The sequence below is a fragment of the Pyrus communis genome, chromosome 8, assembly GCF_041283825.1.
Source record: "Pyrus communis isolate YQ-2024b chromosome 8, ASM4128382v1, whole genome shotgun sequence".
Taxonomy (NCBI): domain Eukaryota; kingdom Viridiplantae; phylum Streptophyta; class Magnoliopsida; order Rosales; family Rosaceae; genus Pyrus; species Pyrus communis.
Window position 1 is genome coordinate 2,778,487 of NC_142572.1, and position 72,089 is coordinate 2,850,575.

Below are 72,089 nucleotides of genomic sequence, written 5' to 3' on the forward strand. Positions count from 1 at the left end.
TGCAGCTAATTATTCTTAAAGCATAGTAGAAGCAATTTATTAAAAAAGCACAGCAATTCCAAACTGGCCAGCAGCTTTTAAAAGCAGTTTGGATGTTGCTTTTTAAAACTTCCAATCACTTGGTTAGATACTTGAAAAAACAAAAGTTTTCAATTTACCAAGAATGCAACATAGTACACCAAATGTCATAACATAATTGGTTAGATACTTGAAAAACAAAACTTTCAATCACTTGTATTATAACATTTAGTGTACCGTGCTGTGTTTTCGGTACATTGAAGATTTCTCCTATTTCCTTCTCTTTTGTAGAAAGCAAAGCAGGATTCTCATTCTCATCGGTCCTTGGAAGACAAAATTAGTAGAGAATAATCAATGTGCATTTTTCCACTGCTGGTGGTGCATGAACAAAGCATTTTACTTATCCTAAAGAACTCCTCTTTGTCAGGGAAAAGAAAAGCTAAACGGAAGTTTTCTTGACCATGTGTTTATTCTCAAACTCAATCATGAAAATCTTTTGTTTCTTCCGTTCCACACCCTTCTGAATGCATCTTTTTTCCCCTTTTAAATCACAGATTTATATTACTTGATTCATCCATGTTGGAATAGCAATCCAAAACTAGTGGAAAAGGAGAATTTTGTTTTTGCAGCGAGACGCAGGTCAAGATAACTTCTGAAAAAATAGATTTATGCTGGAGTTGTAGAATTATTCTTGTACGTTTTTTGAGTCCTAATTTGGTATGTTTTTAGTTTCCTTTGATTTTGGATAACATGTCCTACCTGGTATAGTCAAGGTTTTGGTTGCTTACAGATACACCTTTTTAGGTATTAGTTAGCTTCTTTTTAGGTTTAAATCTTCTCAGGAAGATTACAGCGTTTGCAAAAGAAAAAGAAAAAGGAGCAGCTTTGTAGTTAGTCTCAAAGGAGTGAAATATTGTGCTTTTGCATCCTTGAACAACGCTTCAACCGAAACATTAACAGCAATTTGAGGCTTAATGTTAGGTATGATATATACCCGAAACATCAGGGGTGCAATAAATTTCAATAAATAATTAAGGGCACTGACTAGTTTGCTGGCTAGCTGCATGTGTGAATGGAAGAGATAGATGGTGGGCGGACAGAGAAGAGACACACAATAATTGACGAACAAAAAACCAGTTGACTTCATGCATGGTCGGTCCATGCAAATTGCAATGGTTGACCCCAGTTGACGGTATTAGGGTTTAGGGTTTCGGCTCACAAAAATTCACTCTTTTTTGTAGGGAAAATTTAGAGAGATAGAGGAAGAGGGGCGGCAATTTTTATTGTGTGTTATTTTTCTTGCATGGCGCCTTTATTCATATTAACTCGAGAGAGGATTTACGTGTTCTACAAGGAATACAATAGTACACGAATCTACTTCATGTCTAACCTTACTACTAATTTACGACACTCTTCACAATTCTGTCAAACACACACACACACACACACACACACACACACATATACATATATCAAGATTTCTCCTTTCTTTCCATTTTAGCCACTACAAGTTTCTAAAGCCAACTCTTGAAAAGGGATCCTTTCCGGATCCCTTTCACCAAATCCACAAATCTGGGTCCTTAAAACTTGATTCAACGGTTAAAGTTATTATAACTTTTAAAGGGGCCTGTGTTTTTAGCCGTTTGATCAAATTTCAAGGGTCCGAATTGATAAGTTTGGTGAATTTGGTGAATTTGGTGGAAGAGATCCGGAGAGGATCCCTTTCCGTTGAGGTTGACATGATCCTTGACACTTGTAAGCCACCCATCCCAATTCCCATGACGACCCATCCTATCTTCTTTCTATTCACCCCACCATCTTTATCAAATTAGGTCATGATCATTAGACGGCATGGTTATCAACAAGCATGGTTGACCTAGCTAGAACATTCTAACAAAGATAGAAGATTGAAAGAATAACAATAGGTTTGTTAATTTCATGGGGGTGCAAAGGACCAAACTCATACGAAGTACATGTGAAGATGACTTGAGAGTAATAATTAGACGAAAAATAATGGTAGCCGGAACATAAGAAATGATATTCGATCGAGGTTGGAGGAGCTATAACAAAGGAATCAGTTGAGGCCGAGAACCAATTCCATGCAAAAACCCTACTCCTCATTATTATAAGTTAATGCGAAGTTTCTTAATAGTGCTTGCACTAAACGTGACATTATTCCTCTATAAATAAATATGTTTAGAAAGTAAGTATACAAATTGGAGGAAACCCTCAATTCAATTAGGATTGTTACTTGCAGGGGAAATTGTTAAACAAATCAATTAGTGTTATGTTTTGTTAATTCATAAGAACATCTCATTGACCTAAACTTTAGGCCGATCGATATCAAAGTTGGTCTTAATGCATATATAAAATTTTGTAGTGGGAGAAAAAGAATGGACCAAAAACAGAATGAATATAACTCGTATGATTACGTTAAGAACTTAAGACGCATATTGAATGGACCAAAAATATAATATTTGATGTCACTGGCACACTTCACCTTCACGATTCACCATGGCCCTTGCAGTGATCGAGCTATATAAAGTTACTTTTAGAGACAAGACAACTCCATTATCTTCTTGCATATGGCTTTTCGTTATTGGTTTTGATTCATTTTTCTAATTTAATAGATTTTGGTTTTATTTTCTGAGAGGGACCACGTTCGCACGGTCCTGTCGAATTTTCGAAATAATGTACTGTTGTATTCACATTCGCTTTATATATGTCACCCAAAATGCCAATCTAATCCAACCTGGGTCAAAATCCTTAATTTGAGATGCATTTTTCTTTTACAGTTTGACAGAGATGTATTGAGTTAATATAATATTGATCGATTATTTGGAAACGAAATTGAATATTAAGAGAAACTGGCACCATTATTTGCATGCATCGTCTTGGTCTTAGTTGCGTCTTTTGGCTAAAATTGCCTCCTATATACCATATGTAACTAGTGAAAAGTTTCTTTCATCATTTTATTTTTTATTTTTTATTTTTTTATTCCCATTTGGGGAGGGCATATCGAATACAGGATCTCAAGTTAAGGAGAGAAAAATAATCATATACACTATAGTTACTAATTATTTATACTGATTTTATTTACACGATGACACATTTATGAGTAGTACAATTAATATTTATAAACGGAAAAGTTTTTGGAGTGGTACTGGTACGTGGTCTCATTAAACATATTTCCTTTTCTCAAAGGACATTTCCATATAAGAATTAATGGAACATTTTGTATCAAGTTGTTAACGCAGGATTCTTTATCGACACATTAAAATAATGTATAATTATAAAGGAAAATTAATGAAAAGAACTTGAAAACTTTGAGTTTTAACGAAAATGACAAAATAAAGGATAAAGTAAATAGTAACATGATTGACTTTTTAGTGTAAAAATGTGGTTTTTCATTAAAGTAAACAGCACCAGGAGTTTTTTTGTTAAAGTTACCTAGTTATAATCCTTCGAGATGGACCTTGAGACTAAGCCCATAAAAGCCTACGAGTGCTAAGAAATCAAGTTACTAGGCCCATGAACGAGCTCATGAGCTTCCATAGGTCGAGCATTGCCTCAAGCATGGTTGAAGAACCTTATCCTCGACTCCTCAAACCAATAAACCGTCATCTCTCAGTACCGAGTAAAAGTAACAAGTGTTGGAACTTAAAATACTTTATGACTGCTCAAGGCGGATGACATAATTAACAACTTTCTGACACGAAGTTCCAAGGGACATGTCTGCCCAAACGTCAACTCCATGCCACGCGTCGATCATCAACTTGAAAGGAAGTCTATGACGAAACGTCATGACTATGAGACCGAGTGCTTGGTCTAGCTACGTTCCAAACCATCATAGTCGAGCGCTCTGCGCTGTAGTGTTCTGACATAGAAATCAAAAGGACTAGACTTTTTCAAATGTCACTACTACTCCATGCGTTAGTCGGCCACAAGATGAGTAGTTTGCAGTGGGACTCCTGCCTGCAACCCATCCATCAAGTGAGCGGTTCGAGCTTCAAAGGCCTAACTAGGCGTGGCAAACAGGTCGTGTCTGTCGTGTTCGTGTAACACATGTTATCTTAATGGGTTATGTCGTGTCACACCCGTTATGACCCGTTAAGAAAAGTATATATTTTTTTTCTTAAATTTGCACATACCACACATTGCCACATAAATATTACTTCAAAACATTAAAACACATTTGTCGTTTAAGTACTACATCTCACTCGAAAATAAGAGCCTAATAAAAAAAACATCCATACACTACTAGTCTATTACAAAATATTAAATGTGCAAGGATATACAAAATGAAAGAGTTTTTGTTTTCAAGGTTGTGAAGCTCTTCTCAAAAGTTTAAACCTTGCCAATAGAACTCACAACTTGCATGTTATTCCTTTTACAAAATTCTCAATTTTTATCGATCATCATGAGGAAATTGTATTGGAACTTTGACTTGATCTATTGCCTTCAAGAGTTATGTTGATGATGTTTTCAGTAAGGTTTTCCAAGTCAGAACTCTTTTCCGCATAAACTAAGATTGGATATGTGAAATTGAAATTGAAGTTGAAATGGATATGGTATGAAATTGGTATGAGCAAGATTTTAAGTTTTGTTTTTCTTTCTTGAAGCAATGGATGATGTAGAGCAAGATTTTACGAACCTTAGTGACGGATGCTGTAAAGTACTATTGTTTTATTTCTTTTCATAATTATTTTGGTAAACTTCTCCTAAGTTGAATGGTTTTTAATATTTGGTTTTTCTAAATCCAATTCACATATCCACACATCACAATCCAATTCAAATTTACTTTCAATTTCACAATTCAATTAAAAATACCTTGCACTTGCAGGTTGCAACCTTGTTTAATTGCTTTGCTTGTTCCAAATCTCCAAATCTGGAAAACAAATATAGACCCCACTTATTAACTTCAAGTAAGTAGACCCCACATGAAATATAGATACAAATGAACTTGCGGCGTTCACAATAATAAAAAAAAAAAAAACGACATGCTTGCCAATTGCCAATACTTGGGACAAATAATTCCATACAAATAATTAAGACATTGCATCTAGTACAGCAAAACAAAAATAGTTCTAATTTTCATGAAAACCCCAAATTACTAGTTTAAAAAAAAAAAACACAGAATACCCAAAAATACAAAATTCATACCTTTAGCGTGTGCTTGCCTGTGTGTGGTTTTCTTGTGGCTGCCGGAGTCGAGTTGAATGAAGTGAAAGGAGGAGGATGCGATAGAGATGCAGATTAAGGAGACGGCGCGAGAATAAGTCTGGATTGGATAGATTAGAGTGAGTGAGAGAGAAGAGAAGATAGGTCCAACCTAATGCACAATGGACGGCTGAGATTAAATCTCAGCCGATCCAATGGTCACCAATTTTTTAAATTTAATTTAATATATATATATATATATATATATAATTATTATAGTTTTTAGGGGTATAAAATTGTTAAATTAATATATATATAATTATTATAGTATTTTTTTAGGGTTATAAAATTAATATTTTGCTAATCCTGTAACGTGTTACCCAAGTGTATACTCAAACCAACCTGTTATCTTAACAGGTGCTTCTCGGGTTACCCGATAACAATCCAATTTGTTATCGTGTCGACCCAAACATCTGTTAATTTCGTATCGTATTGTATCGAGTTATCGGGTTGTGTCAGGAATTGCCAAGCCTAGGCCTAACACTTTCTGGGGTAAAGAGAGGCCTATATAAAGGGAAGTATTACTCCTTCGAAGTAGTTGTACCCTAAATATTGAATTTTATTAGTGGACATTGAGCACCCTTATAACTCCTAGCAAATAATAGTATATTTCTTCAGTGGACGTAGCCCATCATCATTGGTGAACCACGTAAATATTATTGTTCTCATACTTGTTTTACCACTACACCCATCAAAAGTTGACCATACTGGTCATTTGTTGACCTCGCAGTTTTGAGAGTTAACACAAGTAGCAAAATAAAGTTGGACACAAAGTTTGTTCTATACTTGAGCATCTCAAAAGTTTTGACAAAAATTGAAAATAACATTCATATACTCAAATTGTATTATTAGATTATGTAACGAAGACAACAATTTTATGACCATATATCACTGGAAACATCATTCATTTCGAGATTAGATCCTGCCATTACATCCAGTTCAACATGTGTGAGTAAGTCATATATTCTAATATGGTCCTAGTCATAGAAGACTTGTTTAGGCGTTGAACATCTCCAAAAACTAGTACGTATCATGTTGCCTCAATATGGGGAATGACTTATCTTTGATCATTAGTCTGTTGACAAATAGATAAATAGGTGCTAATTAAAGAATGAGTAAAGTATTGTACAAAACCACTTAACCTAACATAATATCGGAAAGTGATCCTCTCCAGATCCCTTTCCTATAATATCAAACCACGAAAAAGGAGTTGGCAGGATCACAAGTAGCAGCACCACACGATTATAGTTTATTTCGTTCAATTGTTGTGCATGATACCTGAAATAAATCACAGTTGTAGGAGTAAGCATAACCATCCTCTCTACAATCACGTGCTTTCCACCCCGACTAGGTTAAAAAAAAAATTAATTAAATTCTTAAACTATTTTTACACTTAAAAAGTCCTTATACTCATTAAAAATTGCAACTTTTCACTTGTGGTGGATAAACATATGCTTGTCTGTTGAACAAGTTCACTGAACATTGACCTGAGGTTACAAAGCTTATCAAACGTTACAAAACTTTAGGTTATAGTATGCAAATAGTTCTCATACCTAAGGCATCATTAGTATCTTGTGCTTGTAGATATGAATTTGATTTCACCTTAAAACCCTTATTGCTTCGTAGTGCCCAGAAGTGTGATACTTGGGTTTATAATTATATGTATGGATATGGAGATACATGAATACCCAATAAAGAATCTATCGACTTCTACTAATTGTTCAATAGAAGAAGATATCCCTCAAAACCATTTGAAGATCCATATCAGAAATCTTCAGTTAGAGTAGTAGTTTATCAAGCTATGTTTGTAAGAACTACTTCAACATGAAATGCAAATTAATATCCATAATAGGACACCTCCTAACTCATATAAATACATCATTCTAGAGTTCATCTAAGGTATCAAACATTGCACTTTGCATATCACTCGTTGCTCACTAGCCAATGCTTGAATTCTAAATATTTCGATATTGATTTGATTTTCGGATAGGTTTTGGCCGGTTCCACACCGGTGCCAAGTCTTCACGATCATTATCTCTTTTACAAGTTTTTGACGATACCGAATGTGGGTGGGGAGATCTGGTTTTATTTTCAATTATAAATGAAGAAAGAAACTCCACGCCAATGTGGCAATTGGTGGAGGCAATCAAGTGGCATGAGATGCATATGGCATTAGAGTAGTGACAGAAAGCAATAATACCTCCGCACTTTGTGAATGTTTAATCTCCACCGTTTCTCTCCCGTAACAACTCCGCACTTTATGAATGTTCAATCTCCACCATTTCTCTCCCGTAACAACTAATAATTTAACCAACACTTTTGGTTAAAAATAAATCAACCTGCTGAAACGACATCTAAGGAAACTTTTCACGTGTTAAAGAAAATAGACGGAAGGATGACAGAAATTGCAATTTGATCGACATTCTTTAGCGGATATTGGTTTCCGTCGCCAAGGACAATATTGTAAAAGAGCGCAAACAAAATTAGCGGATTGCACGTTGATGAGGTCTCTGATGTTTTCTTCCCTTCTCTGACTTTTTACTCCGACTTCAAATGATGAATCCCAAATTCCACGAACCCTAGCTGCCAGCACACAATCGTCTCAAGATTGCCAATTATCGCAGTCACAATCGCTCGCTGATTGAATTTCCTACTCCCCCACACTGTTACGTTTCGTCATCGGCAGCACAATCGGGTCAATTCCGCCATGAAATGGAGCTTCTGAGATGGTGATATTTGATGAGGATTAGGCGGGAAGCTGGAGCTGGAGCTGAAATCGGAAGTGTTTGAGGATTAGGGATGCAAATTTTTTGGATTAGGGTTACGCATGTTTCCGCATTTGGGGTGGTTTGTGGGTCTGAACTATAAATCATCATCGGCAAAGAGGTTGCCAGATGCCAAGCCTCCCCCGGCTAAGATTAAGCCGGTGGCTATGTTGGACGCTGTTCAAGAGGTTGCTATTTACATTCACAGATTTCACAATCTCGACCTTTTCCAGCAGGGGTATGTTTGTTTCTATCTGCATTTTGTGGATTGGGTGTGGGGTTTGAACCCGGGATGCAGTGGGTTTTAGAGGAAGGCGGTAACCCACTAGGGGCAATTGACCATTTGCTGTTAATTGGTGTATTTTGAGCTTGTTTGTGATTGTTTTTTGCTTAGTTGAATTTATGGGACTTTGTTAACTTATTTATGTTTTGCTCGTTTAGATGGTACCAAATTAAGATTACAGTGAGATGGGAGGACAGTGAATATACTTCTGTGGGGACTCCAGCAAGAGTTGTGCAATATGAAGGTAACTTACTTTCACTGGAGTTGTTATGGCTGCTTTTTACTTATTCACTCTTCTAGGCTAAAGTACAATCATAAATACATGTGAAGTTCCTTGCTTGTAAGTTGTAAGTATATATAAATATGGGGCTCGACTCTCATGGTTTGAGATCTTTTGCTAAGTTACTCATGGTTTAAGCCAAAATTTTATAATGCAGTATAATTTTACAAATCTTACCTTGTTATGTGTTGCAGTGATGGGTTTTAAGTAAAATTTGGAACCTGGGCATTGAAATATCGTAAACTGCCCTAGAAGTTTTGACAAGTCCCTTTTACATTGAAAGTGTATACATTCAATGGTCAATTGTTTCTGCTTTTGAATTTTCTCAATTTATCACAAGTTGGTTGCTGTTGTTTAAGAGCTAGGTTTTCATATTTTGTTTTGTAGTGTTATTCTTTCTTTGGTTCATATTCTAAATAATAGACAGTGTAGAGTCAAAACTTTACATGACCTACCCAGGTCCAACTATTTTTTTACAACAGATTGTTGGATATTCTCATGGTTTAAAAATAATCCTTGAACAAAGTTAAAGTAGTTAATAGAAGAGTATAGAAGAATCCACCCATGGTTTCTTTGTTCCCCATATTGATCATTGGGTGGTGTTGTGGGAGAGCCTCTTAGTTTGTTCTCTTTGCTTTCGTTTCTTTGTTTTTGTAGTGGTCCCCTTAACCCCTGAATCCGTTTTGTATTTTTATTCCATTTGTTTGCGATAAAATGTCTCTTCCTAAAAATTAAAATTATAAATAGTGACCATTGGGTGGACCACTTTTTTAAGATTTACTGAGCAATGTTTTGCTTCAGTTAAAAGCTTGTGGAATTTAAGTAATGCTATTTTCATAAACTAAAGGCAAGAGTTTAGAGATAATTAAATTGTTTGACTGGCAGCTTCTGATCTGGGTTCTGATGATGTATATGGAGTATGGAGGATTGATGATACTGACAACAGCTTCTCAAGTCAGCCGTTTCGAATCAAATATGCCAGGCAGGATGTCTTTTTATCAATCATGATATCGTTCAATCTATCTCTTGCTGGACTTGAGGTACTATAATCTCTCTTGCTTTCCTGCTCTGTGCGCATGTATATGTGTGTATGCACGCATTTGTGACTTATAAGGATTTTATTGAAGATGGTAGCCCTCATAACATGTTTGGTATCTGGGTTGGCTACCTACTTCCGTCATAACATTGACTACTAGCTTAATTTGTTTGGTCTGATCTTATTTCCTCCCAATGCTGAAAGGTCCCATTTGCATTCTTAATATCTTAGAGGCAAGCAGGTCAAATTCTTTAAAAAATAAATACTGATTTGCAAATGAGATTAGATTACTTTTCGAAGACTGTCATTGTTGGCTAAGTATGTGTTATAATTTGAGGATTATATATTCTATTTTAGCCCAGTAGAATGTAGAAATGTTCATATAAATTATAAAGTATTCATGTTTATAGTATATACTTTTCAGGGTATATCCTCGTCTCCTATTATTTTGAAGTTTGAACTTCTGCATGCCCCCATATTGGGAAATAGGTGAGTTGACATGATTCATTTTTTTTTGTTTTCTTACATGATTAAGTTCGCAATTGAAATTGTAGTTGGTGATTGTATTGTATAATTGCAGGTCTGACTTGCAGGCTTCTCTAGATGCTAGCCCTGCCGCTGTCCATGAATTTCGAATTCCTTCTAAAGCTCTTCTGGGTTTGCATTCATATTGCCCTGTTCATTTTGATGTATTCCATGCAGTACTTGTTGATGTTAGTGTACACATCAGTCTACTGAAAGCTGTCTCTTATACACACCCATTGAAGGTACCCAGGTTTGTCACATATTCTAGTCTATAACATAGTTTGGCATTCCATTTTGAGGAAATTAGTAGTCTTGTGATATTGGAAACTAATTGTTGTGCATAATTTATTTGTAAATTTAACTCAGATTTGATTTATTTCAGTGATTCTTCCACTCCTGAAAATGTTGGTACAGAAGGTGATTCTGGGTCCAATCAAGTATGTTTGTCATCTTTGCTTTTCTCTTTCATGTACTTGATGACAATATCAATAACTTGTGCATACACACGTGCTTTCTAAGGGCATTTACACAATACCAGAACATACAAACATCAAATGATTGGGCACATGAAAGTTCTGCATGGTTGTGGGCCCTATGGCTACACATTGCAGTTTGAAGGAATTCACTTTGTAGTAGCATTAAGTTTATATTTTCGTAATAGAGGGCTTTATGAGTCATTTCCTTAGTTACAACAGTTTAAATTACTTCACTATCCCTAATTTATTCAATATCCTTGGGACTCTTTTCTCAAGAATATCCTTAGCATTTGTTTATTATATAAATGTCATAAACACTCATTTGAAATTGCTTCGTGCTAGATCAGGGTACCATTCAGTGGAAGTCCTTCACATTATGTTAGGATTCACATTATATTATATAAATCAGTTAATGACTTTTTGTTGGAGGAAAAAAGACTAGACAAATACACCGGGCAGACTCGACTAATTTACAGGCTATAGCTACCTTTTTGGGATTGCATAATCTGAGAAGCGCTAATACGTAATTACATTATGGTTATGATATGGAATTACAAATAACCTGACTTGGAAAGTAGAAAAGTACACATCTATTGTCTGCAAAGTGACATCAATGTTGAAAAATAACATCTAAACTTGTTTAAGTTGAGAAACAATTCTTGACCGCTGTTCTCACCAAATAGTTACTAACCAAACCATGCATTTTGGAAAAGGGTGATTGAATAAAAAAAAAACACTTCTGTGATACACGAGATTTGGTAGTGTTTTTAGAGAGCGAGGTGTGGCGCACCTTGAGGCATGGCACCATTTGAGGATTGGTCATTATGCTTGAATGACAATGAATACTGATTTCATTATTTTATATTCTTATATTATATAATAATTTAATACTCGAAAAGCTTAAGTCTGAATGCCTAGAGCAGAAGTTTCATGGCAATATCAGTTCCCTTTAACCAGACATCTTTCTTAAGTCCCTAGCACTAGAAGGTTTTAAACTTATGAAGAGAAGTGCATTGAGAATAAAGAGTACTGAGCACAATATAAATAGATGGGTGGTCGAATCAATGTAATTGAATAAAAAAAAATTCAAAATTGGCTATGCTCTTGAACTATAAAGGTTTTTAATATGCTTAATCTATTTTTTTACGTTTTCTATGCCTTTTTCTTCAGAGGATGCTCTATATATATGTACGGTTTAAAATTTGTTATTGACTAGGCATCAACACAGGCAGCTGCTGCAGATGTGAATGACATTATTCTTGCTAAATCATTGTTAAATGCTCGTGACATACTGCTTGAAGAACTCCAGAAACTTGGCAAGGCTATTGACCAAGCTATTGATTTGACCGATTTTATATCTAAAATAGACGACACAAAGTTTGATTTCCTGCAAGAAAATTGGGTGACAGCAGATGACAAAGTTTCAGGACAAGGCAAGCCACAAAATGGTCTTGAGGTCCTTCCTTATTTCATACAGCACAATGTTCTTATCCCTTGTTTTTTTTTTTTGAATTTGTATGCTTTAAGGTTAGTATTTTTTCTTACTTTATATGTTTTTGAACAGAAATTAAATGGCACATCGGAGTTTGGAAGTGGTGAGGCCATACGCCACTTATCAAGGGGTGCCCTTCAGAATTCTTTTCATTCGTTGGGCGATCAAGTTTTATATTTATGGAACACTTTTTTGAACTTCCACAGGTTCGCTTTCATTTGATAATGTTATTACTTTATTATGGGTTTTTTATTGGTTTTTTTTTTTTTTTAAATTGAAACGATGCAATACTGGATGACAGTCCCAATCATGGATGTGTGTGTTTTTGTATAGATTTACATATGCACATGATATATATGTGTGTGTGTCAAATGGACCTGTGGTTTGCTATAATTGTCAAATTAGTAACGTGGTTTCCATTTTGTAAATATGGCCTTTGTGGTTGATATTTGTTGTCAATTTTAGTCAGAATAAAGGTATTTAGTCTTTTCAGTCCACCTGGAACACCAATTCTGATATCTCCCCTCCTGCAGCTAGCCCAGAACCCCCATCCCACTGCCCCTGATCTATCCCGACCCCGACCCCGACCCCAGCCACCACTCCTCCCACCCACCCCCCTCCTCTTCTTCTGCAATGCCACTACACCCCTCCCTGATCAGACTGCTTGAAAGATCATCATACCTGTGGTTTTGTTAGTGCGATTGAAAGAATTAAGAATTTTGAGAAAAATGGCCAAGTTGAAAATATTGAATTTGAAACCACAACTGAATTTGAATTTGACATTTGTAGCAAACCACAGGTACCATATACATATCTATCATATATGTATACTGAAACAGGCATCCTCTCTTAGAGTAAAGGGGCCCCCATATGAGGGTGAATTAGAGTGGATGCCTAATTGAAGGACATCTGGACGTGCAATACCAACAAGTTCTTATTGTCAATATAACCTGTCAGTAGTCTGTCATTACGTATTGACAGGTTATTGCAAATCTGCGGGTGAAGGGAAAAAAAAGGCATCACCTTTAGAAGGGCCCAAATTTGTCTAAGCTGTTCAATAAAAATGGCTCGGGTCCTCTCTGATGTTGATTGATTAATCTCCTATTTGTACCCACAATAAAAAAAGGAGGGCTAGTTCCTCTGGTCTAATTTCCAGATCTTCTGTACGTTTGTATGGTGATATTTATTCATTGCAGGTTTAACAAAACAAAGATACTGGAATACTTGCGTGACACGTGGGCGAAGGATAGAAGAGCTGAGTGGTCAATATGGATGGTTTACTCTAAGGTTGAGATGCCACATCATTTTCTGAATAGTAGTGGGGGTGAAGAGTCTTCCCACAATGGTGGCCATAAAAGACTTTCACCTATGTGGAAATTAACCGACGATGTAAGTATTCCACATGATTTTTTAGTTATGAAAGAAAAATTGTCCAACGTGTTTTAAGAAATGTCGAGGGGGTGTTCCATGTACCTTGTGCAGAGTTCAGTTATGAGCCAAATTTAGATTCTTCAATTGATCTTTTATGGATCTGACTTGTGTTCTGTACAGCCTGCCCAGACAGCTGCTACCCGTGCTGAGCTTCATCGGCGAAGTATTGCGCAAATGAAGGTGAGTCATTGCTTTCAGATGAAGTGCCGTATTGTCAGTCCTCTTGGATTTTTTTTTTCTTTCTAAACCAAAATTTTAAATTCAGATTAACAATCGGTCAATTCAAGACATGCATTTATTTGGAGATCCATCAAGAATTCCTATTGTCATTGTGGAACGTGTGTTGAATGCGCCTAGGCGTACAACTAGTGAAAATTCGTACTTGAGAAACTTGGACGTGATTAACTCTCCTGGCTTACTCTCTGGATCTGGCTCTGACTCCATAAACAAGAAATCTGACTATATCTCACCAAAGAAAGGCTGTGTTTTAAAGCTTGTCGTCTTTGTGCATGGCTTTCAGGCTAGTTTTGTTCTCTTATAGCTTCCCCTAATTTTATTATATTTCGTCGTTTTCTCTGTTCTTTCCTTGCTCCCCTCCAGTATTTCATGTGTGGACTTTTTTTTATTTTTATTTTTTAAAGTAGAAATACTAACAATTTTGAACTTGTCAAGGTATCAATTTGAATTTAGGTTAAAACTTGCTAGTTATTTGTAATAACTTATGCATATGGAGGTTCACAATACTTTGTATATGTAGTGATCTTAGACGTTGTTGGTTGTGTTAGTCTTATATATTTTGATTCTTAAAGATAGTTAAACGTTAGTGATTTGTGGGTTAATATATTTATTTATTGGTCATTCATGTTTTATGCTGCAAGTTTACAACTTCACACCAGTTTTGTTGATGGAACAGCTGCATAAGTCTATTCATTTGTACTTTGTACTGTTCTAAAAATCCCCTCCTAGGCCCCACCTAGGCGCTAGGCGGCCGGTCACCGTCCCGATTAATGCCCAAGCGTTTGAAAATTAAGAAATGGCACCTAGACCTGCTGAAGCACCTGCCTAGACCACCCAGGCACCCGCCTAGGCACCCACCTAGGTTGTGACTCACTTAGAAGAAAATAGATAACTTTCATTTGCATTTTATTTTTTTCAATAAATTGTAAGAGACTTGTTGAATACTTAAATAAACACACATTATATGCTTGTTCCCCATGTTTTCATTATGTTCCAATACTTCATAATATATGTGGCATTCTATTTTGTAGTTTTTGATGAAATTGCATATATTTTAAGTATAAAGTAAACAAACACTTCTTTACATGAAATATAGTAGATTTACTTAAATCCGCCTAGTCTGCCTAGGAGCCTGCTTAGCCGTCTAGGCGCTAGGCCCCAGCCCGCCGCCTGACTAGCGCCTAGCATCTTTTAGAACCTTATTAAGACAGATTAATGGATGCTTATTTCAATTCTCACACTACAGGGGCATCACTTGGATTTACGGCTTATTCGAAATCAATGGCTATTGATAGATCCCAAGGTAGAGTTTCTAATGTCAGAGGCAAATGAAGACAAAACATCTGGTGACTTCAGAGAAATGGGACAAAGGTTGGCCCAGGAAGTAGTTTCTTTCCTCAAGAAGAAAATGGATAAAGTTTCGAGATCTGGAAGCATAGCTGATATTAAGCTTAGCTTTGTGGGACATTCTATTGGGAATGTTATCATAAGAACGGCACTAACAGGTATTAAATTATTGACATCATGTTTTCCCATTATATGCAGTTGGTGTAAGATATTGGCCATTGTTTTTGCAGATAGCATTATGGAACCATTCCTAAGATACCTGTACATATATCTTTCTATATCGGGCCCACACTTGGGGTATCTATACTGTTCAAACTCTTTATTCAGCTCTGGGTTGTGGCTCTTGAAGAAGCTCAAGAACACACAGTGCATTCATCAGCTTACATTCACAGATGATCCAGATCTTCAAAATACGTTCTTTTACAAGCTGTGTAAGGTACTGAGAATTCCTTTATTTAATGCATTTAGCTCAGCCATTGAGGTGTTTGCCTGATAACTGCTCATCATCTTGGGAAATGTAAGCAAATCATGACATTGCATACTCGATACATTTTTCTGTGATTCAAAGTCGAGGCAAACATGACTTCTGCATTTTTATAATTATAACTTGGTTTAAGAAAAAATGGTTGACAAATGTGATGTGTTTATTTTTGCTGATGTTCTGAAGTAATTCTTTTTGCAGAAGAAGACACTTGAGAATTTCAAGCACATAGTCCTGTTATCTTCACCACAGGTATTTTGATCTCTTCCCTGGGGCTTCATGACCTAGTTTACTTAATTGAACTGTTAAACTTAACTGACACATTGTTTTTGTTGCTTCAACTCTGCTGTTTTCCGCCAAGTTTAATGTGAGACATGCAATTTGTCTATCCACAGACCCTAAATTCTCATGTGAGCCACTATGTTTGACAGTTTAGCACCTACGATCTCTTAAAAATCAATTGCCATCTTACTCGCTTATTATACTGACCAAAAAGAATAGACTTGTTTGTCATCCATCCTCAACCTGTAGACTTTTATCCTACTGCTGAACTAATTAAAAACTCAATGTGCTCATTCAGTTATCATTGATGTGAGCGGTACTCTATGGACCTTGGTGAACTGGGACTCTTAAAACTCTATTTTGTAGTTCGCTCTGTGGCTCCAAAACATGATCATTATGCTAGATTTTGACATTACTAACTATTCATGCTTTCATAATGACCATGGTCTACATTACGAAGACAACATGCACTATTTCTTTGCTTTTGCTCTTCATACTGAAAGATTTAATGTTTTCTTGGGAGGAACTCTTTATACCACTCTCGTTTCTTTATACATTTTGACGTGTCATAGAAACACTTGTATCGAAGGGTACCTTTCAGTTTATAAAGGTCGATGTCTTAGAAAATGCAGTGATTTACTAGCACCAAAATGGAATAGCTAGAATCTCATGAAACTTCTTTGCTCTTCATATTCTAATTATGGTTTTTTGAGGAAAATTTATTTTCATGATATCTATGTTATTCCAATGGAGAGTGAAACTTTTTCTTGTAACAGAAAAGAAAATTTCTTTAATAATTTGTTATAATTTTCTCTGATACCCATAATATTATTAATTGTGTTTTGTAGGACGGTTATGTTCCCTACCATTCTGCTAGAATAGATATGTGCCAGGCTGCTTCATTGGATTTCTCAAGGAAGGGAAAAGTGTTTCTGGAAATGCTGAATGATTGCTTGGACCAGATACGGGCTCCTCAGTCTGAGAATCGAGTGTTCATGCGCTGTGACATCAACTTTGATACCTCATTGTATGGAAAGAACTTGAACACCTTCATAGGAAGGGCTGCTCATATTGAGTTTTTGGAGTCCGACATTTTTGCAAGATTCATCATGTGGTCTTTCCCTGATCTATTTCGGTAGCAGCCGTTGCTGGCAATGCAGCTTCTTCTCTTGCCCTTCTTTATGTGGTTATCTCACTACCTCCACTGAAAAGACCATGTGGGGAAGACATCGGCTGTTGTAAATTTTCAGCTTTAGAACTCAATGTACGGCTAGAAGTTGTGCCATTGGCATCACATCCTTCTCATGGTAGCATCACGTCCTTCTCCACATTGAGGACGAGCAAATGATTGAAGACATGGGCTGTTGTAAGTTTTCAGCTTTAGAACTCAATTTACGGGTAGAAGTTGTGCCATTGGCTCAATGTGAAGTTTCTAGGAATGCCAATAGCCCGTGGAGCATACTATCTTATTAGTATCCAAGCGAGGCTGCTTGTGAGTTTTAAGAAAAGTAGAGAAAGCTGTAAGCATTTTGCATATTCTAGGCTAATGAGATTCTATAATTTTGCTTTTGATCCAGTTCCCGTCAAAGGATCGTGTATTTTAAGCAGGCAGTAGCGACCGGGAATGGAACTTGCAAAATTTAACTAGTTGTGCAGTAGTAAGATTATGTTACAGTTATTATCCTTTTGCAGTTGCTCTTGTTCATCTTATCGTGACACTTTGATATCATCATCATTATCTCCATGCTGAGAAATTTATATACTTATATTCCGAGAGACGAATCTCGCGATTTAATACTTGAGGCTAAATTTTCCGTTTAGATGAACCCGTTTTATGGTGCCAGCATTGATCCAGTTGCAAAAGATACCGAGACACATCTGCTGTGAAGATGCTCCTCAGTTTGATACACCATGCAACTGTCAAGATTTTAAGATTATGGAACTTCGCGTGTTGGCCAGTGCCACTCCATATGTTTTCTCAGTGCCGGTAGATCCTGCAGTTTCATCTCCCTGCGTTTTCCCATGACAGTTTGCTCCGATTTGAGCCCATCGGACAAATTTGAATGGAGAAGTGCATTCGCAAAGGTGTGACGCTTTTTCACTTCCAATAAACGTCAGATTGCCTAGAGATCCATCTGGTAAGTTACCAACGCGTAACTGTGTTAACTCATTCATGTTACTATCACACAAACTCTTCCAAGTTCTCGAGCACGAGCTTATTCGGAGCCAGATTTGTGGCCTTGTATGCATCTGATTAGGGGTGGTTCGGTATGGGATACCATACCGAAACTAGTATCCCGAATCCCAAACCAAAATTTTTCTTGGTCTTAGCAGTCGACAAGCCTTTCTCCTTGGTCTTAGCATAAGTTTCCTGCAACACTTTCCTTGGATCAACGGCTCCGATCATATCCGCGACCTTTCTTTTTCTTTTCTGTTCGTCGATGTTATTCGGATTATGGACGGCGATGAAGGCATTGTGCATGAGTTCTCTCGCGTACTGACCCGCGTCGATGCCTTTCTTGGCCCAACCGCCGACGCCGTCCGCCACGCCTATAGTCTGCTTCTCCGGGCAGATGAAGTGAGCGTCTTCGCCTAACTTGTTATCCTTGGGAAGATAAACCGACCCACAAACCATCTCGTGCAGGTTTCTCTTTGTTTCTTGACCATGGCAATTGTTATTGTTGATGATACCATTGTAGTTTACGTACTTCAACATTAATGAACTCAAAGCAGCTTCCGTCAGCATCATCTGCTCCCTTGCGTAGTCACCGGCGTCGACGCCTCCCTTGGTCCAACCTCCGACGCCATCCGCCACACCATTAGTTTGCTTCTCCGGGCAGATGAAGCGAGGTTCTTCAACCCTTGGCTTCTTAGCAATCAACATCTTAGATAATGGAGAGATAGAGACAAAGAGAGACAGAGTGGGAAGAAATTAACAGTGGAAAATATGGGGTACTCAACTAAGAGCAACTTTGTCTTTATAACTTTTCATAACTGGTAATTTCAAGTTTCCTATTCGAACTGGAAATGGGTTTCCTTTTCCTACTGGGAATGGGAAACCATAAAATAACCAAACTCTCATATATAGCAAATCAGTATTCAGAATATGACTTGAAACTTGATTTTATATAAATAAAAAAAAAATTACTATTTACTCAAATAAAACCTATTGTTTTACTTCCACATCATGATTTTACATATTTAAAAAATTTTGGATGCCTAAATACCCTATTTGAAAGTTTTTGTACACATTTAAGTCCATGCGTATTGTAAAGGATAATTAATGATTTTACAAAAAGAAAAAAGAAAAAAAACATTAATGTTATAATTTCATTGCTTAATATATAACAATAAAACATGCCTAATATATATATATACACACACATGCATGTGTGTGTATGTGTGCGCTCGCGCGTGTGTAATAATACATACTTAATTAAGTCAAGAAAATTATCTTTTACATATATATGTAGGTAATATTTTGCACACAGATATATATATATATATATATAATAAAAAACCACTACACCACAGCATGTTATTGCTTCGTAATTTTAGCATTTTTATACATAATCTTAGAGTTTCCTTCTCTTTAGGGTTTAGTGGATCAATATTGCAAAAAGTTGGGACAAATCCAAAACGATAAATAGTAGTAAAAAGATGGCCGAAAAAGGTAGTTCAAGAAAACATTATCAGCTACCATTTCATTGCGTGGTTTAAAGGATTTCGGATTTGAGTGTTTTTCTATTATTAATAATTGACATATAGTAACTCAAAGACTTAGCATATCTAATTAAAGTACGTTTAATTCATTATCTCCATGCTTAGAAACTATTTCTGACAAGATGAAATGTTGGGAGGTCAAAAACCAACACGTATAAAAAATGAGTGTAGCGAATATGAGAATACTTCGTTAGATATGTGAGCACACGATAAGATATGATTAAGAATGAGGATATTTGAATTAAAGTAGGAGTGGTCGTGATTGAAGATAAGATGAGAGAAAATTAGTTAAGGTGATTTAAACACATGAACCGAACCTATAAATGCTCTGGTTAGAAGATGAAATTATGAGAGGGAGGCTCATGACAAAAGAAATAGAGGAAGACTTAACATTATGAAACGTCAAGTCTCGCAAAAATGTCGGGCATAATGCATGTCATGATATGCAAAACCTAAAGTAAGGTTAATTGAAAGACTTAATGTACGTAAAATTTTGATTAATACAAGAACAATTTTCATTCATATTAATAACAAACAAAAACATACATCTCGATTAACAGAAGAACAAAATTTTCATTCATCCGTGGAACTAAGTTGTAATTACATATGAATACTATTAGCTAATGCTAGCCAGTCTACTACAAAGCCACAACTTGAGCAACAATAACAGTAATGTCGTCGATCTTGCCTCCTTTGTGCTCGAACCCAGCCTTTCTAGCGTTTTCTGAAAAAGGGCTAGGGTTGTGCTTATCAAACGAGTTATAGAGAGCTAGATTGGCGATGCTTGAAGCCAACGCGCCACAACCAAGATCAAGATCATGATCACCACCACCACCTTGTACGAGAACCTTCTCAATCTCACTTGGAAACATGTTGTCCAGCAAGCCATCAGTCCCAAGCACTACGATGTCTCCGGGAATTGTCTGAATGCACTCCTCCCAAGCGGAATCAGGGCGGTCACCGCTGATGCCATTCCCCAACTGATATGGACAGTTGAGCCTGCGTTGTTGAGTTGGAGATTGGTACACAACCTTGTTGTTCCTAAATAGCAAGAACCCACTGTCTCCAACGTTCACAGCATGCAAGACTCAGCTCTCTTTGTTAAGGCTGAGGATGCAAGCAGTCGACGAGCCCTTCTCCCTGGTCTTAGCATAAGTTTCCTGCAGCACATTTCTTGGATCAACGGCTCCGATCATAACCGCGACCTTTCTTTTTCTTTTCTATACGTTGATGTTATTCGGATTATGGACGGCGATAAAGGCATTGTTCATGAGTTCCCTCGCGTACTGATGACCCGCGTCGATGCCTTTCTTGGCCCAACCACCGACGCCGTCCGCCACGCCGATAGTCTGCTTCTCCGGGCAGATGAAGTGAGCGTCTTCGCCTAACTTGTTATCTTTGGGAAGATAAACCGACCCACAAACCAAATTGTGCAGGTTTGTCTTCGTTTCTTGACCATAGCAATTATTGTTGTCGATGATACCATAGTAGTTTACGTACTTCAACATTAATAAACTCGAAGTAGCTTCCGTCAGCATCATCTGTTCCCTTGCGTAGTCACCGGCACGGACTTCGACTCCGTCCGCCACGCCAATAGTTTGCTTCTCCGGGAAGATGAAGCGGGGGTCTTCAAGCCTGGCCTTCTTAACAATCAACATCTCAGAAAATTAATGGAGAGATAGAGACCGAAGGGGAAGAAACTAACGGTGGAAAATATGGAGGAACTCAACTGAGAGCAAGTTTGTCTTTATAACTTTTCATATCTGGTAATTTCATGTTTCCGTTTTGAACTTATGGAATGGGTTTCCTTTTCCAGCTGGGAATGGGAAACTATAAAATAATCAAACTCTTGAACATATATATGGCCAATGAAGTATTCAAAATATGATTTAGCCCCTCAAATTTAATTCTTTACATAAAAATTGATATTAATTGTTACTCAAATAAAACTCATTGGCTACTTTCATATTAACAAATTTATTAATTATGTTTGATTTTACTATTTAAAATTTTTTTTTTTGAATGCCTAAAATACGCCTCTTTAAATTTTATTTTTTTTACACATTTAATTTCATGCAAAGTGTAAACGATAATTAATAATTTTACAAAAGTAAAAAAAAATAAATAAATGTTATAAATTAATATTACTATTAATTGACATATAGTAACTCAAAGACTTAATATATCTAATTAAAGTATGTTGTTACTTAGTACTACGGTTTAGTAGTATTTCTCTTCACTTGTAAGTGAGAGGTCTTAGGTTCGATTTTCGCCAAATGCGAATTTGAACCACATGGTGAGGCTAAATCCATCCCCTTCCTTTTAGTGTAGACAATATCATTTGTTAAAAAAAAAAAAAGTATGTTTAATTCATTATCTCCATGCTTAGAAATTATAGAGAGAAAGAAAAGAAAAAAAGTGTAAGAAGAGTGGAGGGATGGGGAGGGGATTAAGAGGAGAGAAAATCTTACACCAAGTAATACACCCAAATTGAAACCAATTCAATGAAATAACATAATCTTGTCATATTGACAATACCTCATTCAGGATTAATGGCCACCTACATAGAAAGACCCCCAAAAATTATAGAATGGTCGTGAAAACAGATGGAAGATCAAATATAAATGATAACATGGTTACATATAGAAGTAACTATATTCGATGATATTGGTAATCTAGACTACTAAGTAGTCTGATTTTTACCATATTTGTTAATTTTAATGTTACTTTATTGTTTACAAATGCCCTCATTCAACATAATTTCTGGCTTAGTCCCTAAAAAGCATGATAGGCCCCATGTCGGCGTAGCGTACCAAATGTGGGTGTTTACTACATCATATCCTACACTAGTAATTGCATTTGAAAAAAAGTTGGCCTCTCCAAAATAATGCCTCCCGAAGATATGGTTGAAAGACGAAGAAATTTGGCGAATGTCTTGAGTAATAACCTTCAATCTCTAAAGAATCCCGCACTTATTCTTCTTAACTGCATCAATGACAAGTTTGGAATCCCCTTCCACTTCCATCTCTTGAAAACCTTTTAGCAGCTGTGCATGACAAAGGGTGTCGCGCACGTGATGATTTTTAGGAAATGAAATTCATGCATTTTTTTTATTTTACACCATTATTGTTAAATTATGTCTATTTTAGTGCTTTACTAAGGCGCTAATCATTCATTTAACTCTACTCTATAGACTCTAATCTATAATATTTTTTTTATAATCTAAACTAATCATATTGTAGGTTTCATTAAAAAATCATTTATGCAAAAATTTAATAAAATTGAAAGTCGCTTAGTAATCTTATGACTTGATAAATAGATGAATGGATAAATAATGAAATATTCGCAACAATACTTAAGAGGGCCAAACAATTTTTGATTTGGCTGAACTTTTCAACTCCTAGACTACATTGTGGGTTAAGGTTTGGTACAAGTTATTAATGTTGTATTAAATTACTAACTAGCTAACGTTGACAACTCTTATTTATTATTGTTGATAAAAAAAATAAAGAATATATTATTGATAATATAAATGTTGGGTCAGCATGTGATTAAAAGATGCATGAAAATAGTCGTTGAAAAAAATATCATATGGGTAATGTGATTAAAAGATGCATGAAAATAGTCGTTGAAAAAAATATCATATGGGTAAGTGTTGAGAATGAATTTCATATTGTTGATGAGAGAAAGACTTTGTATGAGCTTATAAATAAGTTGGGTTACTTCTCATATTATCGATGGTTATATAGTGGAATCTCAACTTTTTTCATGGTATCAGAACAAGTTGTCCCACATGTATGAAGGCAAGTGGTCACATGTGCTCCACGTCATACTATTGTGTCCACGTGTTAGGTTTGAAAATTTCCATATTGATGGAAAAGAGAGCTTACATGACTTATCAGTAAATTGGTTCATATTATCAATTGGCTTTAAAAAAACATGCGATAGCAGTAACCTTTATCGTCCTCTAATCCTCTTCTCCTAATTATCCTCTGCTGCTAAAATTTCCTTACCGGGATTTGTGTCGACTCAATACATTTACGTTACCAATCTCCGTTTCACTCGTCACCAACTTTGGTATAATCAAGGCTTCCAATTTTCTTGAAGCAGAAGCCATCAGACTTGGTTTGACTTCTCCAATGGCAGATTACTCTCTCCCCAAGGATTCCTATTTTCTTGGGTTTGACAGTTCCACTCAGTAAGTTACCATTCCCTCACTCTTTCTCCCTCCAATTTCATATCTTTCTTGATGCTGCTCATGAAATCAGAATTACCCACATCACAAGTTCACATTTTTACTTGGTTATGGATGTGGGTTTTCATTGTTTCACTGCAGTCCATGATAAGTCAATTAGTATCCCCCGTAATCTGAATTGGGTAAAACTTGATTGTTACTCGTTAATGTTTTGTGGGTTCTCATTGTCTTACTGTGAAATTAAATTTCATATGGGAATATGATTCTCTGGATGCTCCGTAATCTGAATTGGGTAAAACATGATTTTGTTTTAGTAATGTTATTGGTTTCTAACTTTCTACTACAAGGTCTCTGAAGGCAACTGTGCTAGACTCCAATCTCAACGTTGTTACTACAGAGCTTGTCCAATTTGACACTGATTTGCCTCATTACAAAACCAAAGACGGAGTCTACCGGGACCCTTCGGTTAATGGTAGAATTGTTTCACCCACCTTGATGTGGGTGGAAGCTCTAGATCTTGTGCTTAGAAAGCTTTCCAGCTCAAATTTGGATTTTGGGAAAATTGCTGCTGTTTCCGGCAGTGGACAGCAACATGGCAGTGTCTATTGGAAGAATGGAAGTTCTTCGCTATTGTCATCATTGGACCCCAAGAAGCCATTGGTGGATCAGTTTAAAGGAGCATTTTCAGTAAATGAATCGCCAATATGGATGGACAGCACCACCACAGCACAGTGTAGAAAGTTAGAGAAGGCTGCTGGTGGAGCATTGGAGTTATCCCAACTTACGGGTTCACGCAGTTATGAAAGATTCACAGGCCCACAGATTAAGAAGATATTCGAGACACATCCTGAAGCTTACAAAAACACTGAGAGGATCTCCCTGGTTAGTTCGTTTATGGCATCTCTTCTGATAGGGAAACATGCTTGTATTGATGAGTCCGACGGTGCAGGGATGAACTTGATGGATATAAAGAAAAGGGCCTGGTCTAAGAAACTTTTAGAGGTCTGTCATATTTTAAGAGTAAATTTTCCTTGTTAATTATGTTTCTCTGATCTTGTTAAGTTTCTCGCTTTTTCTTGGAGTAACATTATCAGTTTACTGTTTCTAGTTTGATTAATTTTCTTGGTGCTTGATGTTAATTGAAGGCCACTGCCCCTGGTCTGGAGGAAAAACTTGGAAAGATAGCTCCTGCCCATTCTGTTGCTGGCCACATTGCTCCCTATTTTCTGGACAGGTCAGTGGCACTCTTGTAGCATTCTCTTGACATAGATCATTATATGCTGTGTTAGAATTTTCATGAGGGACAAAATAAACTACGTGCGCCACAAAAGAAAAAAATTGTTAACATAATCCTGCATTAGGGTGAAGTAATTAAATAAAATAGCAAACCAAATGGACCCATGGGATGGTATTCTTGAGTAATGGAATGCGCCTCTGAAACCAGGAAGTGGACAACCGTAGTTTGCGCAGTCGTCTTTTATGATCTTATATGTTTTTCCATTTTTGGATAAGCGCTTTTGTGTAGGGTTTAGGGATTTACATGGTACTTGAAAGGCTAAAAATCTATGGTTTCTCCCATTTCAAAATCAACTTAATCTATAGTATCCAAGTTCTACTTATCAAATAGGAAAAAACGACTATGATATCACAAAGTGATACAAAGATTTTAAATATCACACAGGGAGCGATAAAGTCGTGTGGTAGTTGTATCCTGCATAACTTTTCAAATAATAAGCCTGAAAATGTGGATGATCATGAAAGTTTGTCATAAAAAACTTGTTCGTATTGAACGGAGTTATGCTACCATGGTCATGATTTGAGTCTGCAGCCACTGTAGTTACATGTATACTTTCTGTCTGAAAATATTTCCCTAACAGATAAGAAATTTCAATCTCGTTCCAGATTTCGCTTCAACAAGAATTGTTTGGTTATTCTGTGGACAGGAGACAACCTCAACAGTGTGGCAGGTGCCTGATTTTCAAGTTTCCATAACCGAACTCTTTTAAATCACTTAATATGTTGCTAATATTTCTAAATTTCTGATGAACTGGTGAAATCTCTTTAGCTCCTTCATGGTTCTGCTGTTGGTTGTTGTAGTTTATCATTTCATATAGTGTGGGTGCTGTCGTATGATTTAGTTTTGTTGGAGCTGCAGGTTTAACCGTAAGTACCCCAGGGGATCTAGTAATCAGTCTTGGCACAAGTGACACCGTAAGTTGAAATTCGGATCTTCTTGATACCGTTTCTATTTTCTGTTATCTTTTCCAAGTAACAGAATAGGGAGAGGAGAGAAATGAGAGTTGAAACATTGAGAGAAAAGGAAAACATAGAGCTAAAAAAAGTAGAAAATGGTTTCTGGGCTCCCTTGTGTTACTTTTCGATATTAGCTTTTAGTTTTCACTTTCAGCTAAAGGTGGGGAAAGGAGGCAAAATGAAAAACTAGTTAAAATTTGAGAACGTAAGGCAAGACGAAGAGAGAAATAAAGAAATATGTATGAACGAAAAACTTTAAAACTGCTTTTACTAAATAGTTTGCAGTTTTCATAGTGTAGCATTTTAAAATATCTTCTCCTGCCCTTAGTGTAACCAGTTAAAATGGTATCAGAGGTATTGCGAATTATTAAAGTATTGAATGTTGCATGAGTCATGACCAGAATCTCAATGGTTTCTTCTACGTAATTTACTATTGAAGTTACTCTGGATTCTTACCGATATCTCCTGTTCTCATTTACTCGTATCTGTTGCTCAGCTGAATTGGATTACTGATGATCTTCAACCTAGCTTGGAAGGAAATGTTTTCCCTAACCCTGTTGACACAAGGGGGTACATGGTAATGCTGGTTTACAAGAACGGGTCGCTTACTCGTGAAGGTACAAACCGTGCGCTGACACATTTTTATGGGTTCCAATTGAGATATCTGTCTAGTTTCCTGGTATGACCTCAATCTTCATATTAGATATTCGCAACCGCTACATGGAAAGCAGTTGGGACAGGTTCACTCAAGCGCTTTCAAATACATTACCTCTAAATGGTTAGTACATGGCTTGCCTGAATGAATTCTTCTTTTTCCCTTCATAAACTTGAAAAGTAAATAAATAAAAGCTTATTAGCCAAAATGGTCCCTGAGATTGTATAACTCTTCTCATTGGTCCTTGAGATTTGAAATCAATAGAAGTGGTCCTTAAGTTTGTCCACCACTAATTATTTTGGTATTTCCATGAAAATTCTGTTTAATAAGGACCAAAATGACAAAAATACCCTCAATTTAATAAACAATGGGCCAAAATAATTTAACAAATTGAGGGTATTTTTGTTATTTTATCCCTATTTAATGGAGATTTGATTGATGGGGACAAATTGAGAAACCACTTCTGTTGATTTCAAATCTCAAGAACCAAAGTGATGGGTTATGCCAATTTCAGGATCATTTTGGCTAAATAAATACTTTATTTTTGGAATTATTGTTGTAATTTCTATATTTCATATTGTAGTTTCTACTTTCTTGTACAGGTGGGAAGCTGGGTTTCTACTACAATGAGCATGAAATTCTTCCCCCACTTCCAGGTTTGTACTTGTAAACTCTCTCACTTACTGACTGAGGTTTATCCAATTTTACGATCTCCTGTCGAATTGCCTTCTTTTCTGGGTTGGTTTTCGAACGACAATACTAGTTAAGCCATCGCAGTTTCCGGCCAAATTGAAGGTAGATAAAACACGGTTGATCTAAATGATAGCTTTTTGTCTATTTATTTGCCTTGGGAATCAAGTGCACTGATCGGAGGTAAGCGATCCAACGGAGTCTTTTACCCGGGAGCTTTAACACTACATTGTTGCTTCTTTTAAGAGTTTACATGTTGGTTTCCATCGCAACCAATTTCTGTAGTGCCCGGTTACCCAACTGCATTTCAACTACTTAATTTCTGTAATGCCTTCAGCTGGTTTCCATCGCTACGTTCTTGAAAATTTCAATGGCGAGACTCTGGAGGGCGTGAATGAACGCGAAGTAGAGAAGGAATTCGATGGTGCTTCTGAGGTTTGTACTTTTTACATGCACATTGTTCACATAGGTGGAGGATTCCCCACAAGAACTCTCCCTGTGAAAGGCGAATTTACGAGTTTTGCAGGTTCGGGCTGTAATAGAGGGCCAGTTTGTGTCAATGCGAGGTCATGCAGAAAGAGTTGGAATGCCTTCTCCAAAACGATTAATAGCCACCGGGGGTGCGTCTGTAAATCGCGCCATCCTGGGCGTCGCAGCTTGTGTTTTTGGGTGTGAGGTTTACACAGTTCAAGGGCCGGGTAAGCGTTTCGCCGAATATATGCGTTATGCGTATCGAGAGACCGCAACTCATTATTTCTTCCTTCTCAAACCTTCTTACAGATTCGGCTTCTCTAGGAGCTGCCTTAAGGGCTGCGCATGGTTGGCAATGCAACAACAAAGGCAGTTTTGTGCCCTTCAAATGCCTGTATGAGCACAAGTCGGAGAACACATCCCTCAAGAGCAAACTTGCAGCGATTCCCGACACACATCTAGTTCCGAAGTATGGGCTGATAGCGAAGAAGAGACTCGAAATAGAGAACCGCCTAGTTGAAAAATTAGGACGTCTCTGATATTTCCTGGATGGAATACTTCGAATTGCATTATGTCATGAACCGGAAATTCTAATCGTTTTAATATCGGGTTTTAGTTTGAGATCGATTGTATTCAGAAAAATCCAGCAAGAAATATAAGATAGATTGCATACTGACACAGCAAAGGTGAGTGTGCTATGAAGATGGATAGCTACACCACCCAGAAACACCGATCAGTCGCCATAACATCGAAAGAAAACATAGCAAATACGAAAACATATAAAACCGTCAAGGTTGAGGATCAGTAGTCATCACCCTCGTCTCCGTCATCTCCCTCGGCAGACTCGGCGCCAACCTCCTCATAATCCTTCTCCAGAGCAGCAAGATCCTCGCGCGCCTCTGAGAACTCTCCTTCCTCCATGCCCTCACCCACATACCAATGCACGAAAGCACGCTTGGCGTACATCAGATCAAACTTGTGATCAATGCGAGAGAACACCTCAGCAACACTGGTGGAGTTGGAGATCATGCAAACAGCCCTTTGCACCTTGGCAAGGTCACCGCCGGGAACGACAGTTGGTGGCTGGTAATTGATACCGCACTTGAACCCAGTAGGGCACCAATCCACAAACTGGATTGTCCTCTTGGTCTTGATGGTGGCCACAGCGGCATTCACATCCTTGGGAACGACATCACCACGGTACATCAAGCAGCAGGCCATGTACTTGCCATGGCGGGGATCGCACTTGGCCATCATGGAAGCGGGCTCAAATGCACTGTTGGTGATCTCAGCCACCGAGAGCTGCTCGTGGTACGCCTTCTCAGCGGAGATCACTGGAGCATACGAGGAAAGCATAAAATGGATCCTGGGGTATGGAACCAAGTTAGTCTGGAACTCGGTCACATCCACATTCAGAGCTCCGTCGAACCTCAACGACGCTGTCAACGAAGAAATGACCTGAAAATCCGCAAAAAATCAACAACCCATCAGCCATCAAATCATAACCAATACGAATCAGTGGTTATGCAGGTAAGGTGTTTGATGAAATACCTGAGAGACGAGGCGATTCAGATTGGTGTAGGTTGGACGCTCGATGTCGAGGGACCTGCGGCAGATGTCGTAGATGGCCTCATTGTCGAGCAACACAGACACGTCGGTGTGCTCCAGCAGAGAATGGGTGGAGAGAACACTGTTGTAAGGCTCCACAACAGATGTAGAAACCTGAGGAGAAGGGTACACAGTGAATCCCAGCTTGGATTTCTTTCCGTAGTCAACCGAAAGCCGCTCCAGAAGCAACGATCCGAGACCCGATCCGGTACCGCCACCGACGGCATTGAAGACCAAGAACCCTTGAAGCCCGGTGCAGTTGTCAGCGAGTTTCCTGATGCGGTCGAGGCAGAGATCCACGATCTCTTTGCCGATGGTGTAGTGACCGCGGGCGAAGTTGTTGGCAGCGTCTTCCTTGCCGGAAATGAGCTGCTCAGGGTGGAAGAGCTGGCGGTAGGTGCCGGTGCGGACCTCGTCGATGACGGTGGGCTCCAGATCGACGAAGATGGCGCGGGGGACGTGCTTTCCAGCACCGGTCTCGGAGAAGAAGGTGTTGAAGGCGTCATCGCCGCGGCCGACGGTCTTGTCGCTGGGCATCTGGCCATCGGGGCCAATGCCGTGCTCGAGACAGTAGAGCTCCCAGCAGGCGTTGCCGACTTGGATTCCGGCTTGCCCGATGTGGATGGAAATGCACTCTCTCATTTTTGCGGGAGGTTGAGGGGGAGGGTTTGGGTTCCGACTGTTAGGAGAAAGGAGGAGGAGGAGGAGGAGGGCGGCGTTTACCAAGACGCCTGAGGAAATGGGTGGTGGGATTGGATTGGAAAATGGGGGAGTCCTAGGTCTGGATTATAAAGGGGGGTTAATCTTACCGGGGTTAAATATTGACCGCGGAGTGGGGTTAAAATCAGGGTTTGCCAGCACTGTCAATAATGTTGGGACACGCTGGCTGCCTCTCAACAACTAGACCGTTTAAATTTTCAAATTTAGATCTGGCCAAAAAGAAAAGATCAAAAAAAAAAAAAAAAAAAGGCATTTTAAAATAAGAGGGTGAGTAGTAATTAGTGGTGGGCAAGTGGGGTGGGGTGGGGTCAGGTTGGATTGTTTTTACTTCCACCATGATGCACTGGACCCTAGTAGAAAATAATCGGTTTATTTTTTGGGCCGCTCTCTTAAATTTTAATTTAAAAGTTAGATTAGATTTAAACTTACGTTATAGTAAGAACAACACTTATTTCCATCGAACGCCACTTGCCTCTTAAATTTCAATTTAGTTTTACTTTGTAAATTAGTGGTGGCCCAGGTCTCATTTAGCACAAAAAAATCCTACAATTTAGGGGTTTTGATGGAGCGGGAATTACTCAATTAGCAAATATCTTAGAGTTTTATATCAAATTACTAGGTTGGTTTTTGTGCAGATTCCTGCATGTCAATTACCTACTGCAGCCTATTGTCACCAAGGTCCGCTCGGTTTGTTACCGCTGATCTCTAATTTTATTGTATTTTATTTTTCGAAGTTGTGAAGTGACGAAAATGTTTCTGAAAGGGCTGAGTGGAAACCCTACAATTTGAGCTCATTTTTAGTTGCGGGACAAAATTTGATTTTAAAACGAAAATTCTATAAAACTTTGACGTTAAGACTAACTCTAATCTTTGGAGCAAAATTTAAATTTTAGATTTTAAATTTACTTCAATAGCTAAGATCTAATATGATCAAATCTAATGGTCCACATTTAAATTCAACAGTTAAAATAATTGAAAAAAAAATGTGTTTCATATTCTTTCATACTATTCCACGAGTTTCATAGTGTTGGTTTAGTGATTTTTCAATATTTATTGGAATCTAAATTTTTTAGATTAAAATGTTCATAAAATTAAATTGGATAGTCTACATAAATTTTTATTTTTTTAAAATTACCTTAAGAATCATAAATTCATTCGTTAGTGATCTTGGACTAAAAATTTAACTCAGAAAAGTTAGGGCAAAAAACTTGTTTCTAGGTTAAAATTTAAATTTTTTGAGTTAAAAATTTTATGTTTTAACTTAAGAGTTGAAGATGGTCTAAGGATGATTTTGTAATTTTATCACTTTTTGAGCACTTCTTATTTTATTTTATTTTGCGTTGGGTTGCGTCTCCCTCCACTCTCATTCAGCTCAACTCTCTCCTTCCCCGACTCACTACCTCTCACTTCGCACGGAGGAAGAAGGCGACTCCACCGCCGATCTTGTGAAGGCAGGCAAAAATATTGCAGCGTTTCTAGCGTCGGCGGATTGGTGAGCCACTGTTGATGGATCTCAGTGTTGGTGAGCATGAATTTTGAGGCCCAATAGTAATGCATGCTGTAGGCCCATATGCAGACTAGACCTACCGAATTGATGGTCCGCATAATAAGGCTTTTTAGTCAAAATGGTCCTGAGATTTGTATAACTCTTCACTTTGATCTTTGGGATTTAAAATTAATAGAAGTGATCCTCGAGATTGTCCACAATCATTTATTTCGATTCTTCCGTGAAAAATTATGTTAAATAAGGATCAAAATAACAAAAATACCCTCAATTTAACAAACAATAGGCCAAAATGATTTGACAAAAAATTAAGGGTATTTTTATCATTTTATTCTTATTTCATGAAGATTTTTCAAGGAATGACCAAAATGATTTATAATAAACAATCTTAGGAACCACTTCTATTGATTTCAAATCTCAATGACCAAAGTAAGGAGTTATGCAAATCTCAGAGACTATTTTGGCTAAAAAGCCGCACAATAATTAGGACTAGTTTGTCAGCGATTTTGATCGCGAGAGATGATTTTCACATATCATTTTAAAATTTTTACACATGCTCATTTATATTTTTAGCCATAGTATTGAACAAATCAAACAAAAACGACAAAAATAAATAAGAGTGAGATACTAAAAAAGAGTTCGTATTTATCATTTCCTTTTGCTCGAAGATGACCTGAATTTAAATCTCATGGATGACATTTCAAATCTACGGATTTTTCAACGACGAACCTTGTAGGTGAGAAGGGTTTAGGTTTAGCACGTTATTGCATCACCTCAATTCCTACGGTCGTACCAGAACATGATCGAAACAGAGATATGTAAAATATGCTCATATGGAAACCCGAGAAGGAAGACGAAGACAAAGCAGAAGCAAACAAGCAAACAAACAAATACAAACTGCAGGAGATCCATTGAGCTCTGCAGCTACAAGTCAGAAATAATGCCAAAAATATGTGGCAATGTAGTGTGTTAAATCAAAGACCTTGCTGATCGAGGCCTGCTGTAGGATCTCAACTTACTAAGCAGGCCAAGGTCAGCCATCATTGTCTTCTCTACTGAACATGTATGTCCTATGTATGTAAACATTATCCAATCATCCAGGAACGACAGATTTAATAATCGCATAATCATTCAATAAGCAATTGTAAATTGTAGTGTTATGCAAATATTCAACAAGCAGCGCTAGATCCCCATCGGATTAGCAAATATAACCGCGGAGTGAATACTTGACAAGAACTGCTTATAAGTAAAAGGTTTAAATTGCTTCAAGACAGAACCTAAACATGTTAGAGACTAAGGCAAACTTAAAGAGTAACTTTTGGGAGGTATATTATAAGTAGCATAGCAGAAATTTACACACGACCCAGAATTTATATTGCGTAACCAGAGACGGTATCAGATGACTATGAAACGGCACTTAATGATCGCTTCTGAACGATCTGAGAAGACATTCAGCAGGTAAACTGGAAAACGGTTAGGCTAATTCCGCAATGATTATAAAAGAATTATAATGTATCGGCAGCTGGGAGAATATATGCAGATGACCTTTAAGCAGACTGCATGTCAAACAAGGAGACAACTGAAGTATGACTCTGATAAAGTTTCGGTCATGACATGTGTAGAAATTGGTTTGAGGGCCGTTAGGACGAGGTCTGTAAGTTGCTTTGTCCGAGGGATAGACATGAGGACGGAAAAGTTTTGCACAGTCTAAGACAAAGTACCTATGCCAACAAACAGTTTGCGAAATTGACAATCTGAAGCAAGACTCAAAACACAGAATGCACAGCAATTGTAACAGAGAATGATAAACCAAATTTTGGTTCTTTTTTCAACATGGTTTCAGCATGATTTCCTAAATCCCTTCCACCCATTAGCAAGTTTCAACCATGTATTTTGGACCTTACCGACATCTATAACTAGATCCTCTACAGTCGACAACCTTGACCCTATAGAGAAGGGCAAAAGAAGGAAAATGTTGAGGTGACAGAAACCTAGTTTCTCCTCCATCGTTACTGATTTCAGACAACAAAAACACTCATAATTTCAAGTTTCATGAGACGCAATGGCAAGAAATCGCCAAGGCAGATCGACAACACTACAGACATAGAGTTTATCCTGGACCTGCTTCATCAATCCTTCTCGTTTTGAATCGTGTTTTCATAACTTAAAACACATACTTTCAGCAACTAATTAGCTTAGGAAACCTACACAGGGTAAAAAAAATAACATCTATGATGCAATGCATTGAATGAAGTCTTATACCTTACCAACTCCCACACATCTGTAAATAGACCAGTGAAAAAGAAAGATAACCGATTCAAATCAAACGGTCCATGAAGACAGACAGACGGTAATTTCTTAATCAAGCAGGCTGCTTTGCAATCATTAAACCCCTTAGTCACTTCAACAAGCAGCACACAGACATTCAGATGATTTTTCATATGATTGCTAAGCAAATAAAATTAAAAGAAATTAAAAATAAAATAGCACAAAGGGGAAACCACATAAACTATACCGCTATATTTTATAAGATGTATGGAAAATTTGGGGGAAATTACACATACATCATCATCATCATCATCATCACATTAACAGAGTCTTGTTCTTGACATTTCAGTACCCATGAAAAATGATGAACAGTAGGCTCCACCTCCATTTCTGAAATTTCAAGGACCTTTCACTTCCCAAATAAATTTGGAAAAAACCCCCACAAGGAAAACCCCATAAAAATAAATGAGAGGGTATGAAATTTTGTTACTTTTTGCTTTTTTTTTTTTTTTTGAGAAAATATATATGAACTTTGCCTGGCTCCATCCTGTTTGCCTTTTCCCAACCAATAAAGGTTGGATTTTTCGTCGTTTTACAGAGAGAAAGAGCTACATTGTAGTGCTCTCAGTCTGTGAATGCACGAAAATGTCCCTCGAAATACCAAAGCATGGTGAGAAAATACCTCCACCTCAAGGGCAACTGGGTCACTGCACAGAGTGGGCGAAAAGGAGAAGGACGACATGTCTTTCACAGCCATTGCAAGCCAAGCGAGCACAGACAACTCTCTCACTCTCTCCCCTTCGCTGTCCTCTTTGAGTCCTTTATAAAAGCTATTTTCCTTCTGGGTTTTGTTGTGGGGTTTTGGGAGAGAGAGAGAGAGAGGATAGAGAGGAGAGAGAGAGGGCGAAGGAGGGTGGGTTGTTGTTGGTGGTCTATAATGGCAAATTTGATTGGTTGGGGGGAGGTAGTTTTTATGTTTTGGAAAGCATTACGGTTTTTGGATTTGGGGAGGCCGGTGAAGTGCCATTTTCAACTTTCTCTTCGTTCCTTTTCTCCTTACAAACACTCACCCCTTTGTCTTCTTTTTCTTTATGATGCGATAAAATAAGGGATGTGATATCTATAAATCTCATTTTACTTCTTACACATCTTTTGTTAATTTTTATCCGTTGATTTTCTTCAATTCATCTGATCCGACGGCCGAAAATTAAAAGAGTGTGTGAAAAGTAAAATAGGATGTGAATATTACACCTCTAAAATAAATTTTCACACCAAATTATGGATTTAATAACAAAAAAAGAAGTTGCTAACTAGTATTACGGTCTCGTGGTATTCCTATTCATTTGTAAGTGAAATGTTTTAAGTTCGAATCTCATAGATGGCAAATTTGAACCAAGTTATTGTTAACTCATTTTGTAGTTTAGTCGACTTCCTCTTCTCATAATGTAAAATACATCTTTGTCCGCATAAACAAAAAAAAAAAAAAAAAAAAAAAAAAAAAGAAGTTGAAACAAATCTAAAGATGATAAACACCTTCACACCACAAAAAATTAGGGTCCATGTGATAACATTTAGGTTTAGCTTGCGTTTAAAAACTTGTTTGGTAACTTTTTTTAATTTTTAGTGGTAAAAAAAGGAAAACTGAAAGTCAAATTTTAAAATGTAACTTTAGTTTTGAATTTCGGTTTTTATTTTTTATTTTTAACTCAAACCTAAAAACAATTATCAAACAAATTTTGAGTCTTGTAAAAAAGTAAAAACTAAAACTAAAAAAATGAAATGGTTATCAAACCCAACAAGAAAATTGATTTATAGCATGAGTCCAAATATATTGAAAGAGAGATCGACTGTTAATAAATGACCACCGTGTACACAATTGATATACATATTTTTTTTTGAACAAATGATATTATCTACATTAAGAGGAGGGATGGACTTAGCCTTAATTAAGCTAGCAATAATGTGGTTCAAATTCCCCTTTGGTTATAATCGAACCTAAAACCTCTCACTTACAAGTAAAGAACAATTGATATTTACTCTCTTTTTGTTGGAGAAAGTATTGAATTTAAATTCAATAATTTTTTATTTCAAAAAGCAAACAGAAAAAAGAAATGAGTATTCATTAACATGAATCCATAGATGATAAATTTGTTGATACAATAAATAGTGTATGACAACACAACAAAAATTCAATTCATAAAACAATTGACTATTAATTACTAGAAGCATTTTCGCTCACCACCCTAAACTTTAGTGTATGGTCACATACATCTAATCATCTGTCATGTCTCATTTCACTTAACATTGATTTTTTTTTTTCAAAATTGAAAAAATAATATTTAATGTGAAGGTTAACTAGCGTTATGACAAATAATTAAGTTTATAGTGAGCAAAAATGATCCTTTATGAGTTATGCTTATTTTTGGTACCCAATCACCTATTTTTCGCTCACTCTTCATTATAATTCATCCCCCAAACTTTTTTTTTTTAATTTTTAAATACGTGTATTTTCTAATTTTATTTATGCACTCAATTTGAATCGCAATTTACCCATTGCTTTTGGCATGGCTGTTTTTGATATTTTAGAGGTCCTATACGAATTATAAAAAAAATAAAAATAAAAAAAATAAAAATCCCTCCTTATTTTAAAAACATAATAGTATTTTGGACAATATATTCATACAAAGTTCATCAATTAATATTCAAACTTAATGAAATTGGCATCTCACTTTTACTAAATGAATAATGTCCAATTGCAATGAATCATGATTTAGGGTTCATCCATGAAAAAATGGAGCTCGACTAAAAGAGAGATACTAAAATACGTTTATGTTTGTGAAAAAAAGTAATACACAAGTTAGTTTTTTATTGCTAAAGGAAAGTGGAAGAACACAAGTTTTTTTTTTTTTTTTTTTTTTTACTTCTAGGGAAAAGTGAAAAATTATTAAATTAAGTATAAGCTCCACTTAATCAATTGTAATGTAGATAAATCAAATGATGATGATTATTTTTAGTTAAAAACTTTTTTATTAGAAAAATTATACTTATATATAATATATAGTAGAATAAAAATCTTTGAGGCCCTCAAAAATTTGGAACCTATGCAACTGCACTTTTTAAACCCTTAGAACCCCTCTAGCCTTTTGGCTTGGCACACTTTGTCATTGTCTTATGGAGTCCGCTAAAATTTCTGTCCACAGAAATTGGTGGTAGAAATGAGGATAGTCTAAGGTAAGTTGACAAAAATTGGACCCTAAGAAAAATTGACTATTGATTAACGTGAATCCAAAAATAATAAACTTATTCATAAATAAAAGCGGATGATACTTGTATATGCATTTCTTTTTTTGGATGAGCTTATTTATCCACTCGTAAATAACGTATCTTTACTGAAAAAATTTCGTAATAAGTACCGTTTAGTCTCTTAATTTTCATTTGAAGATCATCCCTGCATAAAATCATTTGAATTGAAGACTGTTTAGTCATCCAAATGCATCAAAATAAATCAATTGTATGGGTGATCTTCGAATGAAGATTAAGAGACTGAACGGTTTTGATCATGAATTTTTTTTTTTTTTTGATAAAGATACATTATTTGCAAGTGAATAAATCACTCGCTTTTCCAAACATGAATGGGTATCGTTGCCCAACATGGCTAAACCATATACTAGTTGTTGTGACGAAGTTAAAATTACACCAAAAGATTAATTAACAATATAAGAAAAGTCTAATTACTTATAAGTACATGCAATATTCCTTCTTTTCTTCGACATAAAATTAATACTCTCAACATGTTATACAAACGTCCCCATAGATCTTGTTATCGACGGACTCCAGCAACGCATAGAATCAACAAAACCGCAAAATAAATAGCATCACGCACCCTACAAACACATGCATGCACATGTTTCAACTAAACATGCATGCATACGTCCACTTCGGTGATAACTGAAATATTTTAAGTAGTAATCAAGAACCCCTTAAGTTCGCAAGAAAACCCTCTTTGTGGAGTATAGTTGCAAGCGCGGCATTACTCGGCTAAGAGAGCATGAATATTTCAATATTTCGGAAAATGGTCCTCGCCAGATCTTTTTTTTAGGAATTTTAGGAATTTCATGATCTCATCCGTTCATCGTAAATCATGCGGTCAAAAATAATTTCAAAATTTAAATTTTAAAATTAAACATGAATAGTATCTAACGAAAACTGATCGCGCGATATACGATGAACGAATAAAATGACAGTATCTCTAGGATCCAATATTTCATATGTTTTTAACAGGTGGAAAGAGACTTTCTACCAGAAGACTGCATCGACGTCAAAATCGCGACCTGACATTTTCATTGACGCAGAATGTCTATATCGATCTACCCAAAAGTTGTTTGCAGAATGGCATTTAATACGATCCAACTGTTTTCAATACACCTTGTTATAAAATTGCAGAGCACCATGTCATTCAAGATCTGAGTTTTTTTCTTTATATTTAATGGAGACTTCAACCATATAATATAAATTGGATAGATAAAGTAAAATAGTGCATCAGATGTTGTGTGACCGTCATATGACAATAAAGTTAAGGGGAATTTTTTTTATAAGATGACAATAAGGTCAGCAATACTTTATGGCAAAAAATATTAGATGATTAAGCATCAACACGTGCAAAAAATAAGTGTAGCGGATATGAGAATACTTCGCCAAATATGTGGCCACACAAGAAATGACAAGATTAGGAACGAGGATATCCGAGCTAAAGTAGAAGTAGCCGAAATTGAAGATAAGATGAGAGAAAATGGTTAAGATGGTTTGGACACGTGAACCGAAGACCTATAGATGCTTCGGTTAGAAAATGTGATTATAAGATAGAGGCTCAGAGCACAAGGGGAAAGAAGACCTATGAAGGCTTGGAAAGAGACTCTAAGAAAAGACATAGAGTACTTAGAGTTAATGAAAGATTTGACACAACGAGTGCAGTGTCGTACGTTCTATAATTCACACAGATGACCCCATCTAGTGAAAAAATGTTTTGTTATTGTTGTTGTCGTTGTAATATTTAACCTCAATTATTATTTATTTCATGAATAATAGAATTTGTTTCTTGAATTTTAGTTTAGTTTATAAAATGGTGGGAGTTGAAGTGCAAGACACCAAGTGACCCATTGAAGTTCTTAACAATTCACTGCCAAGCCACTCGACCACTTGTGTACAAAGGTTTGAATGCCAACTGCCAAGCCACTTAAGGCACTTGCGTACAAAGGTTTGGTTTAGTGGAAAACGAGCAAAGTTTAAAACTTAAATTTTGAGTTTGAGCTTTTAGGATGTATTTTTTGGCGTCATCGGCTCTAATTTAACGTACCATTTAACTTAGAAACCGAAAATACACAACTGCACTCGCATTATGTGGTACAGAGATTGTATGAAAAGGGAGATTAGTTGGCCATCCATAGATATATGAATTGTCACATTCATTTACCTCTATTTGGAGTTTGTTATTTTTTCCCTACAATTATCTTTTATCGTCCATGCGTGATAAATATGATGTAGTATTTTCATCTTTTAGTGTAGTTTGGACAGATGCACTCAATAATATGTTTTGTACCTCCATTTTTGAGTGTTTTTAGTTGAGATGGATCGAGAGGTTGACAATACATGATTGGAAAAATATTATATGGTGTTATTGACGCTTTAAAAAAGTTATTCGACACTCTTTCCAAGTGTGTTTTTTTTTTTCTCTTGTATTTCTATATGGTTAGAGTGCACAATAATTATTTTGAATTGTCAATAATAGCTCCCTAATGTTATTCCATTTTAATGTCTTAAATTTTAGAGATCTATTATCGGAGAAAATCTTATACGTTTTCAAATTCTCTTGTATCTAGATATCATTCTTTATCAAATGTTTATGATTTAAACTTGTTTGGTAACAATTTTGTTTTTAGCTTTCATTTTTCTTAAAATAGTGAAAACAATTACCAAATAAGTTTTTCAGTTTGCAAATAGGTGAACTAATATGGTGTTAAATTTCCACGTATCCGTTATGAGTTCAAAATTTTATTCCTTAAATTATTGTAATAGTTTCAAACACTTTCCCTCCCCTTAATAATAATTTTAAAAAAGTTCTTCAATTTCCAAAAAATTGAAAGAAAAAAAAAATGAAGGCTTTATTTTTTTCAAGAGACATGACTTTGAAACTTCATTGGGCAGTAAGGGGAAAAAAGTTTTATCGAGGTGACCTAGATTAATTATCTTTGACACCTTTCCATATAACTCAACCATGTATTTTTTTCTCATATGTGAGTGCCTTAACCTCGCATATGTCTTCTGAGCAATAGGAATGGTGAAATTATCAAGCTTTTCATCATTGCCTCTTAAATCAAATATCATGTTAGGGAAGAGATACAAGGTGTCTTCCCATCGATTCTCTTTACAATAACTCATGAGTGTGGCATTCAAGAGAGAGAGACAGTTAAGTAGGGGTGTTTCATCAAACACCTTGTAGCATGACTAACTGACTCATATAAATATAAGTATACCTATGGGGTTCTATTCCCTCACTCAACATTGCATTAAAATACCTCTCAGCCATCATATACGATTGTGGCGCATAATCGGCCTTAAATAGAGCTTCATAGGACTTGAAACTTCTATGCACACCCAATTTCTTTACACTACCAAACAACTTAACAGACTCTTGGATAATGACAGCCTTACCGTACTCTCCTTAACGATATATGTCGTTCAATATTTTTTTATTCCAATTCCAAAACGACGTCGTTTTGACCTGGGTATTTAAAAAATAAAATGCAAAAGAAGTAGTGCAACATATTTTGGTGCAATTCAGAAGACCTGAGAGGCGAAGTCCCCATGTAGCTTCGCCCATGAACTCAACTACGTCGGTTTTGATTCGAAATGCCTTAACCACATAGTGAGGTAAAAAAGGTTTATTGAGGTGACCTATGTTAAAGTATGAGTATGAAGTATGTCTTACAACTGAGACTAATCATCTTAGACACTAACACTAAGTAATTTTTTGTTTAATTCAGTTGTGCGTCATTTTAATTCGAAATATCCTAATCATTAGAGTAATCCACCACTTACTAGTGTACATATTTATGAAACCCCATGAACACCACCATCTTTTCTAATTTGTGTACCATTTTTAATTTATCCTCTCCACATGTGAGACCAGCAGAACTCGTGGACCAACCCAAACACCAGTCAGAAATCAGAAGCCCCACAGAATTGTTGTCCGAAAACATCCCATTTGATATGTTTTTACTTTTTACGTTTCTGATTTCGATCTGTTTGCTTCAAATATAGATATTTAATATAAGGATGTCAGATGCAAAGGTGGTAGATGGCTGTAATTAATCCAGCGTTTAATTGTTAATAAATGGTATTAATAACATAGGCCACAGCCGTCAGGAATACTTTGTAATTGCATGGCAGATGTGCTGTGATCTGTCGAATTCATCACTCGGTCGTTTTCACTAGTATTGCTGTTTTAGTGGTTGCTGGCAAGACATTCGTAGCAGCTACGCTGCTGTCTGCACTTGGAGAATAATGATTAGGGTTTTAGTTTTAGTTTATGTTACTTTTCGACATATTATTTTATATAAATTTGATCAAGTTTGTCGTGCTCAAAAGTTCATGAACACGTTTACCACCATTGTAATATCTCAGTCCAATGCATTATTGGTAAAAAATAACACATGACGGTGAACTCATTCTTCGTAAGTTTATTCGAAAATTGTGAATTTTTATTTTTTTTATTTTTTTTTATGTTTATAAATACAGGAGGTATTCCATCACATTGATGATAGACTCTCCACCTCATGTAGCTCCTGTATAACATGAGATAGTAATATACTTTTGACTCCAAATCAAACCGCGATGACCCCAAAGAATGCATTCACCAAAGAGAGACATCCCATTTTTAGAAACTCCAACGGGTGGAGGATTAAATGGAATTGACTATATATTAAGACATACAACCCGACAAAGAGAGTGATCGGCCACCCCTTTCATTTCCGATCCCTTTTGTTTTGTTTGCTTTGCCATTTCTTATTAGGTAAAAACAATAACGTAACGAAAAAAAAAAAAAAAAAAAAAAAAAAAAGGAAAACCGAATTTATTGCCACTTAATATTACGATATAATGATATTCTTCTTTATTTGTACGTAAGAAGTATGAATCTCGTAAGTAATTAGTTCGACGTCATTCCGTTAGCTAACTCATTGTTTGACATAATATAAGTTCATCACCCTTAGGTCCCGTTTGTTGGATTGGATGTGATAAGTTATGAGTCCAAAATAGAGTGAGTTATCTAACCTATCTTTATATATATATGGTATAAGTCATGTCTTACAAGTCTCTGTCAGTCTAGTCCTATTATTAAGACTCAATTTCATCCAGCCCATCAAATGGGCCCTTAATGTATATATTTTGTCTTATAAAAAACTACTAAGGCCCAAGCTGGTCTATGATCACTTAAAAAAGGCCCAAGCTATGCTAAGCTAGGCTTTAAGTCCACGTTATGGACCCAAGTCCATACACTAGCTTTTAACTTATAGAGTTAATTGCAAAATGATTAGCTTTAGAGTTAATTGCAAAATTGATCCCTTATATGCATTTGGGGATTTCACTTTGGTTTTTTAAAAAAAAAAAAAAAAAAAAATATTTGTACCAAATTGGTCCCTAATCTTCTTTTTTTGAGTACATCGATATTTTTACATTAAGAGGAATGGGAGTTCAGCTAAGTCACACAATGACAATTAATATTACAATTGGATGGGGAAAAAACCCAAAGTTGTCAGATCTAAGATGTGGTGTGATGTTGTCAATGGTGGTGGTGGTGGTGTAGCACTGATTGGTGGAGACAATGGAGATTTGCAATATGGTGGTGGCTGATTGTGTTGCCTGAATCGTGGTGGCGATTGTTTTAGTGATGGTTGCGAATTTGCGATGTCTTCAATGATGGTGGCAGTGGAGAATTGAGATGGTGAAGTAGATGGAGATAATTGTTGTTGACGTCGACGAAAGTTTTCATATTAAGTGGATGTTGTTGATATATCTTCAATACTAGGTAGATATTGTCGTATGGAGTTTGCTACCAAATACATAGGACACTGCTCCAATGGCCAAATCCAAAACAAACTATCCAAGTCAACTTTGATCATATGAGGGTGGGATCCTTTTTTTTTGCACATATGCTTTAGTGTGCACTTGGCAGACATTGCCACGACATAACCTAAGGGCAAGGGCATCAACATTTTAACCCTAAAATATGGGCGTGACTCTTTTACGAGGTTTACAGCACAGAACACACTCGTAACATTTATTAGAAAAAAGAAAAGAAAAAACAAAAATGTTTGGAAGTGTCGAGTTTTTTAATTGCTTTACTATTTCTTGCCACAGTCTAGTTCTCAAAGAATCAGAGTCCCAAAGGCATAATTCCCATGTGATATGATTTTCAACCCAGTTAAATTTAAACCACCATTGCTTGGCCTCATCAGTGCTTCATTTGTGGACATAGTAATCATTGTTATGATTGTGTATTATTTCTATATGTTTGTGCATGTCATTGTTAGGCAAACATCACTAATTTCTTACTTTCAATACTTCTTTTGTCCAATAATCCTAAGGATGCAAGCTCGGAACATAACTTTTAAATCCCAACTGATGCGGTTGTAGTTCGTTTGTTTATCTTTTCGGGCCACCGTGATTTTCATTTACTTATAATCATATTATATGATATTAAAATGTCGGGTTACGAGTTGGTAGCCCTAGTAACCGAAACTATTTTGTCATTTCAGGCAGTGGAATGGCTTCAAATAATCAAATCATATGCCGTACAATCATGTAAAATTTCAAAACAGGCATTGGCAACTTTGTTTTCTAAGTTAATTTTTTTTCAATGTGTTGAGAATACGATTTGATATACTAAGTATCATAATACAAATGGTTGAAATTTGTTTTAAAATACCCAACCATTTGTATTATGACACTTAATGATTTGGACCTTGTTTTTGGCCATATATCTCTCGTTTTCTAGGACTATATGCAGTTAAAAGTCATGATTATGTCCTTTATATTTCGTGTAAGAATGTAAAAGAAATTTGGAATTTTGAAGGAAGTCAATGATGGTAGCTCATGAGAATGATTGCAAAGGTGTTTGTAGAAATGACCGAATCAACTTAGAATTTAGTGGCCTGCTTTGTGATTAGCCTCTTGTACTTCTTGTGGAGCATATATCATATATTTGCCTCTTAAAATTTTATGACATAGATACACTGTCATGTGACAATAATATTTCGTGACAATAATGTTTTGTGTCAATAATACGACATATGTTAATTTTTCTCAACATATCCTTATATTATTTACATAAAAACACTATCGTAGTAATATATTTGTGCCATATAAGTTCATCTCCAACTATGTATTTATCTTGATACCCTGTACTTTTCATTTGAAGAACCATTATTTCCCTTAAACTGTCGAAAGCTTGTTGCTTTTGATCTCATGGAGTCTCCACCATGCCAAAAGAATAAAAATATTTGTCCCCATGAATCTCATTCTGCTAAGAGGACCCCCGCACAACACTCACTCACAAATTTAGACGCAGACAAACTTGCAATGCAAGTGTGTGTTCTCACACAGTTGCAAACACACGCACGTGTAGTTCATGAATCATATATATATATATATATATATATATATATATATATATAACCCTATATGCTTATCTTGCAACTTGTTTTTCCCATTGACTCTTATTTGCACCAAATGGCCGACTGCTTTTCTATCACGATGTTTATGTGTGACATGACTCACTTCTTATGAGATTATTCTTTTACCATATAATTAAGATATGCTTTAGGATTTTTCTTATACGATACGAATTCGTACATGACACGAAGATTTTTGTAGCTGTTAGATTGTTGGGTTCTTCCTTTTTTATTAAGATAAAAATTAATTATAAAATTTTTATGACTGTCAGATTGATGGGTCATTCTTCTCTAGTAAGGTATAAATTAATCACAACACACTAAATTATATTTTCGTAAATAAATGCTTGTACATAAGTCCACCCTTGGTATCGAGGAAAACGAAAATTGAAAAATGATCAATTTTAGGTTGAACATGATGTTGTCTATAACATCGTCTAGCTAGTTATAAAGCATCATAAAACTAGGTAGTGATAAAATATTTAGATGAAATGAATTTGAGAGAAATGGAATAAAGATATGTCACATTTGGAATGCCTTTAATCATTAAAGACTATTTCCACCTTGTGAGTGGGAAGTTCATGCCTCACTATCTATGGTGAAGCAAGCTTGGTGCTTTTCCATGCGCGCACATCACTCCAACATAAATCAATCGAGTTCATTTAGAAAAAAAATGGAAACAACATAAAAGAATACAAAGATTTACTTCCTTCTCATCTATTCTTAACTTATAAATGGAGATAATGTTACAGATACGAGTTATGTCAGTTGGTTAAGACAATGTGTTCGTTCGTTACTCTTAAGTCCAAATATCTCTCCCTGTCAATTAGACTAGTTTAAAATATCGTCTTGCAACATGCTCAACTGACAGTCATGCCCAAAGGGGTTGCTAACTCAAGTGGCCCCTCCGCACAAGAATCATATATGCTTTCTTACCTTTAAAATCAGAATCAGGAACTCACTTTTTGGATGCATAAAGAAGGCTCTCCAACAATTCACAACCCTCCACTCCTCACTAACATATATGTGCCTTTTTATTCCCCACTCCAATACAAAAGAGCACAAAAGATAAAGAGGAAAAAACAAAATTCACAAAAGCTAGGGAAGATTTGATTAGTTGATCCCTCTGAGATATGGATGCTGATGAGGTAGGGATACTGTAAAAAAGCAGCTATAGTGACTGAATTCCTCAAATCGTTACAAAAACAAAATTACAAAGTAGAAAAATAGACAAAGAGATTGAGATATGGAATCTGCAAGCCACCTTCATGAAAAACTAAAGAGAGTTATAATTAGTTATACCTTTATGACCAGTCCCCCAATCAGTTTGAGAGGAACTTTACTTATATGGTTATCTGATATCATATATATATATGCTATATAACAGTATTTGACCTAGGACTGTGGGACCCAACAAACAAACTCTTCCAGGCAAATCAGAACTCGTAAGGGTTCTTGACCTTCGTCACATTTGGTGCTTCTTTGGTCTTAGATGATGACTTGCATGAATCAAATCTGCAAGGGTCAGCTTCAATCAGCAGCTGAACCACCTCCTTCATGCTCGGACGCCGAGAAGGCGCCTTATAGGTACATCGAACGGCAATGCGAAGAACCTGGATCATCTCCTCCTGGAATGAGTCCGATAATCGCTTGTCAAGCACCTCCATGGCTCCTTCTTTGGTGTCCACTTTGTTTGAAACCCAGTATATGATGTTCTTGTTGTCTCCAAACTCTGCCTCCACTGGCTTCTTCCCTGTTATCAGCTCCATCAAAACTACCCCAAAACTGTAGACGTCACACTTGGTTGTTGCTTTGGATGAATATGCATATTCTGTCCCAAAAAAACAAATCAATCAATTAAATTTAGTTAAACATGATTTGGAGTAGTTACTAATTTAAGTCAAAACACTACTTAGTAAAAGTAAATCAAGATATCACGCATATAGTACTTGTTTAACCTAAAAAAGCAACAACTAAGAGCAAGCATAAAAAACAAATTTGATACAAAAGGTAACACATAATGGTTTATTTTTTGTATCAAGTGATATTCTAATCTAATTTAAAATATGGGGAGGGGGATTCGAACTTGGGTGCCGACGAGGGAGCATACTGCTCTAGTCAACTAGACTATGCTTAGGTTTGTAGAATAAATAATAGTTTTACTTTAACTGTAAATGTTTAATCAATCTATAGAAAGTTTGATCAGGAAATTACCTGGGGCTAAGTAACCATAAGTCCCAGCAATAACAGTGGTGGTGAAATCTTTTCCCCCACTTGCTTGTAAAACCTTGGCTATGCCAAAATCTGCAACCTTGGCTTGGTTATTGACGTCAAGCAGGATGTTGGTAGACTTGATATCTCTGTGAATAATTGGAGGCATCAGATCATGGTGGAGGTATGCCAAACCCTGTGCAATCCCGAGCGCAATCTGGTGACGAGTAGGCCAATCTAGATGGATCCATCCTTTGTGAAGGGCATCCCAAAGGTTACCATTTGGCATATACTCATAAACCAACAGGTTGCAGTCCAAGCTTGAGAAGTAGCAGTACAATTTGACAATGTTTATGTGCCTGATACTTCCCAGCGTCTCCACCTCAGTTTTCAACTCCTTGTGTATGAACAGCTGATCTTCTGCAGAATCTTTTGCTTTTCTACTCCACAGCCTCTTCACTGCAATCACATCCCCGCTGCTCAGCTCAATCTTGTACACTGTCCCTGATCCTCCATGGCCTACTATGTTCTTATCAACCATGGCTTCAATGACCTTGCGGTGGTCGAAGTTTATTCGATGAAAGCTCTTTACATCATATGAGAAGAATGATGAGGACAGGGTCTCATCATGTTCCACCTCTGCTCTTTCTTTTCCAAATCGGCGCTTTAGGAACAGCAGAGCTCCAATGAGGAGGAGGACTACCGAAACTATAATAACCCAGAAAGAATTCAACTTCTTTTTGTTCAAAGATTGTGAACATATGGGAAAATTATTTTGATCTGAAGAAACTTTAACACAGAGGCCTGGGTTGCCTGAAAAGCTTTCCACCAACCCGCCCTTTATCAATGAGAGCGGAATTGGACCAGAAAGCTTATTGTTTGAGAAGTTGATGGAGTTTGGTAACAATTCACTGAGACTCTCTGGGATTTTTCCAGTCAAGAGGTTGTTGGAGACATCAAGAACATTGAGAGATTTCAGTGAAGAAAGTGAATCGGGAATGGAAGAGTTGAGCTTGTTACATTGCAACATCAGTAGATTTAGCTTTTTTAAGTTGCCAATTTCCGAAGGAATTGGACCAGAAAGAAAATTATTACTGAGGTCAATCTTCACTAGGCTGATTGCTCCAGAGATTGCAGGTGGTAGAATACCTGAAATCCTGTTGCTTTGTATAAAAAATTCTGACAAGTTTTTAGCTCTTCCAATTGTATCTGCAATCTGACCACTCAAATTGTTGTAACTCAAATCAAAGATCGAAACATGGGGAAGACTAAGAAGTCCTGCAGGTATTGAACCCTCCAGATGATTACCGTTAAGTCGAAATCGAAGAAGAGACTGGCATTCTGCGTAGCTCTCTGGTATCTCCCCAGATAACTTATTGTCCAGCATAAGAAAATAGAGCAGCTTACCTCCCTTGCAAACCTCCGTTGGCAATGGACCAGAAAGATGGTTCTCGGACAAGTCCAGGACAATCATTGATGATGAGTGCCCCAGATTTCTTGGAACTTCTCCTGTCAGGAAGTTAGCGTACAGTGACAGCATGCTCAGTGTTTTCGAGTCTGCAATGGCGCTTGGTAATTCACCTGAAAGACTGTTGTTGTAAAGCTGCAGGACTTGGAGCTTGGGAAGGCGACAAATAGATTCTGGAATATTTCCAGTCAGCTTATTGACTGACATGTCTAAGTCTTCGAGTTCAGTGAGATTTCCAAGCTCCTCAGGGATAGTTCCAACAAGTAGGTTGTAGTAGAGCTCTAACTGTTTCAAATTCTTGAGCAAACCAAGCTCCGCAGGAATTTTACCAACCAGGTAATTGCCACTCAATTCGAGATCAAGAAGAGAAGTCATGTTTCCTATTGATGGAGGGATCTTTCCTTGAATCATGCACGTTGTCAAGATCATAGAATTGAGCTTTGTCAGCCGATGGATGTCATCTGGAAGTTGCCACAAGTTGAAATCTCCGTTTTCGTTGAAGTTGAGCACCTCAAGATTGGTGAGATTGAACACTGACATGGGGAACTTGCCTTTGAACAAATTATAAGACATGTCAAGAACCCTCAGAGATTTCAAGGGTGAAAAATCCGGAAGCGTCTGACTGAGGAACAAATGATCCATGTTAACCTCTTCCAAGAATGAGCAGTTGGTGATGCTGTCCACAAAGTCACCCTGGAGATTGTTACGTCCAAGACGGAGAACGCGCAACTGAGGCAGGTAAGAGCAGATTCCTGCAGGAAACTTGCCGGACAGAGACCTACCGGAGATATCAAGCTCAACAACATACCCATCATTGTTGCAGGTGACACCGGAGAAGTTGCAGTAAGGTTTCCCTCCTGTGACATCCCAATCTGACAGGGAGTTCCCTGAGTTAGCTGAAACAGACTTTATTATGAGCACAAAAAACTCAGACTGGTTAGTATTTGTACTGATGACGGCTTGAAACGGATAAAAAAGCGAGTGAATTATAAGCAAGATAGAAAGGACGAAGCTGGTAAGATTATAAGAAGCCATGTTTGAAAAATCAAAGATGGAGAGAGAGAGAGAGAGAGAGAGAGAGAGAGAGAGAGAGAGAAGATTTTAGAAAGAGGGAAATAAAGGGTAGTTTTAAAAATCTGGTAGGAATTGTGGCAGGGAAGGAGGAGAGGAAGAGAAGCGGTTTATAAATGTGATGATTGAGGGGATCATTGGGTGCAGCAGTAATAACAAGCATGGATGATAAAAAAGGAGGGATTGTTTGTGCAGCAGTACAGAATAGTAGTGCTGCTTAAGAGAGAGAGAGAGAGAGAGAGAGAGAGAGAGAGAGAGAGAGAGATGGCATATATCTACCTATCTTTGCATAAAGAAGCTTTACGTTTATACTCCACTAAGATGCACGTAGTAGGGGAATAACATCGATCAGTGCCAACTGCTTTATACTGAAAGCCACATGCCCAGAATTTAAAAGAAAGTGTATTTGTCTCCATGAATCTCATTCTTCTGAGAGGACCCCACCCACCCCCTTCCTATACTACTCACAAAATTAGACATAGACAGATATAAGCGCACCTGAGATCTTTATATGTAATATTTTGTTCGATTTATATATAATGTTTTCAGGAGTACACTGCTGGAGCACCTGTTCATGTGTTTATACGTACTCAATATCCAATAATAAAAAGATAATCGTATATAAACAACCAATACTGATAAGATATTAAGACCGATCTTTCTTTGGAAATGGAACTGGATTTCAATTAGGATATGAATGACTTCAAAAACTTGAGAACATGTTGAGTAGAATGTTTAATACTTGTGACACATTGTCACTTTGTACTACGAGTTTAGTTGTATTCTTCTTCATTTGTAAGTGAGATGTTTTAGATATGATTCTCGCCAAGGACAAATTTGAGTTACATTACCCTTAATATAGATATTATCATTTGCTAAAAAATAAATAAATAACTTGTGACACGTTACACAAGCATAGTACGGATGCTTGCTGCTTCTTTGGAGTATCCAAACAGGTAGCATCAACAGAACTAACTTTTATTGGTTTGGTTTTATACTTTTGAAATAAGGACTCGTTTGGAAGTGTTTTAAAAATGACCGAAAACGCTTTTGGTAAAAATATTTTTGAAACCAATCCTTAATACTTTAAGTGCTTCCTATAAGAAGCACATACCCGGTGCTTTATCCAACAAACACTTATATGCTTTTGGAACCCAAAATCAGTTTCACCAAAAGTGGCTTCATTCATTTTAAAAGCACTTCCAAAGAGTTTTAAAACCAAACTGTATCGACCATATATCTTTGAATTGTTAATTTTATTTATTTTGCACATGTCGACTTATTATAGGTTATTTGGAAGTCTTACGGTACCATATTGAGTTTCTACATGATATAAGTTGTAATGACTATTAATAATTAGGAGATATGTTTGTATTTATGTTTATGTAAAATTATAACTAGTAAATCGTTTTCTAGTATGATATTTTATTTAATTAAAACTTAGTCCTAGTTAACTTGATGAAATTTTATGTTCCGTTAAACTTAGTCTTTTGATTGAATTGGAATGTGTTAGGTGTGAGGATGTTTAGAAATTAAAATTCTTGAAATGTTGACCTTTTTTAATTAGTGCGTTGGAATTGACTTTAACCGACCGAATCAAATTGATTAATAATGCTTTGGTTTGGTTTTGTTTTCAAAAGTGGTATTGGTCAAAACTGAATCAAATTGAAGTATAGAGTACTAGTTGATTTGGTTATATTTTTAGTATTTAACTGAATCAAACCGAATCGCACATATTCTTACAAACATTTTTATGGTAACAGGTTTTTATTTCAAAAACCTCGAAGGTACGAAGAAAATGTATTAGAAGCAAATCAAAGGGAATATGAAACAGTTCTCGTAACATACATGAAGAATCAATAAACACAATATTAAAGAAGGTTGTGAAACTCGTCAAATTTATTGCTTTATTTTTTTATTAACACTAGCATAATGCCCACTTTGTGTGTGATAATATCTATTGTTTTTTTTTGGTAAAGATAATATCTGTTTTTAAAATGGGAAAGTGAGAGGGAGAAAAAGAGGAACCTGGAATGGGAGAGAGAGGTTTGTATTTTATTTTTTATTTTTCAAATTAAAGGATGTCATGATCACTTGTGGGTGAGGTTAAAAAAAATTGTAAAATTTAGTTTGTGTGAATTTACTTAACTGCTCATAATTTTATTTTGTGGTAGAAGATTAAATTACCATTTCACCCTCTTTTGATTGACAAAGAGAGTTTCATTAATATGTAGTTTAGATATATTGGTTTGTTGATGTTTTTTATTAATAGAAAATCAAAGAAAATTTCATTGGAGATAATCAAAGATATTATCAAATGACAGATTTTGTTAGATTAAATGTTAGGTTAGCTACCGACAAGGTTCGAACCCACGCCGTCGTGCAATGACTCAACACTTTTCCACCGCAGTGATAAAGGGCCACTTGCAACCAAGGTTCTAAAAGACGCTAGGCGCTAGTCGGGCGGCAAGCTGGGGCTTAGCGCCTAGGCGGACACTTAGACGGACTAGACTGATTTAAGTAAATTTATTATATTTCGTGTAAAGAAGTATATGTTTATACTTAAAATATAATTAATTACGTCATAAACTACAAAATAGAATGATATATATATATATATATATATATATATTATATGAAGTATTGGAACATAATGAAAACATGGAGAACAAGCATATAATGTGTATTCATTAAGTATTTAACAAGTCTCTTACAATTTTTTGAAAAATAAAATAAAATGCAAAATAAAAGTTATATATTTTCTGTCTGAGTAAATTGTAATCTACGTGGGTCTGAACGGGTTAGGCGGTCTAGACGGGCGCCTCATTAGGTCTAGCGCTCTTTCTTAATTTTCAAATGCCTAGGCATTAATCGGAACAGTGGCTAGCCGCCTAACGTCTAGGCGGGGCTTAGGCGGCGCTAGGTAGGGATTTTTAGAACGATGCTTGCAACATGATCAAAGATATAAACATGTCAAATGTGAAAGTCCAACATGTCAAATGTGAAAGTCCTGGTTTTCCGCAGGAACTCCAAATCCTTCATGGATTCTCATTCCCATCCCAAACGTGTGATTAACACATTAACGATTAAAGCCACACACAAACTCTCCCTAATCCTAATTGGGAATGAATTAATCCCACCTCAGTTCCTTTCGGAAAATCCCAAACAACACCTATATATATAATCCCCTTCTCTTTACATCCTAAACCCTAAACGTAGATTCGTGAACCGTGCTCATCGACATGTCGACCGAGAAAGAGCATATCGAAGCTCCTGACACCACTGACACTGAGGAAGAGGCACAGTTGGCGACGGAAAACTACGAGAGCAAGAAGATCTCCCTCAAGACCTCCGATGGCGAGATCTTCGAGATCGACGAGAATGTCGCGATGCAGTTCCAGACTGTCAAGGCGTTCTTCCAAGATGAGAGCGTGGCACGCGACATGGTGATGCCGGTCCCAAATGTCCACAGCGGGGAGCTCGTCAAGATCATCGATTTCTGCACCAAAAGCCTAGATCTGAATCGGAAGGCGGAGCATGAGGAGGTGTCGAAGAAGGAGCTTAGGAAATTCAACAACGATTTCGTCAAGGACGAGACCACCGGTAACGTGATGGAGCTGACCCTGGCCGCCGATTACTTGAACGTCGATCAAATGTTGGAGGTGCTGAACCAGTGCGTCGCCGATCGGATCAAGAACAAGAGCGTCGAGTACGTGAGGAAGTTGTTCGGCGTCGAGAGTGATTTCACGCCCGAGGAAGAGCAGAAGCTTCGCGATGAGTATGCATGGGCTTTTGAAGGAGTCGATGAAGACTGAAAATTAAATTATATATTGTTAGAAAGTTACAGTTTCTTGTTGTCGTTGAATTTAGGGTTAGGGTTTATTTTGTGTAAGTTAAAAGGGGAAGACTGGTAGTGGATTTTTTTTTTCTTGTCAAACGATAGATTTTGTTAGATTAGTCACCGATGAGGTTCGAACTCACGCTGTTGTACAAGAGCTCGACTCCTTTCCACTACTGTAGTAAAGGGCCACTAATGGATACTGGAGCTTTTCACTACTGTGGTAAAGAGCCACTAGTGGATACTGGAGCACAAATAAGAGCATGATAGCATCAATGACATGGTAGCATCAACGAGTACTAAATTTAGAAGTCAGAGACCTATAGTTAAAGAAAGCACAATGAAAAGACCGCATCACTCTTTGATGATCTTACAACCATCAACAAAAAGTATTGCTATGAATTACGGATCGAACTTCATCCTCATAATCTTTTTCAAGTGCACAAAAATCACGATCTCATATTTGAACAACAGTTGCTGCACTAAGGTTTAATGTTAAGCAGTAGGTCATAGCTGCTAAAGAAAATTTCTCAACAGAGCAACAAAACGACCACAACCCAGGAGATGGAGATGGATAGAAAATACAATAAACAGAGAGTGGTTGAAGGGAACAGACCAAGAGAGATTACTATCAGCCCTACAGTCAAAGGCAAAGGCCTGTGGTAGTTTGTCTTTCCTCTATTTTTCTCCCTAATGTGAGGATTTTCTTCGCTCTCTGCTAGTTGGATTAGTTGGTTCGTGTATGTTATTACTGGCTCACTTTTTACAAGTGGAACACTTTGACAGTTGCATATATAGAAGGTTAATTACGTTATGTTCTTTATTGATACCGCGAGGAATTCATTAATGATGTAAGGAACAATTTTTACAGAACATTCCACTATATGCTTAATACTACATTTTTTTTTCTCGAAGCCTTAGCTATCCCACACTTTGTAGGGGAACAATTTTTACAAACATTCCACTATATGATTAATATTACATTATTATTATTATTATTTTTTTGGAAGTCTGATGGGTATCCTATACTTCGAAAGATAGGACTAATTTCTAGTAGACCTGAAAAGACTAGAGGCATTCAGCCTACTTCTAACCATAGTCAAATGATATACATTCTCCCAAAACTCTCAACCAAAAAATCTCCAGTGTTTTTGCCAGCTTTAATGCTTTATATTACATTAATAATACAACAATGTACACACTTTAGCTAGTTGTGGTATATATACTGACTTCTTAGAGTTATATTTTAAATAAATAAATAATGCGGGGTGTGCTATATATCCACACACCTTTTGTTAATTTATGTCATTTGATATTCTTCAATTCATTAGATCCGACTGTCAAAAATTAAAAGGATGTGTGAAAAGTAAAAAAAGATATGTCGATGTCACACCTCATAAATAAAAGATAATACGGGCATAGAATGGCCCTTGCCTCAAAGTAACAGCCATTTTCATAATTGAATACATATTGCACTAAATTGATCGAGGGATTGATTCGATCTTATATAAACATTTGTTCATGGAGAGTTTAGTATCTTTGGGCTTGTTTGATGCTTAGGAATTAGGATTAGTTGTTTTTGGACAATTTACCAGATTGAGTGAATGTTGAATAGAAATATGGACGTCAATTTTCATATTTTGTTCAAGTGAAGGTAAAACATGAAGTCATGAAGAAAACTTGTCCCTCTCAATTAATCCTACTATTTTTGTGTGAATTAGATAAATTTTCTTCATGATTTCATCTTTTACCTTCACTTGAACAACGTATACAAGTTGGCATCCATATTTATATCAACATTCATAGAATTAAGTGAATTGTCCAAGCCAAACAAATCCTAAACATCAAACGAGGCTTAGGAGTCTAAATTATACTACGTATTGTCGCACAATCTGTTCTATTTTATGGGAATTGAAATAGCTAATAATTAATAACAAAATATTTGCACTAAATATGCTAATACACTAGCTATAAACTAAATATTAAGATACAGTCAAGTTAATAAATAATGGACTAACCACACCTACTGCTTAAGCATCAGCTGGTCTGATTCTGCCAGTTGGTTTTTGGGTGTTTTTTTTTACTGTTTTCAATTACTAGAATTCAAATAAAAGAAAGAATTTAGTAAATTCAACAGTAAGTATATATTCGGTATGGTAATAATTTTGTACCTCTTTGTGCATACCAGTGTATGGAATTGGGACATAATTTTACTCTTTCCTCATCATGCAAAGGGAAAAGAGCATAAGGCAATTAGTTGGTATGATCAATTTTTGATATTTGGTGGCTGAAATGATCAGTATTTAGCAATAATAGCATACAAATTATATTACACAACGATGACATAACAACCGCACAATAACGATGACATGATAACGATTGATAATTTCTACTAGTATCAAAACTTGATCATTCCAGCTAATTGGCAAAGAGTATATGTGCCTTAATTAGTAATTAAGGCAATGAAACAGTTGTTGGAAGAAAAAAAGCAGCACATAATGGCAAACCACCCTTTTTCAAGTGACCATTTTAGGCCAATCAAAATCTATGAATATTCTACTGTCTACGCATGAATACAAAAGGGTAAAGAATTTTAACGAGTGAATTTTTATATGGATCATTGTCTAAGTGGCACAGATCAGTAATAATAATCCTCAAATATTCCTAACTGGATGGAGGTGGATAAGTTGGAATTACAGCAATTACAAAATTGTGTTAGGGGAACTCACACCCAAAAAAGTAGATAAACGGCACCAAGAGAGTGCACCATTGTAATTTGTCTTACAATATCCACATGAATAATGTGAAGGAAGCCAAATTTTTAACTAAATTCATAAACTAAAAGACGTGTAGTACTAGAAAATAAGTACCTTAATTACACTCAAGTAATAATTCAATCATGAACATCCACATCATTTAGTTTACAAAATTTGATTTAGAAATTTTGTCACCAATCCTAAAATTACCCTATTCACATAGGCTTGTTCTTTGTGTACACTTATTAGCCTATTCACATAGGCTCATTCTTTGTTGAGACTTCTCTTACTCTAAATCCAATTGGTTAAGGTACCAAGAGGATACATAAAACCTAAACTTTTTACGATTTTTTTTTATTTTACTGCTTTTTTTCTCCTTTACCTTTTTTCAACCTTTTTTTTATACAACAATATAAGAGGGTGGATGAACAAATTAGTTACAAACTTATCATTCTTGAGATTTAAACTTAAGATATTTCACTTACAAGTGAAAATAAATACCATTATACTATAGTACTTCGTGACCACAAAATATTTCACCTTGACTTTATATGGTCTGTCCGGTATTGTCTTAAAGAATGATTTTTGAAGGATAGTTTTAGAAAGGAAAAAGAAAAAGAAAAACCGACAAATAGAATTGTGCATTTCTATAATGTGAGAATGTGCGAGGTTGTTTAATAAGTGATGTTTTCAATTTTAACTGAAAATATAGAAAACGTATTTAATTGGTTACAAAATTATAAACATCCAAAATCAATGCATATAGTATGCATACCTTGATAATTTTTTTTAAGTCTTAAATGTGCTTCCTTTCAGTAATTAGCAGAAAATAATCATAAAGCAAATTATTGATTTAATCTTTGCAAAAGAACACAAAATGGCATTTGTTGGTGTCAAAACTTGGAAGGAGTTTGGACTGAGTTCAAAATGCATGTATCTTGAGTGTCGCTTTTGGTCTAAAGGGAGGCTCCGGAGAGTTGGTGATCTACCATCATTGGACCGGGTATGGCCCGATGGCAAAACCTATTATGGGCAGCTTAGAGAGCCTATATCATACTCGGAGAGCTCATGACTTGTACCATAGGCGGCTCAGAGAGGCCACAGTCTGTTATGGCTTAAAGGCCCATTACCTTAGGGCAGACTATGTCTTATTTTCCTTAAGGTAATTTGGGGGTCTACTCACAATGTCAAGGGCAAAGCCGTCATGTTCAGCATATAATCCATGTGTCCTTCTCCTATTAGATGTGGTTAATTTATGTCTATACAAGCTTGCCACTGTTGGAAGCTGCCAATAAACAGGGTGTTTGAGTGCATGTTAAAGATGTGCGTTAATCTAAGTTCTTAATCAAATGATTGTGCACTAAGTGCGATGTTGGTTTAGTTAGGTTCTTTTATGTGCCTCTAGCGAATAAGGACAAAAATTTCAGTGTAACTCTGTGTATACTTGCCAAAAAAGTAAATAAAAGCAAAATAGAAACTCAATGACAAAAGAATATATTCATCTCATGATGGAGTCAAGATTACAAATGTTCACAAAAGTAAAATCTAGGTCGATGGGCCGAGCTTCATAACTTGAAATGTAATGAAAATAGTAAAAGTCTAGCAAGATTTAGGCCATGAAGGGTAAGATAACGCTAAAGGAGCCCGCCGAAATCACTAGTTTCAGTTTGAGCTTAGTACAAAACATTTATCTCATCGAGAAAGTGATGGTGGTTGGAATTGTACATCAACCAAATCATACCATGGCAGAGCTATAAAAGTTTTAGATCTCCATGATGGTAGGCAGTATTTTCTTCGAATGAAGGCTTTGAGATTGTAGCTAAAGAGCTAAGTGAGTTTTTGCTAAAGAGCAATTGAGCTTGTGCTAAAAAGTAGTTGGGTTGATTGAAGGATCACACAAGGATTTTGTTTAATTGTAATGATTGAATTTGATGAAGGTTCTGATCTTGAAGGCTTATGGCTCTATTTAAAGGCAGGGGAGATGGAGCAACCTTGATCATACCAATGGGCTGGAGCTGGAGTAGATCGATTATTTGGCACTAATAGTGATTGTAATTCCTAGTTGGTGACCTTCAGTTTTATCTTGAGAAGGTTAGCACGATCTTGGTAGTGACCTCAGCGTGTCAGATGACGCGTATGCATTTATGAGGGCGAGATGACGCATGGTAAACGTGCCTCGGAGAGAACCGTGTATAACCCTCGGACAAGTTAGATAGAAATGAGATGGTCATCCAATCCCTGATTTGGACTTCAAAGTTGGTGGGTCGGAATCGTGTGACTTTTGCGTACATAAAAATAGATAGACCATAGCAGGCCTTATTTTTATTATAACTCAAACAACATCTTATCCGTTAACTATCTCAGGAAGCGTTAGCCAAGTCAAATGAGGAATTTCGAAGAGGTTCAATTGAACGTATGAAGGCGGAAGCTAGCTAGGTTAGGTATGTATATAAACTAAAGTGCCTCATACTTTTCAAGATATGATGTTTAGCAACTAAAATGTGCACCTTTCTTTTGTCAAAACATTCACTTTGTGTGGTCACAAACACACAGAGGCATATATATCTGTGTGTAATTAGAGGTGCCATGTAGCTTGCATGCATGCTCGACTCAAATGGGGCAGCTATTAATTTAGTGCAAAAACCCAATCAAAAGGCCTCTTCAACAACAACAACCACCACAACCCAAATGAATAATCATGGCTGATGGGAATCCCAGTTGGGATATAAAGGACCATTTCATTCATACGAGTGCTCAATGATGATCCGCAAAGCAAAGATACTTAGATACCCCCGGTCCCCCACTCTCGATAAAGCTTTTACAGTTGGGAATTTCAGCAAAACCTGAGTTGGCAATGCCTAACAAGCTGCTTTTGCTTTTCATGGCCGATACTTGTCTATTTTTCTTCTGGTGGAGACGCTAACGTGCGCCTGAATCATGAGCGCACAATAACAACTGCATGCTTTAGTTACAACTTACAAGTATTGGACATGCTAAGGTTCTCCAACAATATATATATATATATATATATATATATATATATATATATATATATAAGGATAATGCTAAGGAGATGATTGAATTATTACTTAAGTGTTGATGTGGTTGTTAATGATTAGATTAATTATTACTTAAGTGTTTATTAACGTGCTTATTTCTTATTGATGACACATCATTTGGTTTATAAATTTAGTTTGAAATTTTGGTTTATCTAACATTACCTATATATAATGTATTGGACATGCTTTTCTTTTTGGTGTGTGATAAATTGACAACCACTTCTAAAGAGTGATGCAGATGCTCATGCTTGAGTGGCTAATTAAATTAGTTGAAGCAAGTAATTAAATTGAAAATTGAGATAATCAGAGTTGTAATTAAGGCCTTCAAATGACCACACACGTCTAATTAGAAGATTATTTTCATGCTGCGGCAAGCCGCGTCCTACTGCGTTGAGAAAATTAATATTCTTCATATTCTTTATATCTTATAGGATAGAATAAAGTCTGATTTTGATGGTCAATTCTCTCTCATTTGTTTGCAATGTAATCGTTTTCTATAGGATGGAATATGAAGCAATATAGAATTGGTGTTGCTGTGGACTTTGGAGGGTGTATTCACATTTTGGAATGTAGAGAATGTTGGAAATATTGGCGATATGGATGCTACTTCTCCTACAACAAATCATATAAGATAAATATTAGTAAATATTATTTCACATCGAAATAATAAAATAGATAAAACTAATATATTAACAACAAAATACTTATCTTTATAGGTAGATAACGTTTTTCGCCGATCCTTGATTAGAACGAGATTTTAGGTTGAGGTGTGTAGTCATTGTCATTAAGAGTAGATTTCGCCCCTCTAAGACAATGTCTCGGTGTAGCAGGTTATGACGCCCTACTCTTTAGGATACAACAACCTATGATCCTTGTAAGCGTACACTTGCAATACTCGGATCCAGTGAACAACTCAATTCTTTCCTTTGGCATATATGAGGTGGAAATTATAATAGCATTTTAGAGAATACATGAAATTAAAAGAAGAGAGGACGATGAGATTCTTTTCAACTAGTGGAATTTGTAAGAAAGAATTTGAAATTCAATTGCCAAAATCTACTCCAGGGAAAAAGATAGAATATATATATATATGACAAAATACAAAAGGACTTTGGAGGATTAAAAAGATGATTGATTGGGCAGAATCACAATTGTAATTCAAAGTCCATCAATTGTAATTCAAAACCATTCATTATACCTCAACGTTATAATGCATCATTTTTCAGTTTTACAAATCAAAACTGAAATTAGGAATTTAAAAACAAATTGAATAGTATTAAAGTGACCACTGAAGAATTGTATTTTGAAATACCCAATTTAAATTCCAACAATCCCTCACATATTTCAAAATACAAATCGACTCACAAGAAGAAGGGAATTAGAGAAACAGAAGTATAATGAAAGGACAAGGAAGTACCAAAGGAAAGTGAGAATCCAACGCATCAGAACTGGTGTCTTTTGGACTATGAACCAGCCTTAGGACGAGCTAGTCATAACTCACAGAAATTTGGTGAAAATTTAATTTTCTATGAACCAAGATTTCTTTGTGTGAATCATAGGACTAACCATCCATATTGAATCCTCGGAATCGAGCTTGTTCTAACGGGTTGGCACAAATAGGCCATGCGCCCACCTGGATATTCATGAGTGCTCTAGATAACCTGCCTAAGCTCTCATAGGAAGCGGCCTCATTCCCACACTCAAATAGGTGAAACCATTAAGTGTGCACTGCAGTCAAGCACACCACCTATATATAGGCTATGATATTCATTAAGAACATAAATTCAACCTCACACGCTGCAGTAAGAGCACTATCTACACCATAAGGATATACTCTCGTTCATAATAACATTCGATATAAACGATAGTGCACGCCCGATCAACAAGTGACTTGTTCTTACCCATATGAACCTAATTCTTGGGATCTCCGTTCACATAGGTTGGGTTACCATCACTCTTGATCGATGTTATAGGCATAAGTTTCATCCCCCTCGATTTAATAATCATCACAAGCATCTAGCTTAGTGGATTTGTCAGAGGATTAGCTAGATCCATTTTTGACCTCAAAACAATTATATCAAATACATATGTCATTTAGCTTAATGCCCTCATATCTATGATATCACACACAATGAACCAACTAGTCTCTTCCACAAATAGTGGGATATCACAGTAATATGCTCAAACAAAGTTGGTCTTTTCCATATAAAATGGGATATAACAAAGAGGTTGTTAAGCCTCAAACAAATATCTTTTCCAACGAGTGTCAACTCATGTTTCAATCCAAAGTGAACATGCATATCTATTGAAGATATTTTTGCCAATGACATTTCAACATAATATGGCATTTGCACATACAACATTACCATAAGCTGTCTAATAAAAATTACTGCTCATTCATATTAATATATACTATATAGTACTTCAAAATATTTAGCACTCAAAATATGCCTCTGCAATGGTCCATGGAACTTTTTGTTACAGCTGTTCAAATCCTTTATATCTCACCAGCTGAGTGTTAATATCATAATGGTCATATAATTTCCATACCATAATTGGTGAGAACTAAATTGATTTCAGAATGTATCTCAAAATATTATGTCAGATGCATATATGCTAGATAAATTTAAATTCAGCTCAAACTCTCTTAGCTAGGCTATTGCCACACATAAACACAGATAAACTGATCTCTTCCACATAAAAGGATTAAAAACATTTGCCGTCCAATGTTAAGTCTTCTTTAAGACTACCAACTGGATTTCATAATTGGGCCTGCATGTCTAATTAGGATAGCTGTAGACATCGCTTCTCAACATATCAAAGTAAGTATCATAGTGTTCTTCAAAAAAAAAAAAAAAGTATCATAGTTGAAATAATATTATCATCGTACATGAAAGATAAAACTCACCATACATTATCTATCAATAAAGAGTACCTCTCATATATTTGCATGCGAAATATATGGCTCTCTAAGACTTTTGAATGTACTCCAATTAAGTTTTTCATCACATATGAATTCACAGTTACATATGTTATTGTCTGGGTACCTTCTTAGCTTTATCCCCACATTCCATGTATGTCAACACCTGCAAAAGACTTTTCCGTACAAGGGCTCTCCACCCCCACAATTTGAATGGTATTCTAGAAAAGACCTGAAAAATTAGCACTAACATAGTTCCACTGCAGTCATAATCGGTTAAATGTAAAATAGGCTTTAACAATGAATGGGTGCAAATTAAATTATACTAACATTATATATATATATATAGTTAAAATCTCCTGTATTTAAGTGTCGTCAATATCCGTATTTGGAGTTTTTGAAGTAAATCTCATATGCAGTCGTAGTATGGCAACCGCTCTAATCGATGGATTGGAACCTTCTTGATTTGGAGCTCTCACAAGGGTCATCACAATTGTACCACCCCTTCTTTATAGTTACTCTGATTATATGCAAAGGCTTAATGACAACAATATCATTAGTTCCATACATGTCAAATCAACATCACGCATAAATCAACATCACAATTAAAATGCATGTAAGGAAACCTCACAATTTATTCTAAAATGATGACAACCCTCACAATTTCTAATCATATTGCAGTAAAAAATAGTAACCAATTTATTTTTTATAAATCACAAGGTATGGTGAAGAAAAATCCCCACAAGTTCTGAAAAGTCTTAAAAATTTTAATAAGGTAAATAATAAATCATACCTGATTTATTGTCATATGTATTGTTTGTACCTAGCTACTTCCACATATGGTGTAGTAATTTTTATCCCAATCTTTTCTAAAGCAATATGCAGGGCAAAACTTTACACAATGAAGGTCAAACAGTGACATGATTCATTAAATGAGCCTTCCTTGAGGTGTTGGTCATCACAGGCACCACACCACCATTCCTAAGACCACTCTTATTGTTGCAGCTTCACTATTGAACACAAACACAATACTACTCTGTAGATATCGCAGACAAGTCAAATATATAATTGACAAATAATAGTCCATTAGAATTTGGAATGAATAATATGTCTTTCATAACTAATTAAGGAAACAACTCAAGCTTGTATGTGTGTGTATTAACTTATAACGCATATGTTTTCCATTTTAAGCTATTTGATTAAGAAGTGTATACCACACAAGAAAAGTCAACAAGTTATGCAAAAACTAGCTCACCTTGAACCACCACAAATTAAGGGAAATTTCAAGCAAATGTGGGACTTACAAACTTTAGACTGCAAGCTCATATCACAAGATTGTCTTTAGCACATCACTGCTTTTCAGCATAAGCATGGCAAGATTGTGAGGTACATGACTGATATTATAATAGATTGTGAGGTACATGACTGACATTATAATAGATTACTAATAAATTGACTATGCTTATTCTCACATGATAGATTACTAATAATTTTAAATTATAAAAAGAATAAATCGATAACTAATTGAAATAATGTGTCACTTATCTGTAAACTCCATAATAGAAATGAACTTCAACCCCTTTGGAACTCTCCATATAGCCGACGGCAAGCTAATAGCATCACCCTTAGTGCCAGTTTGCCTTATTTTTTTTCTTCAACTTTCATTTGCATAAAAACTTTCCATGCTGACATAGTTGTTAGTCTTTTGAGAGAACTCAACTCATGCACAATAAGAATCACTTGCTTTCACAACAGGAAAAAGAAAAATATTAATTCATTTATTTGGAGTTCTTCATATGACTGAAGTTGAATTTGAGAGAAGTAATTGACTGAAATAATCAATAATAAAATTAAGTAATATAATCTTGTACTTCTGAGTTGTCAGAGCAAGAGCTAGGAGACTCTTCGAGATAACTTACAAAATCTGGGATGTCATTCAAGTTATATAATTCACAAGTAGAGTGCAGAAGAAAACTCCACAAATTGGAATATTATAAAAAAGATATGTAGTTATCTGAGAACCTTTCTTTTAAGATTGGAATGTAATCTAGTAGGTTGGACAATTTAGACAAATATAACCGTTGTTATTGGAAACTATATAAAAATTAAAGCTGAGTTAAATTGCATGCTAATATCACTTGGATCAAAACTGATACAAAATAAATTATATCAGATGCCAAAAACATTCCTTATTCAAATCTCTACAAGAAACGGTGCAATTAAATTATATTGGTGTAACTGAAGGCAAGGCAATATAGCACCAACCAAAAAGTTAATATAAAGACCTATACGTGATAAAAAGTAAATTAATCGAATTAAAGGGCAACGACTGTTTTATCTCTTAGCCTCAAGACCGGACAAGATCAAATTAATTATATATTGCTAAACAATACGATATAGCCATCAGTAAAATTCAAAGAGGATAAGGTAACAAGCTGGATCTTACTTGTCAAAATTTCATCCTTTATATTCACCGAAGGTTGGATCCTTTGCTCTCGGACTAATGAGAGGCCATAAGAAAAACGTACCCCTTATTCATTTGGTCCATGACAATTCCCCCGTGTCACTTGACCATGGCTCATGTTATAAGATTATTATCACATGCCATTACCATATCTTTTATAGCTCAGTTCCAACTTCGTCTACCAACATATAGAACAATGATAGGCAAATGATGGAAGTAGCAACCAAAATCTACTCTTAAGATTGTTGGAAATATTGGCGATATGGATGCTACTTCTCCCACAACAAATCATAAGATAAATATATATTAGTAAATATTATTTCACATTGAAATAATAAAATAGATAAAACTAATATATTAACAACAAAATACTTATCTTTATAGGTAGAGAACGCTTTTTGCCGATCCTTGATTAGAACGAGATTTTATGTTGAGGCGTGTAGTCACTGTCCTTAAGAGTAGATTTCGCCCCTCTAAGACAATGTCTCGGTATAGCAGGTTATGGCGCCCTACTCTCCAAGATACAACAACCTATGATCCTTGTAAGCGTACACTCACAATACTCGGATCGAATGAACAACTCAATTCTTTCCTTTAGCATATATGACGTGGAAATTATAATAGCATGTTAGAGAATACATGAAATTAAAAGAAGAGAGGACGATGGGATTCTTTTCAACTAGTGGAATTTGTAAGAAAGAAAGAATTTGAAATTCAATAGCCAAAATCTACTCCAGGGAAAAAGATATAATATATATATATATATATATATATATGTATATATGACAAAATACAAAAGAACGTTGGAGTATTAAAAAGATGATTGATTAGGCAGCAACACAATTGTAATTCAAAGTCCATCAATTGTAATTCAAAACCATTTATTATACCTCAACGTTATAATGCATCATTTTTCAGTTTTACAAATCAAAATTGAAATTAGGAATTTAAAAACAAATTGAATAGTATTAAAGTGACCACTGAAGAATTGTATTTTGAAATACTCAATTTAAATTCCAACATAGAAATGTTAAGGAAACACTTTCAAAGTAATACACTTCATAAACTAGAGGCTTTTAGAGATAAGGGTTTGTCAAAGATGATTTTTACAAATATAACTTGAAAGGTTTTCAATGTCTGAAAAAGATCCTTTCATTTTAATACACCATGACATGCCACTAATAATAAAACCACTTTTTTTTTTCTTTCTTAACAATCATTATTATCTACACTAAGAGGAGGGGGATGAGCTTAGCCTCACAATGTGCTAACAATAATGTGGTTCAAATTCGACCTTGGTGAGAATTGAACCTAAGACCTCTCACTTACCAGTGAAGAGGAATACCACTAAACCGTAGTATTAAGTGGCATAAAACCACATATTTTACTCCTAGTTACAAGAATGTCATCCTTATTGTCTACAATGTAACCTCCACCATCAAAATTTGAAAAATGTGACGGTTACATCTTATCACTCATAAAAGTAACTTCCATCTTCATTGTCTAAAAAATGTCATCTTTATTGTCTATAACTACCTAATTTTTGTGTTTATTTTATTTTATTTTATATTTATTCAAATTTTATATTGAGTGGAGAATGCACTATTTATGTCTGATAGTTTCGGTACGGTCAAATAAGCACATTATATAGTTTAGGTCCAATAGATTTGATACGGTTTGTATTTTTATGTTTTAGTTCACTAGATCTGATAAATTAGGTACGTTATATAGTTTAGGTCCAATCAATTCGGTATGGTCAATTAGGTTGTGATTTCACATTCTATTTTCTCTACATACAAAATTGTTCTTTTCATTTATCTCTAGATTCATTTTTAATTTATTGAATCCAAAACTATAAAAATAAAAAAAAATGCATTGAGAATATAGGTACACTATATTGTTCTACATACAAAATTGTTCATTTGGGTACTGTCAATTGGGTCCTAACATTCGGTACAGCTGGTTAGGTACTATGTGTAGGTTTGATGAATTCGGTATGGTCAATGAGGTTGTGATTTCACATTCCATTTTCTCTATTTGTATTTTTTTTTCCATTTATCTTTGGATTCACCATCAATATGGCATCTAAAAGCCCTTTTTTTCTTCTTTCTTCCGAATACAATGAGAATTTGGTTTCTGATTTATCTGGATTTTTTTTGTTTGATAATGGTTTCTAAGTTTTATGGGTTCTTCGATTGGAATAACACATGGAGGTTTATGGTAATGTTATTGTTATAAGGAACATGTTATTTATGGATCTAGTTAATTAAGCACTCTTGAAAATTAATTATATATTTGTTTCTCTAATTGGTTTTAAGAGAGTAATAAGGGTAAATAGGGAAACTGAAAATGCAATAAATTTATTAAAAAAAAAAAAGATTAAATGTGACATGGAGGATTATTTTTAGTTTTTAATCTTACATACGGTATTATTGAAAAAACAATCTTATATAGGGATTAAAATGAAGTTTTCTATTATAATAGCTTGTTAGCATTGTATCAAAAGAAAAAAAAATTAGTTGCGGGTTCGACTCACATAAATGATGATAAAATTTATTGTCAATGTTGTGTCTGATACTTAGTTATGATTGGCTCTTCGTTTAAACCAAATCTTGTCCCTCCCATACAATTAGAATTTCGTTGTATAAACAAAGTCTTGGCTATTTTAGGTTTTCTTATCTCTATTAATTAATGAAACCCTCTTTGTCAACCAAAAGAGGGTGAAAAGACAAATTAGTCTTCTATCACACAAAAAAAATGATGGGCAATAATGTAATTTCATAGGTCCAAAATTTTCTGTTTTTTATTGAAGCCTCACCTACAGGTGATGTTAAAATACCTTCAATATTAAAAAAAAAAAAAAAAACCTTTCACTCCCCGACGTTCTCTCTCTCCGTCTCTCCTTCTCATTTTCTAAAAAAATGTGTTCATATATATAAAGTGTGTAGGCAAATACTAGTGTTGTTAAAAGAAATGTATATGGACTTAACATAATAGGCGTGAAAATTTGAGAATGGGCTTTGGGGAAAAATTGCTCTTTTGTAGTTTGAATATTAGATGCCAGGCCTGCCTGCCTCATGGACCAACCGCACTAGACATGGAAATGCCATTAAAAAAACTCCTAATACTGTGTGGATTAAACTGTTGGCATACTTGCGGCCCACAACGGGGCTATGAGATTGTGAGGTCCCTAATCATAATTTTACAAGTTAAAACACAAATTTGGCATGACTAATGTTGCATAAATCGCGTTTGTTAACGATAGGGTTGGAAAAAAAAAACATATAATACCAAAACCGACTAAAACCCAACCGATAAAAAAAAAAAAACCAAACTAACAATACTGAATAAATCGAACCGATACTGAAATTTTCAGTATGAAATTGGGTATGAAATTTTAGAGTTTTCAATAAAACTGTCTCATTGGACTCTCACTCGATCGAGTCTCCCTGAAGGCTAAAGGTAAGAAATTTGTTTGATTTGGGTTTCTACAAAATGTTCGAATTAGGGTTTTGACTTGGGTTTCTTCAAATTGTTCAAATTCGGGTTTTGGTTTGGGTTTCTGCAAATTGTTGTAATTAGGGTTTATTGAATTTGTTTGTTGTTCTGAAAAGTGTGTTGTTTACACTGCAGACGCTAAACCGGTCCCGAATCGTACCGAAAAACTGAAATTTTTTTGGGAAAATCAAATTTTCGGTTTTCGAAATCATGTCCCGAACATTACTGGTTAGGTATTTAGTGTATGGTATTTAGTTTGGTATCGGGAATAAAACCAGCCCTAATTAATCTCATTGCTAATCACATTTCTACTGTAGGGGAGACCTGCTCACATAAATTACACCTCTATAAGAAATATGATTAAACCAAAAGGTTTTCAGGGAATAGGATACCAATAGTTTATGGCTCATTTAACTGTGTTTTTAAAGTGACAAAGTGTTTTTAGAGAAAATGTTTTTGGTTTCAAAAACACTTGAAGTGTTTTCTACAAAAAGTATCAGTGATGTGCTTCTGCCAAGAAGCACTTTAAGTGTTTTTTTTAGGATTTACTAGCATTTTTACTAAGGATTGCTTCAAAAAATATTTTCACCAAAAGCGTTTTCAGTAATTTTAAAAACACATTCAAACAAGCTCTTATTCTTTTTTTTTTAGGGCATATGACGAAGTAGGGTAATTTAGCTCAATAGAATATGAGGTGTAGGTCAAAAATTATTAATAAGACACCCTACAAGGAATTTTCTTCAAACCATATTCAAGTGTTAGATGAAATGCCTCAGTTTACAAGTTTTAGCAGTCTTCAACATTATCCGATAATTTTTTGTAGTTACCCTTGACAAGCCTTTACAAATCATAATATTTGTCGACATATGTCAGCATAAGCTTTCAGCGAATGTCTGCAAGAATCGACAAGTGTCCACCAGGTACTCGACAAAATGGTCCAATAAAGTTTTTTCGCTGAAAATAATGACCACATTACCGCCACTGAGTGTAAGATGAATATTTTGAAATTTCAACGACACGATAGTTGTCTACACTAAACTTATTAATATATCTATTTGTATTATATATTTTATTTTAGTATATTTAGCATAATGTTATTGACACTCCAGTCCAAACGCAATCTTTTAACTGAAGTTTTCGTTTCATAATTTTATACCAAAGGAATATATGATAATTATTTTTTTAAATGCCAATAACTTCAATCTTTATTCTAATAAATTGTGATTTTTTTTAAAATGAAATTGTTGCTTGATTGTCTCTGCTTGCTACCTATCTTGGCCAGAAAACAAAAAGGTAAGAGCTTTGCGTGGGTAGCTGTTGACCTAAATTTGGCGTCTACTCCATCTACCGTTCGTGTGTGTCCATTTGTTTGTGAGTTTCTTTCTGCTGTAGTAGAATAGTGCTCGACTCAGTCACAAGCATTCCTAATTATATTTTAAACCGTTGACAAACCATGATTTGCACTAAACAAATCATATTCTTGTTACAGCAATTAGTCTGCTGGAGACCAATAATATGCCATCGAATCTCTTAAGATTCAAATTTGCTCTTCTGCAGCAAAGGAGAAAAAAATAGGAAGTCTTAACGAAACATTTTTGGTACTGTTCACTTTTAACGTTAAGAACATTTTTACTCTAAAAAGTCACTTATGATACTATTCACTTACAACACATTTTTATCCTTTTGGTTAAAATTCAAAATTTTCAAGCTCTTTTCATTAGTTTTTCTGATGGTTGAACTTTAACTAAATTTCATTTAATTAAATCTCAACCGTTCACTCGTGAAAAAAATAAATATAGGACAGAATTTCCATCTTATGATTTTACTCATGTATGCTACCACACATCAACTTAAACCTTGCAAACCTAAAATTGGATCCAATTGCAATGATGCCCACACTTGTATGTGTAGCCTATTGTTGAATCTAAAAACTACCAAGCTTACGTGGCACGCAGATTGAGTAAATAATAAGCTAACTGCGTCCTTCAGTTATGTGCGAGGCGTGCCAACTCATCAGCAGAGCTCGACCGGGGAGTAAAATGTGATGATGTCGAGTTGGGTGCGCTGCTGACTTCTTCGTCTTGCGATTGCGCCCGAGGAAGGAACACGTCTCAGCCTTTGGGTTCTAGAGCCTGAAGATAAGGTTGCTTGTTCTGCAAAGTTCACAAATCGTCAGCGCTGGGTTCGGTCACAATGATTATATTCTCGAGAGTATAAGCACGTCGAACTGGCATCAGATTATACAGACACAAATACTCGAAAAAGATGTATGTCTTGATGATAAATGTGGTTCGGCCATCGGAATGCCGAACTGAAGATGTTGCCAGTTGCCTTCACAGTGCTTTGTATCCAAACTGAAGATGTGTTAGTGGGAAGAAAGGGGAGAAGGATAAAATCTCAAAGGTTGTTGAGAAGCTTTGCACAGGGCAATTTGTAAGTTGAATTGGAGGGGCTTTGAATGATGCACGCCCTCCTCTATTTATAGCAGCAAACCCCTTTATAGCTGAGCTAGAATCATATTTGGATTAGAACTCCTCAACCTAATCTGATTAGGTCTTGGCTAGTCCTAATTCCAATAGGACTTTGAACCAAGCTCTTTAGCAAATTAGATTCATCCCCTAATTCCAAGCATCCTTCGTCTTAAAGACCCCTTGTTGCACTAGGTTTCGACCACCTCACCTTTATCTAAACCAATCCTCCTCGCAATAGGATTCAGCCAATCCTAACTGGCAGGCCCATGATGATTAAACGGCCCTTGACAAAATTCCAAATGGTCACTGGGCCGTGGGCGGCTCCAAGCTCGGCCCAAAATAATATTTTGGGCCCAAACACCTATACAAACATTAGAGGAGTTTCTTGGGACAGTGGCAGTCGGGGCCATACTTGTATTGGAGTCACCCACATGCATGGACGACTGCACCTAGTAAAATCTTACACTATTGTTCACCGAACTCTTACATTGATTCATATCTTGCATATTGTATGAGTTGCAATTGCCTAAAAAAGAAAAATTATTAGAAATGACAGTACTACTCCTTTCAATTAAGCTTAAACCCTGAAGGGAACAAAGGGATTAACTAGTAGTAGTAGTAGATACGTATAAATGGTACAAAAAAAGCCCTCCTACTATTTTATGAATTGAGATTCTCTCCGGATCTCGATGTCTGGAGCCGACAGACCTAGAGATCTGGACCACTCATAAACTCAAGGTCCGGATCTCTCTCTCCCTCTTGGAATGTCCTGGATTTCTCTATCCCTCGGCTCCGAATTGCAAGATCCGAAGAGGATCCAAATTCTTATTTTACATCTGCAAAACTACAAATACATATATATATATATATATATATTTTTATACATATGCAATGATCTGCAGGCTCTGGCTAATATGTTACAAGTACTCAGCTCTCATATATACATTACATAATAGTTCCAAGTCAAACTAGTTTAACTGGAGATCGATGATCGAGCTTCTTCGACCAATAATTTTCGAAGCGTGGCCGCGTGTTGATTAATTTCAGTTCTCTATACCCTTCACTACTTTCATTTTCTTATCAGCAGCAGCACCATCTTTGCTGATAACAATCTTGAGCAATTTAAATGTCTCGTGAGCCTCTTCAAGCATTTGAACCACACTTCTCATGGAGGGTCTTAACTCCGGTACCCTAGCCGTGCAGAGAATTGCAATTCTTAAAACCTTGATAACCTCTTCTTTGTTCAGCTCTGGAATATATGAGTCCACCATACTTAATATGCTCTCTCTACTCCCGAGCATGCTGCTTACCCAGCTCACTATATCCTTGTTCTCTCCGAACTCTGGCTCTATCGGCCTTTTCCCCGTCACTAGCTCCATTAGTACCACTCCGAAGCTGTACACATCGCTCTTCTCATTCACTTTGCACGTGTATCCATATTCTGCATAATTAACAATTACATTAGCCATAATTAGTAACAAATTAATGAGCTCAAAAGTACTAAAATATTTAACTTGAGTATTTGACTAACCAGGAGCAATGTAGCCGGGTGTTCCGGCAATAACATGAGTAGAGTCTTTGTCTGCAGTGGCCTGAACAATCTTGGCAAGCCCGAAATCTGCAATCTTCGGCTTCAAAAACTCATC

At 36.0% G+C, this 72,089-nt stretch overlaps 5 protein-coding genes and 2 pseudogenes across 9 annotated transcripts in view; 3 read left to right on the top strand and 4 right to left on the bottom strand.

Annotated features, from left to right (window-relative positions):
• Positions 1–7,577: 7,577 nt before the first annotated feature.
• LOC137717395 (uncharacterized) lies at positions 7,578–17,564 on the top strand. Of its 4 annotated transcripts, none has more exons than XM_088698195.1 (15): positions 7,578–8,241; positions 8,445–8,530; positions 9,452–9,606; positions 10,027–10,091; positions 10,183–10,377; positions 10,510–10,564; positions 11,832–12,059; positions 12,168–12,301; positions 13,292–13,484; positions 13,647–13,706; positions 13,792–14,046; positions 15,010–15,268; positions 15,341–15,546; positions 15,793–15,843; positions 16,722–17,564. In XM_088698195.1, the coding sequence occupies exons 1-15, from the start codon at positions 8,066–8,068 to the stop codon at positions 17,010–17,012; spliced, it is 2,409 nt and encodes an 802-aa protein (XP_088554321.1). In that variant the 5' UTR covers positions 7,578–8,065; the 3' UTR covers positions 17,013–17,564. The 4 variants fall into 4 exon arrangements, with proteins under 4 accessions (XP_088554321.1, XP_068312861.2, XP_088554323.1 ...); XM_068456760.2 differs by having other exon boundaries at positions 7,591–8,241; positions 11,820–12,059; XM_088698197.1 differs by lacking the exon at positions 13,792–14,046 and having other exon boundaries at positions 7,591–8,241.
• Positions 17,565–20,234: 2,670 nt separating this feature from the next.
• On the bottom strand, positions 20,235–21,254 carry LOC137717180 (putative protein phosphatase 2C 55; annotated as a pseudogene).
• A 2,270-nt stretch (positions 21,255–23,524) lies between these two features.
• Positions 23,525–28,502, top strand: LOC137718789 (xylulose kinase 2). Of its 2 annotated transcripts, none has more exons than XM_068458321.2 (11): positions 23,525–23,794; positions 24,139–24,793; positions 24,937–25,025; positions 25,694–25,758; positions 25,947–26,002; positions 26,541–26,661; positions 26,748–26,822; positions 27,302–27,355; positions 27,727–27,824; positions 27,916–28,087; positions 28,170–28,502. In XM_068458321.2, the coding sequence occupies exons 1-11, from the start codon at positions 23,736–23,738 to the stop codon at positions 28,397–28,399; spliced, it is 1,674 nt and encodes a 557-aa protein (XP_068314422.2). In that variant the 5' UTR covers positions 23,525–23,735; the 3' UTR covers positions 28,400–28,502. The 2 variants fall into 2 exon arrangements, with proteins under 2 accessions (XP_068314422.2, XP_088554601.1); XM_088698475.1 differs by having other exon boundaries at positions 23,540–23,794; positions 24,149–24,793.
• LOC137718790 (tubulin alpha-1 chain) lies at positions 28,503–30,110 on the bottom strand. Its single transcript, XM_068458323.2, has 2 exons — positions 29,412–30,110; positions 28,503–29,318 (listed from the first exon to the last, which is right to left on the bottom strand). Exons 1-2 carry the CDS (start codon positions 30,108–30,110, stop codon positions 28,662–28,664), a joined length of 1,356 nt encoding a protein of 451 aa, XP_068314424.2. The 3' UTR covers positions 28,503–28,661.
• A 15,665-nt stretch (positions 30,111–45,775) lies between these two features.
• LOC137718531 (receptor protein-tyrosine kinase CEPR1-like) lies at positions 45,776–49,521 on the bottom strand. Its single transcript, XM_068458083.2, has 2 exons — positions 46,902–49,521; positions 45,776–46,518 (listed from the first exon to the last, which is right to left on the bottom strand). Exons 1-2 carry the CDS (start codon positions 49,399–49,401, stop codon positions 46,124–46,126), a joined length of 2,895 nt encoding a protein of 964 aa, XP_068314184.2. The 5' UTR covers positions 49,402–49,521; the 3' UTR covers positions 45,776–46,123.
• A 3,027-nt stretch (positions 49,522–52,548) lies between these two features.
• LOC137716907 (SKP1-like protein 11 pseudogene) lies at positions 52,549–53,339 on the top strand (annotated as a pseudogene).
• Positions 53,340–71,347: 18,008 nt separating this feature from the next.
• The window catches only part of LOC137718439 (receptor-like protein kinase 7), a 3,470-nt gene continuing 2,728 nt past the window's right edge, over positions 71,348–72,089 (bottom strand). The window contains exons 1-2 of the mRNA XM_068457989.2: positions 71,975–72,089; positions 71,348–71,884 (exon numbers count right to left, since the gene is read on the bottom strand). The exon at positions 71,975–72,089 is cut by the window's right edge and continues 2,728 nt beyond it. Coding sequence (XP_068314090.2) covers positions 71,487–71,884; positions 71,975–72,089 — 513 coding nt within the window. The 3' untranslated portion in view covers positions 71,348–71,486. The remainder of the gene's footprint in view (positions 71,885–71,974) is intronic.

Bases quoted from the DNA above. Each gene is read 5' to 3' on its own strand.
- LOC137717395 (XM_068456760.2), top strand. From the start codon at position 8,066: ATGTTTCCGCATTTGGGGTGGTTTGTGGGTCTGAACTATAAATCATCA. The intron at 15,269-15,340 runs GTATTAAATTAT...TTGTTTTTGCAG, and splicing joins CATAAGAACGGCACTAACAG to ATAGCATTATGGAACCATTC. The intron at 15,844-16,721 runs GTATTTTGATCT...TGTGTTTTGTAG, and splicing joins TCCTGTTATCTTCACCACAG to GACGGTTATGTTCCCTACCA.
- LOC137718789 (XM_068458321.2), top strand. From the start codon at position 23,736: ATGGCAGATTACTCTCTCCCCAAGGATTCCTATTTTCTTGGGTTTGAC. The intron at 25,026-25,693 runs GTCAGTGGCACT...ATCTCGTTCCAG, and splicing joins GCTCCCTATTTTCTGGACAG to ATTTCGCTTCAACAAGAATT. The intron at 28,088-28,169 runs GTAAGCGTTTCG...ACCTTCTTACAG, and splicing joins TTACACAGTTCAAGGGCCGG to ATTCGGCTTCTCTAGGAGCT.
- LOC137718790 (XM_068458323.2), bottom strand. From the start codon at position 30,110: ATGAGAGAGTGCATTTCCATCCACATCGGGCAAGCCGGAATCCAAGTC. The intron at 29,319-29,411 runs GTATTTCATCAA...GCGGATTTTCAG, and splicing joins TGAATCGCCTCGTCTCTCAG to GTCATTTCTTCGTTGACAGC.
- LOC137718531 (XM_068458083.2), bottom strand. From the start codon at position 49,401: ATGGCTTCTTATAATCTTACCAGCTTCGTCCTTTCTATCTTGCTTATA. The intron at 46,519-46,901 runs GTAATTTCCTGA...TTTTTGGGACAG, and splicing joins TTATGGTTACTTAGCCCCAG to AATATGCATATTCATCCAAA.